General features: G+C 31.0%; 2 protein-coding genes across 2 annotated transcripts; both read left to right on the top strand.

Moving 5' to 3' along the window:
- Positions 1-4,189: 4,189 nt before the first annotated feature.
- Positions 4,190-25,851, top strand: LOC133336035 (tyrosine-protein kinase Btk). Its single transcript, XM_061544330.1, has 11 exons — positions 4,190-4,288; positions 16,631-16,767; positions 16,861-16,977; positions 19,338-19,418; positions 19,499-19,629; positions 19,698-19,826; positions 20,723-20,916; positions 20,983-21,323; positions 22,546-22,783; positions 22,846-22,979; positions 25,733-25,851. The coding sequence occupies exons 1-11, from the start codon at positions 4,261-4,263 to the stop codon at positions 25,829-25,831; spliced, it is 1,629 nt and encodes a 542-aa protein (XP_061400314.1). The 5' UTR covers positions 4,190-4,260; the 3' UTR covers positions 25,832-25,851.
- Positions 25,852-45,129: 19,278 nt separating this feature from the next.
- Positions 45,130-45,987, top strand: LOC133336034 (trypsin-1-like). Its single transcript, XM_061544329.1, has 2 exons — positions 45,130-45,362; positions 45,432-45,987. The coding sequence occupies exons 1-2, from the start codon at positions 45,130-45,132 to the stop codon at positions 45,985-45,987; spliced, it is 789 nt and encodes a 262-aa protein (XP_061400313.1).
- Positions 45,988-72,089: the final 26,102 nt, after the last annotated feature.

The following is a 72,089-nucleotide window of genomic DNA, read 5'->3' on the forward strand; positions in this document are numbered from 1 at the left end:
AGACTACTGACGAATTTTTTTCTATAGAAAAAAATAGTCCTCAGACTACTGACGAATTTTTTTCTATAGAAAAAAAATAGTCCTCAGACTACTGACGAATTTTTTTCTATAGAAAAAAATAGTCCTCAAACTACTGACGAATTTTTTTCTATAGAAAAAAATAGTCATCCGACTACTGACGAATTTTTTTCTATAGAAAAAAATACTCCTCAGACTACTGACGAATTTTTTTTTCTATAGAAAAAAATACTCCTCAGGCTACTGACAATTTTTTTCTATAGAATTCTAAGGATTTCTATAAAAAGAGTTCCCAGAGTACAGAGGTTTTTTTTTCGATTGGAAAAAGTACAATTTTGGGATACTCTGACTCCGTGACACTTTTCCATAAAAAACGACAAGTTCTGTTAAAATAACTTTGGCGTAATTTTCAAAAATTTCAAATTCACCAACAATTTGTGAAAAATTCTTCTGCCATGCTTGAAGTCTTTCATAATAACAATAACAATTTATATATTCGATTCTTAAGATAAACACATAGAAAATTTATATACTTTCAGGGTTATGATTATTTTTCTTGCTATAACTCCGCACCAACGCGATTTTTTATAAATGTATCTAGCCTTAATTACTTTTGGGCATGACATACTGGGAAAATCTCAATGAAATCTATACTACCGTTTTTGGGAATACATATATTTTTATTTTATATTAATTTCAAAATGATAATAATTTGTAATTTAAAATAACATTAATATCAGTAGTTGATTTAGGAGCATTTGATTAAAAACGTATCGAATTGAATAGATATTTAACTTGCCGCTAGATGACGTTGTTCGATAACATGGTATCTATCACAGGGTTTTGTCTTCAATCCAGCACTCTTGGTTCGTGTCTATGCTGCAAACACAAACAACTTCATCTAGCGGTAATTTGAATAACTATGTAACTCGATACAATTGTAATCAAATGTCCTTAATACTCCTACTAATATATTTTCACTAATCCCCAAGTTCCTTTAAAATATTAGGTTGGGGAAAAATAAATCCATTAAGCCATATATGCACCGTTTTGTTGTATGATTTGTTGTTATTTTAATGGTAACTTTATAATGCCTATCTCATAGAAGTCCTGCTCCCTTTTTGCAAAAAACTCTAGTAGTCGATTTTCATAATCCTTTTATCAGTAAAGAAATTTTGTAATGCAAGAAAAATGTGATAATCGCTTGGTGCCAAGTCCCGACTGTATGACGAATGCATTAAAACTTCCCAACTAAAATTCCGAAGGCCGACGATACGATACCCTACACAACTACCACGGAACTCTAACTTCCTGCTGATATTTATTCCGAGCCTGAGCAATATTTCTGATATTTGCACCCTCTTGCCGATTAGAGGTCAACAGCACCTCTTCCTTACACTGACATATTTTCCGAATGTAACTAATATTCAGTACAGCTCTCTTATACTTGTCCACATTCCCTTCACCGTGGACTGTGTGTGATAATAGGTTACTAAATAATATATGAATACGTAACCAGCTGTAAATATTTAAGTGTATCTCCCACATCTGAGTACATACGACAGTATAATTGGTATCAATTTAAAGGTCAACAACACCTCTTGGATGTACTATCAACTTCACGGGCCTATGTCCTTCAAGAGTAAATATATATGCTATAGAATACAAATTTTGTCATTTTTCACACGATCTTTGTCAAAACAGGCATGCTTCTTCTTTGATCCGATCTCCTTCCCCATGTAAAATTTCTGTGGCCTGTGTCGTGTTCACAAATTTGAATGGACATACGGACGGACACACATGTCTAGATCGACTCAGCTGGCCGAGATATGTCGGTATATTTAAAGGTAGGACCAATATTTCGCGGCGTTACAAACTCTTGTGGCTGCACAAAGCTATAATACCCAGATAACATAGTTGTGTAGGATATAAAAATAAATGACTGTCTGAAGAACTTAATTTTTTTTTTAAATCCACGCCTTTGTGGAGAACTCAAAAAATATTTATTTAAAAAAAAACCCTCTAATCGGAGAATTTTATTATATTAAAAAACACCAAGCCTTTTGGGGATTTTAAAAATATTATTAAAAAAATAACATATTTATTATAAAAGCCTTTATAATAAATATGTTAAAAAAATCCACGGACTCCAAATAATATTTATATAGACCTCAAAAAATATTTGTAAGTAATTATCGCATATCTGTAGGTTTCCAAAAAATATTAAAAATTCTGCTATCTGCAGGATTCAAATCCGACCATGAATTTTAATTTCTACGCCAATATTATTTTCAGCAATTTTGTTCTCACTGCTTTCGTTTCCTTTCTTCGTGAAATATTAGATATATTTATTTCAACACAAAACACAAACCAATAAAAACGAAAATATATAAGGCAGTCAATTTAAGATAATTACTCTCAACGTAGTTTATTTGGCAGTTGTTTGGCGTTTCAACAACAAAAAAGTGCAACTAAAAAAATATAAATGCTTGTTCTATTTAAAGAAACTCACACACACTCTCAAGAAAATTAATATATAAAAAACAACAACAATAATTAAAACATGGTTTTAAATTTATAAAAAAAAAGAAACAATAATAATAAAAATGTTAATTCAATTTCTAAACAGGTTGCAGTAAAAATAACAACAACAACACCACAGATTTAGCTTAACTTTCTGTTAATCGCAAGAGGGGCCCAACGCTGTCGATTTTGCGATTGGTTTCATTTTTATTGTCTCTGCAGGCCAAACAAGTCAAGTGTCTTGGCTGGTTGTGAGCCAAGTTAGTGAAACAAAAACGCATTCGTACCGAGACAGACAGATAGTCCAAATCGCCAATTAATTTGTGTTTGAATTAAAATTTCTATACTTGTGTTATTTAACTGTATTTTCGTTCGCAAAAAATCTAAACTTGATTTAAAAAATAAAAAAAATAAATAAAATTGAAATAGAAATCTAATCACGGTATTATTTTTGAGAAGTCTATTTGTGTGTGTGAAGAGAGAACTTTGAGAATCGTTAAAATCACCAGCAAATGATAAAGGTCAAATAACGTTTTTTTATTCGAGTTAATGAATTTCGTTTCTGGTTCGTTGGTGACTGGATTAATCATCGCAACACCAACAAAAACATTATAATCGTCATCATTCTGATGGAGAAACTTAACTGCAAAAATGTTTTTGTATTGAAAGTGAACTAAATTGTTAAGAAATCTAAAAACTACGCAACAAAATATTCAACAGCCGTCGATACGCATTTGAAATTCTTGGCAACAAAATCGGAACAAAACAACGTTTTGTTTTCTATATCTCAAAACAACAACAATAACAAAAAATTAAATGACTACAAAAATGTAATAATAAAATGCCACAAAATACAAGGAAGCTGTAAATCTGTTTTCGAAACACAAAACTTGTCAAATAAATAAATAGCAAAAAATGCTGCAACAAAAAAATCAATAATAAAAAAAAACTTAACAAACAAAACACTAATGGAAAAAACCATAAACATGTCAACAAATTAATTAATGGAACACGAGTTAAACATTAAAATTGAATTTTTATATATCTACATATTATATTTGTAATAATAAAGAAATATTAAATAAAGAATTGAAAAATAATCACGCCTCCAATGACGTTATGGCAATTTATCATTTGAATACAAATAAAAAAATAATTTTTAGTATATTAAAAAATAATGAAAAATAAAAATATATATATAAAAAGATATAAAAAATCAGAAAATTTAATACAAATTGCCGACAACAAATTTGAATAAAAAAATCGAAAGAAAATCGTCTAAAAAATTACAATTTTTTAACAAAAGACAAATTTTTCAAATAAAAAATAATCCACTGCAAATTACAAATTGTTAACAAAAGGAAAAAAACAATTTCAATTAAAAAAAAAACATTTTTTTTTGCTCCTTGCAATATCAAGTGAAAGTTAATTGATTCCAAGACAATATACAATCGATAACTACATCATCCCTCCCCTATACACTCTGAGCAGAAAAAAGTATCCATCCTCTTCGAAAACTTGAGGTGTGCAACAAGTTTTTCTTTTGCTTTGCTTTACTGAAAATAAGAAAAAAAAACTCAACAACAAAGGAGTCTGTCTCATTGCCAACGTGTTGCAGTTCATCACTTGATTTTTCCTCTGTCCAGCTCACTTTGGTGACATTTTATTATTTTTTTCGTCTACTTCTTTCCGTCGACGTCAATAACCACAACTGGAAATATGATGCTATTATCGGCTTTGAAATTGGGTAGGTTGCTATTAAACAGAAAATAAAAACAAAATTGAAAAAAAATCATAGATAAAAATAACCATAAAACCAGTATTATCTACGTCAAACTATTTTGGCTTCAAATATTAACAACCATTTTTTCTAGCTCCAATATTAATCGTTTTTGATGATAGGCTATTAATCAAACTGGAAATAAGGCGATAGGACCTTGGGAGGACTACATGGTCTTCGATATATAAAAAAGATCGACGAAATTACCACCAATTTCTCTGCTATAGAGAATATCAATTGATCTCGAATGGAGGACAACAAAGAATTTTCTATGAGCATTCCAATTGCTCTTTTATAAAAAAATTTATTGGTCCTTCTTGGAAACAATAAATTGATCTTTTATGAAGAAGCTCCATAAATCCCCTATAAGAAGGTCATTTGATTTTTTATGAAAAATACTACTTGTTTTTCTATGGATAATATCACACTCTTCAACGAGAAGAATTTTAAATGGTCTATGAAGATCAATTGTTTTCGTGGAGATGACCAAATGCTCCTCTATGGAAAAGGCTATTGGCTCTTCTTTTTAGAATACAACATATTTGACTCTGGCATAAAGAAGATAAATTGATCTTCTATGGAGAAGACAAATTGCTCTTTTATGGAGAGGGCAAATTTATCTTCTATGAAGAAAAAAAATTGCTCCTCTATCAAAAATACCAAGTTTTTTTTCTGAGAGAAAAAACTCGTTCTTCTATGGAGAAGAAAAAAATACTCTAAAATTAAAAATGCAAATTGCTCTTCTAAGGAGAAGACTAATTGTTCTTTCTTGGAGAAGACCCATTGCTTTTCCATTAAGAAGACAATTTGCACTTCTATGGAGATCAATTGCTCTTCTATGGAGACGACCAATTGCTTTTCTATGGCTCTTCTGTTTCGAATACCATTGGCTCTACTATGGATAAGGACAACTGCTCTTCTACGGAAAATACCTTAGGTTCTTCTATGAGAAGGACAGTTTTCTTCTCAAAAATACCATTGATTCTTCTATGAATAGAGTAACAAGTGTTCTTCTGTGAAAAAACGAATTGTTCTTTTATGGAGAAGAAAACAAAATACTCTTCTAATAAAAATACAAATTGCTCTTCTATGGGAAGACCCTCGGATTTTTATACGAAGTTCAATCATTAGCATACCGATCGTCATATCTCGACTTGCACATCGTCTAGACATGTGTCTCCATCCGCCCGGTCGTCCGTCCATTATAATTTGTAAACTCATACAGGCCACAGTTATGGTCACAAGCTTGGTCCGTTTCGGGACTAAGAAGACCTCTGGTAATGATCACGTAATATTTAGGAGATGACATGGACGATTCTTAGCGGGTCAAGTGGACCCAGACTTTAATGTGAATAATTTTTTTGCCATTATTCACATAAAAGTATTGTATTCTTTTGAACATATAACCGAGAATTTTATATATCCAAAAGAAGTGGTTGGCCTTTGATTTGATATCAATTATATTGTTGTATGTACTCCAATGTCGGAGTTTTACTTCTGTTTTTTTACTTCCTACAGTTGTCTATGTATTCTGATATTTTAGGCGAAAATGTAGCACTGATGACTGACAACTGTTACTAGAGGTTCCGGTTATATGGTCAAAGACGATATCTATAATTTGAGATAGAAATACTTCTCGATTAGGTATTCTTATAGATAATTTGTTTGATTGTTCTTTAATTTTTTATACCCTAAGTGTCTTTAGATGAAATCCGTATCAAGCTATTCGATTCGATCGATTAAAGCTTACTAACTGCGTCGCATATAACACTCGGAGAAGATTGTCCGTTCGATTCAAACATCCCCAAGGGTAATATGTATTCCAAACTTATATCACATTCGAAAACAGGAATACCAGCCCATTTATTTTGTTATTTCCCCGACAAAGTCGTACTTTTTTACATTATAATGATAATCTAAATTGTCGCTTACTTTGAACATCACAATGTATATTTTTCTTTCTTATATACACTATATGTAGATGAGAAGACTCAAAAAATTCCAATAAGGGTGGTCCCTTTGTGGAATTTCCCCCCCAAAGTGTCAAAAAATGTATAATTTGTAAATCTCATGAAGCTAGCGGTTTATCCAAACTATGTAAATCGCAATATTTTGTTATAGTCTAAATTAAGTATGAAGATCGGACCACCCCTTATGTTACCTTCCTTACAGATGATCAACATATAAGTATATCATATAAAGCGAAATATGAATTATTTATACTAAAAATACACTTGGAAGAAATATCGGCTACATAGGAACATCTCATGAGGTGCCGAACTTGGTCCCCTGCATTTAAGCTAAAATTGTTCAACCCGGACTCATAGATTTGACTTAAATAACTGTTCAAAATAGCAGACCAAAGTCAGGATAAATGTTGACTAAATGTGTCATAAGCTCAAGGTATAAAATCTGTCGGCACTGATATTGATATTTTCTAAAATTCTCAATTCTTGGAAAAAGCGTTACACCCCATCAAAATGTCTTTTATGGGGCGGGACTTTAATACGTTGCTATGTCAAACCATGGGCCCATATTGAAAATTTCCTGCAAAATCGTTATCCATGCTTCAAGCTCGAAATGTCAAATAAAATACATTTTTGTTGGCAAAAAAAGCTTTACCAATACCTACATTGGGCGGCATCCTATTCCATATCCTAGAAGCACAAACTATTTTTGTGGCTATAGGTATTTTTCTATAAATATAGCGATCTCTTATCTCTTAAATATAGCGATCTTCATCAAGAATAGAAATACTTTATGGGACCTCCGAAACATATTTCGAGATGTTAAAAACAAAGGCACAGATTTAACATTGCCCTCGCCTTCTGGTGGAGGTTATAAAAACATGCCGTGTTCGAATTGTCTTCAATTGCTACCAAACAAAATGCAAACTATTTTTTTACTTTATGGGAAAACTTTTATTTTTCATTCAAGCTCTAACATGCAATTAAAAAACGTGATCAATTTTCTACATACAACAATCTGGGAAAAAACGGCAGAAAAAATGAGGTAGAGAAAACGGGAGCCAATGACGGAGTTAATGCAGAATGGCCAAAAGCATGATTTTAATAAAAAAAAAATATTCATATTAACACAATTTGCATTTAATTTATTATTATGGAAAAAAATAAACAATTTAAAAATGCCCAAAATAAATGAGGGCTATTTGCTAAATAAAATTAAAATTGTAATTTTGTGTTTCAACAAATATTTTTTTTTACAAATGAGTAAATAAAAAATAATATTTTTAAGAAAAAAGTCGGGGCTTGTATAAGAATTTAAATTAAAATTAAATTTCCTTAAGTTTTAGTTCCAGGTCCACCTTATATAATTCTATTTCCGAATTTTTTACCTTGCATAGTCTCAATTTATTCCAGATCGATTTTTCCAGATCTATCTTAACTTACCCCCATATAAACTTTTATTTTATATTTAGTTTTATTTTTTTCTTTCTTTCAATTTTTCTTTCCATCACCCAGTCTCAATTCCCATATATATATCGTATACAACTTGTGCTGTGCATTTGTTGCACACGTTTTGCAGTAAAATGTTACTTTCTAAAAACAACTCTCTTTTTCATTTCTACCATTTATGGTGCAAGGCATGTGGTGGCATGTTTAGCTGTCTATCTATCCTATTGGTCGCCACTCGCCACATGATTGCTGAAATATTTTATTGGAGTAGTTGTTCGTTTTTTTATAGTTACGATAAGTGGCAACAATAATTCAAGTTAGTAAAGGTGGTCATGTGGCTGCAAAAAGTGGATAAAATTGCCACAGCAAATTGTTGCACAAAATGGATTTTTTCTTCAATCTATTTCAGGAATTTTCGAAGCCTTAGAGATTGCCAAACGAGCTGGATATAGGAGACAATAACTTCCTTTTTTGGTCAACAAAATTACATGGATTGTTTTTTAGCAGCTATATAATGGCGATTCAATTCAATAACTTCATTATGAGATAAATGATAAATTAAATAATTTAAAATTTATTTATTAAATTGATAAATACAAAAATAAATTAAATTGAAAAACACAAAAAATTAATTTAATTGAATTAAATTATTATTAATTTATTAAAATATATACATTTATATATTTTAATTAATATGTTTCTTAGTAGGATCGTTCTGCAGAGGACCTACTAAAGATTTCCTATACAAAAAAAAAAAAAATATATATATATATATATATATTTCTAAAAGTCATACAAAACAACTTCTGTCCTCCAATAAAAAATCTTCTTTCTACAGATAAGATTTTCATTTCTACCTCTGTCAAACATTTAGACAACGTAAAAGTTTCGGAATAAAAACAGACCTACATAAAAGTTAGCAAACCTATTGAGAAAAAAATGTTTCCCAATATATTTCACTTGAAGTGTGCTTATGCCTACATTTATTTCTCATTGGATTCTTTTTAATATTTTTATATAAACATTTGTTATAAGAGGGCTACTATATATATTTCTGGCCTCAAAATGAAAATACGAATATTTATCAACAAAAATGTTGTTTTATTTTCAAAGTATTCTCCAGCTTATTTTATAGAATTTGTCGAAGCATTCATGCCTATCCGATATAGGCACCTTCTAAATATAAACTATATTTTAAAGGTGTCCCAACTGATCGATTGGGTCCTCTCTCTATCCTCATATCTTACAGTTTGCTACTATATGTCACTATTTGTCTTTTTTTTCTTAATTTTAATATTTTTTACAATGTGCTAAATATTTATGTGCCATTAAAAATGTGTATGTATATGTTTGCTTGTATGTTATTAAAAATAATTATTAACCAACATGAAGAAGTCAAGGTTGCCGTAAATAAAAAAACTACACGAGACCAGTAACACAGTAATTACATGCATACTACTTATATATTCAAATTTATGTTTGTATGATAATGTTTGGGTGGTGTTTTGTTTGTAGTGTATGTACATATGGTGTTGTTTGATATGAAGATATATATATATATTTTTTTTTTTTTTTGCAAATGTATAGTACGAATAGTACTACTACCATATGTACAAATTAGTTTTGAGGCCAAAAGACACATGTGAGTAGAATATAATATTTTTTTATTTGAAATTAATTGCATATAATTTTTTTTTGATATGCAATAATTCCCAATTATTTTTCGAAGTCAGTACAATTATATTTTTTAATTTATGAAATTATATGTATATAAAACATTAAATAAATAAGACTTCCTTATCAGGAAGTTAATGATGACAACAACAACAACAAAAACCATAACTATAGTTGTTAAATTATGTGTTTTTGTTGTTGCTTGTCATTGCGTTCTGATTGAATGATGTACAGTCAACAATCTTGTATAGAGACTGTAAAGTTTGTGTCTTAAGTCTTTTGTTTCATATATTATTGCATTTTACATTCAGTTGTGTCAATGATCTTTTTTTGCACTTGAAACATGTACAATAGTTTTTACAAAATCATTTCATTTTATATTAAATTCAATATTTAAAAAAATATATAATTCTTCCACTGACAGAAAAGCGAAAAGGTCAATTGATTTTTTATTCATCGCGATTGGTTTAAGGCATATTATAACGGCTCATCTACTTTTCCATTCGATTTCGAATTATTTCAAATTCTTTTCGATTGATTCAAATTCTGTTCAGCGAACATTCTTCTGAGATCAGGGAATATGAGCAATATGAAGCTAAATTCTTGTGGTTTTATCATCCTTGCACTGATTTGTCTCAGAAGGATAGGATTATGTCTGATAAGACTTAGAGGTAAAACGATTCCATGAATCATACAATATTTTACACCCCCATTCTCAAGACTATGCACTGTAATCGATTTCTTTGAACCGAATCTGTTTCAAATTTTTGATTTTTTCAAAATTTTGATGTTTTCATAAAATATTGATATATACGATATATTTTTTATTTATTTGTTTTTGATTTGAAACGTAACGGAATGCGTTTGACGCATACAAAATACTTAGTACGGTTTAACACATGGTAGTAGTGTTGTGTTGTTAAAAGTGACTTGAAAAATCAACATGCAAAAAAAAAATGGAATCACCTCGAATATTTTCGCTGGATCATTTTTCACAGCTCCCGACGTGTATTATATCATAAAATAGTCAGTCGATAAACTTACATCTATGAATGACGATCAAGAGCCACCCACCCTGGCACTGTGAAAATTTAGTTTGATGAATTTAATCCTGGCGGACGTCCTAAAAACGGTTGTTGTTCCAGCGAACATTGATACCGTACGTGAACTGATAATGCGATATAGCCATGTACTATACCGCAGTATAATTTGCATCTTTGGACATTTATTCCTCCACCATGCCTTCGATATTGCATGGATATCTGATCTTTAAAGAAGATTGTTCTTCTTGGACAATTGCAGTTCTTGAAAAGAGGTTCATATGGTTGTCATAGGCAAAATTCAACGTACATTGAATGAAGTACTTCGAACCAAATGGCGTCCAACGTGGGGCCCGAAAATTTTTTTTATTAATTCCATCTAAGATATCGTCGAACCTGTACCATACCTAACATATTAGTTATTTCATATCTATGTCGGGTTTTTTTTTCTAAGGTATTGCAAATGCATTCATGGTTCTGCTATCCTGAAATTGCCTCTAACTTAAAATTTCCCTTTTGTTTGTGTTTTCCTTTTACCTCAATTTTTTGTAGGAATTTTGCTTCTGGTTTCTACACCTCTCGCAGTATGGATCAAAACAATTATAAATCCTATAATACTTTTGGATAGGTGGGAATTATTTTTACACCAGACGATGAACTCCTTTCCTAATTATTTCAAATATTTTTCATTTTAATTTCAACAAAATGTTGTTTCCTATTTTTTTATTATATACGAATTTGGTACTTCGATTTCAAGACGCATTAAACTAAACCAAACAAAAAAATATCAGCAACATACTTTAAGGATATATGACTGCATCTTCGGCAAGTATCGGCTTTAGTGCGGTCATTGGTCAATTTTGAGTGATACACCACAAGTTGTTTCACATTAAACAAATCTGCGCGTTTTTGAACGACGAATTCGTTGAATTGATCCGATTTGCTCCCTCGTTGCGGAAAATTTTAAGTTGAATTAAACCAATTATTGTCATCAAATATACATACAATTCTGAGTTGACTTCTTAATTTACATATACTGCACCTTTTTCTCAAATATTAAAATTAACTACTCCATAAAATAATATTTTTTTCAACTTCAAACAAATTTGACTACAATATCCATATAAATTCATAGAAAGATAGGGGGTGTCTCCCCAATATACCTTGTGCGTTTCTGCCCATATTATTTATGGTTTATTATGACTGGGAAGGTTAATATACAATGACTTTTTCAGGCTTCCGTCTAAGCCTCCAAAAAAAAAAAAAAAAACTACTAAATGTCTGCAATTTATTTATATTCATATTTTTGGGGGAGGTTCATAAATGTCATCATGATAATGTCACTTACACCTAAGGCGAGTAATATTACTATTTTTTTTTTTTTTTTTTTTGAAAAAATATATAAACAAAATCCGAGATTTAATGTAAAATAACAACCAAAAATAAATGAAAAAGTAGAAAAAAAAAAACCAAAACAATACTCAGGTGTTTATTTAACATGTTGTCGAACATGCATATATAGTCATGCCAAGAGAAGTAATAAATGTTGTATTGTATTATTGGTCTATACTGTTGTATCATCAAGTGTTTGGCTGCGGGTTATATGAGTTTTTATGTCTGTCTTCTGTTAAAATGCCGACAACATGCGATGAACTTTAAGTTGATGGTAGTTATCCAACAAGTCAACTACGAGAATATGTTAATGTAAAAAAAACACACACACACACAAATTAAACAATGGCTGTTAAAATGGCACAGAAATAAAAATGAGGAGACGACGTATACAAAACAGATGGTAGAGTGGTAGGTGGCCAATGTTAAATATCAAAATCCAAACATTTGCTTTGAAATAATGTTTCAATTTATATTTATTTGTTTATTTTATTGAAGGCATGATTCATGTCTTTGTTATTTTTTTATTTATTTGCAAATGCCCTTCTATCAATCAATATGCTCATTCATCAGCCATATCCGCCAATTAACATTGGCACAAAGTGTTTCATGTATTTATTTTATGTAAAAATGCGCTATACAAATTTGCAAAACAAATTAATACAAGAAAAAAATAAAACACGACCACTTTATTAGATTTAATTAATTGTAGAAGTGGGAAAAAAACTATATTTCAAATAAATGATTTTTTCAATTAATGAAATAAATTAAATAAATTTAAATTTCTTAAATAATGGATAATCTTTAAAAAAAAAAAAAAAAAACAGAAATACCCCTCATTTTTGACCAAAGACTTAAGGCACAAACTTTAGCATTTAAGGTATTTACAAAAACTACAAAATTGTTCTATTTTTGAGTGGCTGAGAAAATTAGTTTTCTTTTAAATACCAATATGTTCACATTTTTGACAAAAGACTTAAGACACAAACTCTTGAATTTATTGTATGTGTCTTAAGTCTTTTTAATTTAAAAATTATTATTTTTAATTATTTAGTATGGAGAAAAAATTCATTAAAAATTGCAAGCAATTCGATATTGTTGTCAAAAGATTTAAGCACAAACAGGAGCATTTCATGTATGCGCCTTAAGTCTTTTGTTTAAAACAGTAAATATTCATTATCCAGTATTGAAAATGAAAAAAAAAAATATGGATTAAACTAGTTTTAAACAAAAACAAACAACCTACGGCACATATTTCATTTAAAAGTCTCCAAATAAAATAGGCAATAGCTCCGGCCGGACATTTTATTAAAACCCATTAAAAATTTTATTTCACATCTGATTTATTTATTTAGGCAATACCGAATTAGAATATTGTAACATATGTATATGAGTTAAATTGATGAAGTTTGGATTGTGTCTTAAGTCATTTTTGTATAACAAAAGAATAATTCATTATCACTTTATTTGTGGGCCAAGGAAAGAGATTTTGAAACAAAGGGGATCAGATAATTGAAATTACCTGTTATACAAAAAGATAAAAAAAATGCAAATTATTTAATTTTGGACATTTTAGTAACACGTGCGAGAAAAAAATCACAGTAGCTTAAAAAAAGTTTTTTTAGAAGAAAATTTTGAATGAATTTTATAAAAAAATCCTTCCAGTGGGAAAAATCCTCCTATTTATATACAAAAAGTCATCATCATCTCCATAAAAGGAAATCCAAATATTGGTCATCTTAAGAAACACCTCTCATGTGAATAAACTCGGCGTCTCGAAGCGGATGCTATTGAACAATAATTCACCTTAGCCATCAATCAATAATGAAGAAGAATTACCTACAATTGTACATACACATAAATGGATGTGTAAATATGTGTCATATCTAACAAACAACAATAAAAATTGAAATTACAATGGCAACGAAACACATCAAAACAAATCAATTTTTTTTCAAAAAACCATAACCCAAAGCCAACTGAAAAAATCCAAGGCGTGAAGAAAAAACGCCTCTAAAAAATAAAATCACATAAAAAGACGGCCGAGGTTAAATGGAAACTTTGTTTGATGTTGCTTTACAGTTTTTATTTAGTTATACGATGAGCAGATACCAGAAAAGTCTACCACAATAAAGTAAACCAATGAAACCAAATGAAAAAAGAAACAAGACTGAAAAACGAAGACGAAAAATCTGTTCAAACTTTACAGAAACAACAACAGAAAACATGTATGCTATGTCGTAATTTACGCATTCTGCATATTAATTCCAAAGTGCATTCAACTTTTTGGCGATGTATGTGCATACACATGGCTACATATAACCATGGCTACCTCAAAAATATTGTAAACAATTTGGGGTTTGGATTTCTTACCTACTTGGCTTGGAAAAAATGTAGGAATATTTTTTACCATAAAAAATCTTGTTTAGTATGGAAAATAATTAAAAAATACTGATTTAGAAATACCCGGACCTAAAATAATTTAAGGTAATTTTTCCCATAAAAATATTTCAAAAATTTCCATTGAAAAAATTATTTTTTCGTAATGAAGGAAATTGTGTAGGGTAAGGGATTTTTTTTTTTACCAAATATTCATTGTGGAATATTTTTTGCTCTTGGAAAGTTTTTTATTTAATATTTAAAGTTTATGGGTTGATGTGTGGATTTTCGAAATTAATTGAAAAAATAAGTGACATTTTCATTTAATTTCAGTACCATTTATGTGTCCAAAGAAATACTTCTTAAACTATTCTGCAAGAAATAAAATAATTGTGCGTGTTTGTGTTTTAAGTCTTTAGATTGTTTTATTTAGAAGACTTTTTTTGGGCCTTAGAAAAATATTCCTTTAAAAATCCACGCCTTTTGTAGGCCTTAGAAAAATATTCCTTTAAAAATCCACGCCTTTTGTAGGCCTTAGAAAAATATTCCTTTAAAAATCCACGCCTTTTGTAGGCCTTAGAAAAATATTCCTTTAAAAATCCACGCCTTTTGTAGGCCTTAGAAAAATATTCCTTTAAAAATCCACGCCTTTTGTAGGCCTTAGAAAAATATTCCTTTAAAAATCCACGCCTTTTGTAGGCCTTAGAAAAATATTCCTTTAAAAATCCACGCCTTTTGTAGGCCTTAGAAAAATATTCCTTTAAAAATCCACGCCTTTTGTAGGCCTTAGAAAAATATTCCTTTAAAAATCCACGCCTTTTGTAGGCCTTAGAAAAATATTCCTTTAAAAATCCACGCCTTTTGTAGGCCTTAGAAAAATATTCCTTTAAAAATCCACGCCTTTTGTAGGCCTTAGAAAAATATTCCTTTAAAAATCCACGCCTTTTGTAGGCCTTAGAAAAATATTCCTTTAAAAATCCACGCCTTTTGTAGGCCTTAGAAAAATATTCCTTTAAAAATCCACGCCTCATTTGGGCCTTAGAAAAATATTCCTTTAAAAATCCACGCCTCATTTGGGCCTTAGAAAAATATTCCTTTAAAAATCCACGCCTCATTTGGGCCTTAGAAAAATATTCCTTTAATAAATCCACGCCTTGTTGGGCCTTGGGAATTTTTTCTTTAATAAATCCACGCCTTGTTGGGCCTTTAAAAAAATCTTTCTTTAATAAATCAACGCCTTGTTGGGCCTTTGAAAAAATATCCACGCCTTGTTGGGCCTTGGGAATTTTTTCTTTAATAAATCCACGCCTTGTTGGGCCTTGGGAATTTTTTCTTTAATAAATCCACGCCTTGTTGGGCCTTAGAAAAATATTCTTTAAAAAATCTACGCCTTGTTGGGCCTTAGAAAAATATTCTTTAAAAAATCTACGCCTTGTTGGGCCTTAGAAAAATATTCTTTAAAAAATCTACGCCTTGTTGGGCCTTAGAAAAATATAATTTAATAAATCCACGCCTTGTTGGGCCTTTGAAAAAATATTCCTTAAAAAATCCACGCCTTGTTGGGCATTTGAAAAAATATTCTTTAATAAATCCACGCCTTGTTGGGCCTTTGAAAAAAATATTCTTTAATAAATCCACGCCTTGTTGGGCCTTAGGGAAAAAAATTATTTAAAAAATCCACGCCTTGTTGGGCCTTAGGGAAAAAATTATTTAAAAAATCTACGCCTTGTTGGGCCTTAGAAAAATTTCATTGAAATGAAATTATATATTATTTAATTTCAAAAATGTTCTCATCATGTCAATACCCAATCATTAGAGTTTTTTCTTCTTCGGAAATTAGACAACAAACAAATCGGAACTATGAAGAGAAAAAAATTGGCATGCATGGTGTGATAATTATAAGTCGTTATAAATCATCTTTCTTGTTTCTTTTTTTAATTTTGCTCAACCTTGAAATTATGGCTAAGAAGAAACACATGTTGTTTTGATATGCTTAATAATGATTCATTGCAACATTTTGAACTTTTTTGATTTATTATTGATTTTAATAAATCATTACCATATAATTATTAATGTTTTATAAAAACAAACAAATTCTTTTAAATATGTACACCTTTTTAAGATCATAGAAAAATATATAATCTTAAAAATCTATAACTTTTTAGGATCCTAAAAAATATTCTTTTAAAAATTTTTAAAACATTTTAAGAAAAAATATTTTCAAAATGTACGCCACCTTTCTAAGCCCTATTGAAAAATCATCTATTATTTAAAAAAACCTTTTTTAATTTTTCTTATTAAAAAAGCAAATTTACCTTGAACAATATTCAATTAAATATTTCTATAACAAAACACACTTTAAATTCCTTTTTATTAATTTGATATATTTTATTTTCTACTCTTTCCAGGTACTGGTAGCTCACCAGCCCAAATATCACAGCGCAGCATTAGTCCAAATAATTCAACGTCAACGAGTCAATTTAGTTTGCATCACAATAGTTCTGGCAGTATAGGTAGTTCAACGCCCACATCGCTGCATCCACAGGTAAGGGCGTTTATCTATACAAAAATTAAATTTTTAAATTATTAAAAACCACAGATACTAATCAAAATTTTATTTTCATAATTTATTTTTTAGTCATCGGTATCCACATTTAAACAGTCGCCAAATTTATTAAACGGTAACGGTTCTCTATTGGATAACACAATGCCAGGTGGTATACCAACTCCAGGAACACCAAACTCTAAAGCTAAGGTAAGTATATCTTCACGACCCTCAAAAAATAGTACAAAAAAAACACAGCTCTACAAACCCCTCCAAAAAATCAAAAATATTTTTTTTAATCTTCCGAATTTACACCTTCTACACCTTTAGACCTTCAAAAGAAATATTCCTTTTAACATCCAAATTTTCAAGACCCTTAAACATACTTTTTTTAATTCCCCACATTTCCCTCACACTTTTTAAATACCCACTTTTTCAATGCAAACAATTTTTTAATACCCACCTTTTCAAGGCTATCAAGAATATTTTTTGTTAAGTCTTCGCTTTTTCAAAGCCCTAAAAATATTTTTCAAATATCCAACTTTTCAAAACTTTATAAAAATATTTTTTTAAATCAATTTTTTTCCAAGACCATCAAAAATATACTTTTTTAAACCCTTTCTAAAGTTCCAAATTTTTAGAACCTCAAAAATATTTTTTCAAACCACACCTCCTTTCAAAAATATTTTTTTAAAACTCTCGAATTTACAAGACTCTCAAATGAAATATTATTTTCAATATCCAAATTTTATCCATTTCAAGGCCTTTCAAAAATATATATTTTTAAATTGCCACTTTTTCAACTCACTTAAAAAAATTTTAAATACCCACCTTTTCAAAGTTTCCAAAAATATCTTTTGTTAAATCTTCACATTTTCAAGATACCCAGATACCCTAAACTCGAAAGAGTTTAGGGTATCTGGCAAAATTCAAATAACAAAAAGATACCCAAAAATATTTTTTTAAACATTCACTTTTCCAAACGCTTTAAAATATTTTTTTCATCACATTGTTTGCAAGACCATAAAAAAATATATTTTTTTAAGGTCCGCCTTTGAAGAACCTCAAAAATATTTTTTTAATCCACACCTCCTTTATTAGGCCTTCAAACCTCCTGTATTAGACCTTCAAAAAAATATTTTTAATTCCTTATATTTGCAAAACCCTAAATATTGTTTTTAATTCCCTACTTTCAGGGCCCTCAAAAATATTTTATTTAAATCCCTACATATATTTTTTAAAAACTCCACATTTACTAGAGACCCTCTAAAAAATTTTTAGTTCGCAAATTTTCAAAACTCTCATTTTTTAATTCCCATCCTTTAAATACCCCCAAAAATATTTTTTAAAGCCCTTCTATTTTTTAATCTCATCTTTTTTGTAAGACCTTCAAATATTTAATCCATAAAAATTGCATGACCCTAAAAACTTTTTTTTAATTTCCACCGTTTCAAAACCTTCTAAAACTTTATATTTTTAAATTCCCCCCTTTTCTATACCCTCAGAAAATATATTTTCCAAAACCTCACCTTTTAAAAAAACCTCAAAAGATAATTTGTAATTACCCACCTTTTCAAAACTATCAAAAATCTTCTTCTTGGCTTAAAAAAGATTTCAAGGCGCGCCGGTCTTTTGCGCAGTTTTTCCAATTTGAAAGACCATATTCGGCAATGTTATCTTCCACTTGATCTTTCCATCTTATTCGTGGCCTTCCCTTCTGCGTGAATCATCAGCTTCGTTCGCTTTTATATGCCAACGTAGTCGCTGCAGCTCAATACGTCTAACACTTGTTTACTACTTCCAAAATATGTTTCTTTTAAATACCCGCCTTGTTTAGGACCTTCAATAATATTCTTTCAAAAAATCACGCCTTGTTTAGGACTTCTAAAATAATATTCTTTTAGAAATTTACGATCTTTATAGGTTTCTAAAAATAGGCCGCTATAAATATTATAGTCATCTAAAAATATATTTTTTGTTGTTAAAAACCTACTTCCCTACTTGTTTTTAAAACCTATTTTTTTAAACCTATTTCCCTTATAGGCCCCTAAAAATATGCTGTTAAGAACCTACTTCTCTTATACGCCCCTTAAAATATGCCTTTAAAAACCTACTTCCCTTATAGACCACTTAAAATATGATCTTAAAAACCTACTTCTCTTGTAGTCCCTTAAAAATATGCTGATAAAAGCCTACTTCCCTTACAGGCTCCTTAAAATATGCTGTTAAAAACCTACTTCTCTTATAGGCCGTTTAAAATATGCTGATAAAAACCTACTTCCCTTACAGGCCCCTTAAAATATGCTGTTAAAAACCTACTTCCCACGCCTCTATTAGACCTCCAAAAATATTCTTTTAGAAATCCACGCATCTTTAGGCCCTACAAAAATATTCTTATTAAAACTTTACTTTTAAAAATCCAAGCCTCCTCTATTAGACCTCCTCTTTTAAAAATACTGGCCTTTTTAGGCCCTTAGAAAAGTATTCTTTAAATTATTTTTATAAATAATGTTTCTTAACTTTTATTTAACTAATATTTTGTTTCTTTTTTCTTCTTCTCTTCCCCGCAGGACAATTCACATTTTGTTAAAATTGTCGTAGCTTTATATCCCTTCAAGGCCATCGAAGGTGGTGATCTTTCATTGGAAAAGGTAAATATACTGAAATATTTTTTTTTTTTTTTGTTCATTGGATCTTAAAATCTAATATAAATCTGCCTTCTGTTTTCTAGAATGCCGAATATGAAGTTATCGATGATTCCCAGGAACATTGGTGGAAAGTCAAAGATGCCATGGGCAATGTCGGCTATATACCCAGCAATTATGTCAAACCAAAGGCATTGTTGGGTTTGGAACGTTATGAGTAAGTAGCTGGTTGAACTTCATTAAATGACCACTTTTTTATACAACATTTTTTTTTTTATTTTCTAGATGGTACGTGGGTGATATGTCACGTCAGCGTGCCGAATCCCTATTGAAACAAGGCGACAAAGAAGGCTGTTTTGTGGTGCGTAAATCATCGACAAAAGGTTTATATACACTATCGCTGCATACCAAAGTGTAAGTATTTTGAGAAATTGAGTTTTTGGCAATTTGATTCGATTTAGAAGATAATATGGCCTTCTGTAGAATGTAGAAGGCCACATGGTCTTCTGTTGGATATATAAGTTCTCATGGTGTTAGGAAATATAAGGCCTCGTATAGGATATAAGAGGCCAAGGGGTCTTCTATAGAATATAGGAAGTCACATAGTCACATTATTCTAGAGAATATATGAGGTTAAATGCTTTCTATTGAATATCTAAGGCCACGTGGTCTTCTGTAGAATATAGGAGACCATATGGTCTTTTATAGAATACAAGAGAGCACATAGTCTTTTATACAACATATGAGACTATAGGGAATCCAATAGAATATAAGAGACCACAAAGACTTCTATAGAATATAGAAGGCACATGGTAATCTAGAGAATATAGGAGAATATAGAAGGCCACATATTCTTCAATAGAATATAGGAATCCCCAAACTTTTTCATGTAATGTAGGAGGTCACATGGCCTTCTATACAATATTTGAGGCCACATGGGCTTCCATGAGATATAGGAGGCCACATGGCATTTTATATAATATAGGAATATAGGAGGCCACAGGGTCTTATATAGAATTGAGGAGATGTCAGGACCTTCTTTAGAATATAGGAGGAGCCTCTCCCTTCTATAGAATATAGGAGGTATCAGGGCCTTAAATATAATATAGTATATCAAAGGCTCTTGTAAAGAATATAGGATATCACAGGGTGTTCTATAGAATATGTGAGACCACAGTGTCTTTTTCATAATATTAGAGACCACAGGGTCATCTCTAAATTATATATAAATTATATTATTTTTAAATAAATATATATATATATATATATTAATTCACTAATTTTTCAAAAAACCCGTTTTTTTCTTCCAGTCCCCAATCACATGTTAAACACTATCACATCAAACAAAATGCTCGCGGAGAATACTATTTAAGTGAGAAACATTGCTGCGAAACTATACCAGATCTAATCAATTATCATCGGCATAATTCCGGAGGTTTGGCATGCCGTTTAAAATCATCGCCATGTGATCGTCCAGTACCGCCAACGGCAGGTTTATCACATGGTAAGTGTATCATCAATTCTTCATCGTTCTTAAATAATTTAGAAAAAATATTCTCTTCTTTTACAGATAAATGGGAAATCCATCCCATGGAATTAATGCTGATGGAAGAACTCGGTTCCGGTCAATTTGGTGTTGTACGTCGCGGCAAATGGCGTGGTTCCATTGATACTGCTGTGAAAATGATGAAAGAAGGCACCATGTCCGAGGATGATTTCATTGAGGAGGCCAAAGTTATGACCAAATTACAACATCCAAATTTGGTACAGCTATATGGTGTCTGCTCGAAACATCGTCCAATTTATATAGTCACGGAATATATGAAACATGGTTCGTTGTTGAACTATTTGCGGCGTCATGAGACAACATTGATTGGTAATATGGGTCTGCTGTTGGATATGTGTATACAGGTGAGTTAATAAAAATTTAAATGTTTTAAAAAATATTCAATTAAAAATTTACGTCCCTATTATAAATTCAAAAATATGTTTTTAAAACTCCAAAAATATTCCTTAAAAAATCCGCGTCTTTATAAGGCCTTCAAGAAATATTCTTTTAAAACGGAGTCTGTATAAGGCATTCCAAAAATATGTCTTTGAAAAATCCACGCATTCCAAAAATATTTCTTTGAAAAATCCGTGCATTCCAAAAATATTTCTTAGAAAAAGCCGTGCATTGCAAAAATATTCTTTTAAGATTCCAAAATTCCTATAGATATTCAAAAATCTTCTTTTTTTTAAATCCACTCCTCTATAGGGGTATCAGCAAATATTATGTTTTAAATCCACGCCTCTATACAGTTATCAAAAAATATTCTTTTAAAAATCCACGCCTCTATAGGGGTATCAAAAAATATTATTTTTTTAAATCCACGCCTCTATAGGGGTATCAAAAAATATTCTTTCAGAAATCCACGGCTCTATAGAGGTATCAAAAAATATTCTTTTAAAAATCCACGCCTCTATAGGGGTATCAAAAAATATTCTTTTAAAAATTTCAAGCTTCTAAAGGCATTCAAAAATATTCTTTTAAAAATCCACGCCTCTATAGGGGTATCAAAAAATATTCTTTTAAAAATTTCAAGCTTCTAAAGGCATTCAAAAATATTCTTTTAAAAATCCACGCCTCTATAGGGGTATCAAAAAATATTCTTTTAAAAATTTCAAGCTTCTAAAGGCCTTCAAAAATATTCATTTCTTAAATCCACGCCTCTATTAGACGTCCAAAAATATTCTTTTAAAATTTTTAAGCTTCTAAAGGCCTTCAAATATATTAATTTTTTTAAATCCACGCCTCTATTAGACCTCAAAAAATATTCTTTTATAAATTTCAAGTTTCTAAAGTCCTTCAGAAATGTTCTTTTTTAAATCCACGCCTCTATTAGAACTCCAAAAACATTCTTTTAAAATTCCACGTCTCTATTAGGCCTTCAAAATTATTCTTTTTTTAAATCCAGGGCTCTATTAGGCCTTCAAAAATATTCTTTTTTTAAATCCAGGCCTCTGTTAGGCTTTCAAAAATATTCTTTTAAAAACCCACGCCTCTAGAAGGTTTTAAAAAAAATATTCAAATATTTATATTAAATTAAAACAAAATAATAAAAATATCTCCCTCTCTCTCTCTCTCCTTCAGGTCTCCAAGGGCATGGCCTATTTGGAACGTCACAATTACATTCATCGCGATTTGGCTGCCCGCAACTGTTTGGTGGGCTCCGAAAATGTCGTTAAAGTTGCCGATTTCGGTTTGGCCCGTTACGTTTTGGACGATCAGTATACAAGTTCGGGTGGTACCAAATTTCCTATTAAATGGGCACCACCAGAGGTCTTGAATTATACACGCTTCTCGTCGAAAAGTGATGTTTGGGCGTATGGTAAGTTTTGTGAAATTAATTTTTGGAGGGCATATAATTAATAGTTTTTGTTTCTATTGCAGGTGTCCTCATGTGGGAAGTGTTCACTTGCGGCAAAATGCCTTATGGCCGTCTAAAGAATACTGAAGTTGTTGAACGTGTCCAACGTGGTATTATTTTAGAGAAACCAAAGTCATGCGCTAAGGAAATTTATGATGTAAGTATGGACGGAAGAAATAAATGTTTTTCAATAGAATACAGGAGGCCTCAGGGTCTTCAATAGAATATAGAATATCACATGGTCTTCTAACGAATGTAGGGGTTACATGGTGTTCTGTAGAATATAAGAAATCAAAGGAACCCCCTATAAAATATAGAAGAACACATGATATCATACAGCATATATGAGACTGTGTGGCCCACTGTAGAATTTAGACGACCACATGGCCTCATTTTAATTAGAGAAGATCATTCTATAGAATATCGCAGACCACATAGTCTTCTATGGAATATGTGAGACCAAAGGGTCCTCTATCGAACATAATATAATACAGTTTACTCTATTGAATATGGGAGACTCCATGACCTACAATGAAATATAAGAGACCCTATATTATTCTATGAAATTTAGAAGTCCACGTGGTCTTCTGTAGAGGAGAACGTGGGCTTCTGTAAAATATAGGAGATAATATAATCTTCTATTAAATATTCACGCCCATAAGGTCTTTCTACACATTTTGTAGTATATAGGATACCATTGGATCTTCTGTAGCATATAGGAAACCATAGGGGTTTCTGTAGAATATTATTGTCTACAAGTTATTCAATAAAGAAAACGACTATATTCTATAGATCTCTTGTATAGAATATGGAAGACTGCAATGAATTCTCTAGTATGTATGAGACTCCATGATCTTCTAAAGAACATTAGCGACCACATGGTCTTCCTTCTCTTGTATGGGTTCTCAAAAAAATTATTTTAAAAATCCACGCCTTGTGTATAGCCTCAAATAAGTTATTTTAAAAATCCACGCCTTGTGTATAGCCTCAAATAAGTTATTTTAAAAATCCACGCCTTGTGTATAGCCTCAAATAAGTTATTTTAAAAATCCACGCCTTGTGTATAGCCTCAAATAAGTTATTTTAAAAATCCACGCCTTGTGTATAGCCTCAAATAAGTTATTTTAAAAATCCACGCCTTGTGTATAGCCTCAAATAAGTTATTTTAAAAATCCACGCCTTGTGTATAGCCTCAAATAAGTTATTTTAAAAATCCACGCCTTGTGTATAGCCTCAAATAAGTTATTTTAAAAATCCACGCCTTGTGTATAGCCTCAAATAAGTTATTTTAAAAATCCACGCCTTGTGTATAGCCTCAAATAAGTTATTTTAAAAATCCACGCCTTGTGTATAGCCTCAAATAAGTTATTTTAAAAATCCACGCCTTGTGTATAGCCTCAAATAAGTTATTTTAAAAATCCACGCCCTGTGTATAGCCTCAAATAAGTTATTTTAAAAATCCACGCCTTGTGTATAGCCTCAAATAAGTTATTTTAAAAATCCACGCCTTGTGTATAGCCTCAAATAAGTTATTTTAAAAATCCACGCCTTGTGTATAGCCTCAAATAAGTTATTTTAAAAATCCACGCCTTGTGTATAGCCTCAAATAAGTTATTTTAAAAATCCACGCCTTGTGTATAGCCTCAAATAAGTTATTTTAAAAATCCACGCCTTGTGTATAGCCTCAAATAAGTTATTTTAAAAATCCACGCCTTGTGTATAGCCTCAAATAAGTTATTTTAAAAATCCACGCCTTGTGTATAGCCTCAAATAAGTTATTTTAAAAATCCACGCCTTGTGTATAGCCTCAAATAAGTTATTTTAAAAATCCACGCCTTGTGTATAGCCTCAAATAAGTTATTTTAAAAATCCACGCCTTGTGTATAGCCTCAAATAAGTTATTTTAAAAATCCACGCCTTGTGTATAGCCTCAAATAAGTTATTTTAAAAATCCACGCCTTGTGTATAGCCTCAAATAAGTTATTTTAAAAATCCACGCCTTGTGTATAGCCTCAAATAAGTTATTTTAAAAATCCACGCCTTGTGTATAGCCTCAAATAAGTTATTTTAAAAATCCACGCCTTGTGTAGACCCTCAAATAAGTTATTTTAAAAATCCACGCCTTGTGTATAGCCTCAAATAAGTTATTTTAAATATCAACGCCTTGTGTAGACCCTCAAATAAGTTATTTTAAATATCCACGCCTTGTGTAGACCCTCAAATAAGTTATTTTAAATATCCACGCCTTGTGTAAATATCCACGCCTTCTGTAGACCCTCAAATACGTTTTTTTAAATATCCACTCCTTGTGTAGACCCTCAAATAAGTTATTTTAAATATCCACGCCTTGTGTAAATATCCACGCCTTCTGTGGACCCTCAAATATGTTATTTTAAATATCCACTCTTTGTATAGACCCTCAAATAAGTTATTTTAAATACCCACGCCTTGTGTAGACCCTCAAATAAGTTATTTTAAATATCGACTCCTTGTATAGACCCTCAAATAAGTTATTTTAAAGATCCACGCCTTGTGTAGACCCTCAAATACGTTATTTTAAATATTCACGCCATGTATGAGTCCCGAAAAAAATATATTTTAAATATCCACGTCATGTATGGGTCCCGAAAAAAATTATTTTAAATATCCACGCCTTGTATGGGTCCGCAAAAAAATTATTCTAAAAAGATCACTTGGTCGTCTATTGGCTATAGAAGATCACTTAGTCTTCTACTAGCTCTAAAAGAGAAATATGTCTTCCATTGGATATCGAAGAAGACCTATTGGATATAGAAGACCTAGTGGTAACCGCATGGTCTCCATTTTCACACCTTTCCCCATAGAATAAATATCATCTATTTTTATATATTTTTTTCTAATATTTTCCTTTCTTTTTTCTTCTTTTTTTAGGTCATGAAGAAATGCTGGTCCCACGGTCCCGAAGAGCGACCATCATTCCGCGTTCTCAAGGAACAGCTGGCCCTAGTGGCTCAAACACTCACCGATTAAGCCCAATTCCATTGAATTTTCTTTTTGAAAACAAAAACAACAACTAGCATATTAAACCCTCATCATGAAATACAAGGGATACACCCTTGTAGATCCCAGCAGAGGAGGAGACACTTAAAGAAATTCATCATTAAGCTTCATATATATAAAAAATAAAATTATTATTATTATTAAAATTTAAAATCTATATATATATTTATATAAAAAATGCCAATATCTAAGAAAACAATTCAAAAAAAGCACTGATGAGAATATAAAAAATTAGTTATAAAAAATAATATTTTAAATTAAAAAAAATGAAAAAAAACGACAAAATGAACTATTAACCAGATAAGTTAGATGGATGAAGAAGAAGAATGAAGAGTAAAGAAAATTTAGATAATCCTGAAAATTTTTTTTATAAATATAAAATTTAAAACTCTTGGCCAAATTTGTAAAGTAAAAAACAAACATTATTAGAAAATGTTTGAAAAAAGAAAAAAAATAACTACAATTTGGAATAATAAATTAAAAAGACCCACTTTATAATTAAATTAAAAACATCAGTATGTATATAGAGTATAAGAAAACAAAACTGATAATATTAATACAACAAATAAGAATTATTTTTCTTAGTTATTAGAAATTTTTTGATAAAGAAGAAAATGAAGAAAATGTTTAGCCGAACAACAAAGCATTCGTAATTAGATTTTTTATACAAAAACAAACAAAAAACCTAACAAAAAATTATTATTAATGTATAAAAAATTTATTGAAAACAATTTTATTTTAATTTGCAGATTTTTATAAGCGAAAAAACAAATATTTTTTTACAAAAGAAAAAAATCAATAAGCTTTTTTATAATAGTAATAAAATAACTAGCTAATTAAGTCAAGTAATGAAAAAAAAAAAACAATTTTTCCTTTACCTTATATACAAGGTAGAATTAAAAACTCCTCTCAATTTAATATTTAAAACACACTCTATTATTCCTTTTTGTTGGTTTTTTAGTTTTAAAACAAAACAAGTAAAAACTATTTTTAAAAAATAATGCGTAACACTCGCAAATGTTTTTTTTATTATAATATTAATTAAAATATATATTTTTAAAAATAAGAAAAAAATATCACTACACTTTCGTTTATAATTATAATTTTTTGTGATTTATGTTTAATTATTGTTCTACACAACCACCACCACCAACCAACTCCCCCACATTAGATTTTAAGCATAAAACTCAATGGAAACCCTTAAAAAAAAAAGAAAGAAAAAATAAAAACAAAATATCAAAGTCTTGTTTCTTTCTTAATGAAAAAAAACATCTACAATAAAAAAAAAATATTTAAAAAAAAATTAAAAAAAGAGGGAGGCAAGTCTTAAAAGAAAGAATTTTGTTTTATGCAAATTAAATTCAATAACTGTTTTATTAATATTATTTTTTATTATTTTATAACTTTAAATCATATCAAATGTGAATTAATTGTTTTTTGTTTTATTATTATTTTATTTTTTCCCCCTCAAAACATATGTTTTCTATTATTGAAATCCTTACACCAATTTTTTTAATTATTATTATTATTTATCCCTCATATTAAAGCAATTTGAAGAATTATTGATTTAATTATTTTTATTATTATTTTTTTTTTAATCATTGATGTTAAGTAGCAGAAAATGTCAAAACACACCGATCGTTGTGTGTGTTTTTTTAAGAATTTCTCTTAAGTTCTGTTTTTTATCAATTGCTTGATTTATTTTTTAATTTTATTATTATTTTTTTTTTAATTGTGTAAATTTTAAGTATATTTTTTATTAAAGAAATTTACTATAATATATATATTTTTTAAACATCAACAACCAACACGAACATAATTGATTAAATATTATATTATTTTTGTATATGATAAAACTTGAATAATAATAATAAAAACAAACAGAAATTTGTATATGTCAATATTATTTGTTTTATTTATTTCATTTTTTTTTTTTTTTTTGATTTAAAAAAAATAGGATATTTTTATATATATTTTTCCTGTGCATTTTTGTGTGAAAGACAATTAAATTTTTGACAGTTAAATATTGAATATTTATGAAGGTCCCAATTGGCCTGATCGATCTTAACCTTTTTACTTGTTTATTTTTTCGTGTCAGATCATGTAGATTTTCCAATAATCTGTTATTTATGTAGAGTATATAGAGCAGGCTGACCCCAAGTCGATTATATTACTTCTTTTAACATTTAACTATAAAAAATAGTCGATATTTTACATATCTTGGAGCTTTCACGTAATTATTATGCACATAACATTTGTAGATATGAATATTTAGAGTACGCCATAAAACTTCAGAATTCCCCCTAACCATTTGTGTAAATTTTATGAAAATCGGTTAAGTATTCGCCGAGTTATTTGCATTTGAATTCAACCGTCATTCGAAATGGGCTTGCTGTTGGGTGCTGGGCACCTGTTACCTAAAAATGAAAAATCACACAAAAATCGAAGTTTTAAAAACACCAAAAAATTGCCATTTTTAAAAACTCGATTATTGTGTGATTTTTCATTTTCATGTAACAGGTGCCCAGTACCGAACAGCAAGCACATTTCGAATGACGGTTGAATTCAAATGCAAATAACTCGGCGAATACTTAACCGATTTTCATAAAATTTACACAAATGGTTAGGGGGAATTCTGAAGTTATATTACATACTGGCTCTACATATAGAAAGTTATCTTATGTAAGAGAAACTTAGCATTGTGTGAAATTTGTTAAATATTTTAAATATCGACTTATTTTTTGGTTATATGTAAACAAAGTGAAAGGTCTGTTGAAGGTCCTCTGTCAATGGTAGACATCTGCAGGGTATTCTGTCCGTAAAAGAGAAGCTTTTAATAGTCTTCTATCTGTAAAAGATGGTTGTATAGAGAGAGAAGACCTTCAAAATTAATTCTTCTTACACAGAAGAATTAAGAGTTCCAACGTGGGTTTTTTGGGACACAAGTCCCTCACAAAAGGTATTTTATAGACAGAAGATAGAATTCATAAGGTTATAGAGGACAAAGGACATCAACATTTCAATTTGGATACCAATTTTTTGATACTTCCCATATAATGGAGCCCCTTACATTCTTCGGTTTTGTCTATTTATTGCACGTACATATTCAAAATAATTAACTGTTATTTGGTACTATGAGCTCTTATTGTGTAGCAAAAATCTCCCTACTAAATCTTTTCGATATCGGTTAACTTTTAAAGATGTCCCCCATATAAAGTTACTCCCATTATTCTATATTTTGGGGATTTTGTGGCAGGATTTTAACCAATTTGACTGTTATTTGGTACTTTGAGTTCACATTGGGTAACAAATCTCCCTACCAAAAATTATCGATATCGGTGCATTTTTTATTATAACACTCCCATAAGGTACCATCATTTAAATTCTGAATGCAATTTTTTGCCGTATAGTAAAAATATAATATTCCTGATCTATCATTTATGTATGGCATATATAGCACAGTTTCCTTTCCTCAGATCGACTATACTGCCCATTTATTGCATTTAACAAAAAAGTCGATATTTTACATATCATTGTACGTTCATATAATGCTAATTTTCTCTCATATACATAACATTTGTATATCTGTATTATTTCAGTATGTAATAAAACTTCAGAATTTCCTCTAAACATTTCTGCAAAAATCATGAAAATCGGTTAATTATTCGCTGAGTTATTTTCATTTGAATTCAACCGTGATCCGAAATGTGATTGCTCTTCGGTGCTGGGCACCTGTTACCAGAAAATGAAAAACCACACAAAATTCTAATTTCTAAAAACTCGAAAAATTGCAATTTTTAAGAAATCGATTTTTGTGTGGTTTTTCATTTTCGGGTAACAGGTGCCCAGCACCAAACAGCAAGCACATTTCAGATCATCGTTAAATTCAAATGCAAATAACTCGGCAACTACTTAACCGATTTTCATAAATTTTGCACAGATGTGTAGAAGGAACTCTAAGGTTTCATTGGCAATACATGTACAGGGTTATCCATATCGTGGTTCCAAAGATAAAGGTCAATAAAACACATATAAAATATTTTTCATAGAACATGTATTTTATTATAAAGTTTAAACGTTGAGATTATATGTGAAACACTACATCATTTAAATGGCGCGAACTGTTGCAAACATTGATTCTTTTGTGGTATTTTTCGGCCACTTGTTGACACATATTGGACGGTATCTCAGTCATAACTTGCCGAATGAAGGTTTTTTAAGTGCTCAAGAGTTAAAGATTTATTTGCACAAATCGCATGATCTTTGAGGCCAGTTTATATCGCCACGCCAAAAATTATGCGTCAAGGAAATATCTCTTGCAATGAAGCCATATTCGATCGGGTTGTGCGAAATGTAGTATCGTCTTGTTAAAACCACATATGCTCGAAGTCGTATTTTAGTAAGTAAAAAAATCGGTTATCATACCGTTGGCAGTTATTCCATTGATGTTTTCGAAGGAGTAAGGTCCAGTCATACCTTTGGAGCAAATATCGCCTCAAACTGCGAGGATTTATCAGAACCCCAAATGCGACAATTTTTTATTAACATATCAACCGTGTGAGAAATGTGTTTCATGTTTGAAGAAAATTTTTTTTTTGTTCAAGCTGCCATTCCAGGTATCACGACGTTGTGAATGGTCAGCTGGTTTTATTTTTGCATAAGTTGGACTTAGTATGGATGTGTAATCTCCTCTTAAAGCTCGATATGTTGCTGCGGCAGAATCACAATTTTTGTAGTAGGGTTTAATTAACGAATTAGGCGTTGTAAGATAGTTCAGCGATCCGATCGAGTCAATGCCAGATTTTCAACTGAAAAGAAAAAAAATTGGTTTAACAGCTTATTATTCAGAGCGGGTTTTTTATAAAAGCCATTTTTAAATTCGATTCCTTAAAAGGTCAATATTTGCGTAAAAGGTCATATGCGTAAGAACACCAAAAACAAATATGGAAAGACAAATCAGTGTGCACCTTGACAATGGGAACTTTAGCCACATCGGCTCAAATCAGCTGATTTTTGGCCCACCAAAAGTAGGAGTTGATATGTCAACTGCCGTACAGCCTAGATTGGCAGCCAATAACCGTATTTAAGAAATGCCTCAATCGGAGGAGAAAAAGTGGTAGATATGTGTGTGGGCCCAAAAGTTTGGGTGTAGGACCAATATATGAAGGTCGGTCAATATTTCGCTAACCAAATAGACCAAGACTTTTGAGTGAAAAGTTGCAAAATATATAATGGATATAGACTTGAGAAGTCGATAGTATATCCAGTAGGAGTGGTTGGCATTTAAATTAATAACAGTTTTTTTGTTGTATGTACTCCGATGTGGAAGTTTTACTTAAATACTTACAGGTATGTACGTATTATGATATTGTTATACCCTCCAGCATAGTATGCCAGTCTGTCTGTTGTAACCACTCTACGCTTTAAACGAACCGAAATAGATCGCCAAAATTTTGCATAGAATTGTCTTTGGTCTGCAGGCAGGTCAAGTTCGAAGATGGGCTATATCGGTCCACGTTTAGACATAGCTCCCATATAAGGGTACCCCCAAATGATTCGATATTTTGAGGTTCTTGAGCGCGTTTTATCACTGAATTCGTTGAAATTTGATACATTGGGTTCTAATTAGGTACCAAATTTCCCCATTAAAAATTATAAATATAGATCCACTTTTTCTGGTGGTCCCCTTATAACGGTATCCCAAATTTTCAGTATTTTGTGGGTTTTGAGCGTATTTTTCGACTGAGTTGTCTGTAATTTAGTACTATGAGTTATTATTGGGTAGCAAATTTCCCCACAAAAAATTATAAATATAGGTCAATTTTTTCGGGTAGCCCCCTGTAGAAGATATACAGACAGCCGCAGCTCGCCTGTATAATAAATAATAAGACACGACACGGTGCTCCCGACCGTTCTTTCTGAGTGGTTGTAAGGCACTAATTTTATTTTAAAATATTTATCCTTAGGTTCTACTTAAACAACTCTTTCTTAGCCTAATCTCAAACACAAAATACTTATCAGTAAACTATTTGTTCTAATAATAGAATTTGATCTGTGGAAAGTTTTCCCATCGTGTGCGTCATAAAATCTCACCATCAACAACAACAACAACAGTCTTATCAACGTTGCATGTGGGATTCTAGACCCTTATCTTAAAACACTCCAACGATCAAATCTTCCATGATACAAAATTCTGTTCAAAGTATTTTGAACACCCCTATTTAAGGGTACCCTCCAATTTTCGGTATTTTGGGGTTCTTTAGCGTAGTTTTCAGCCGAATTCGCTGTAATTTGGTATTTTGCAGTGGTATAAAAATTATTAATATTCGCCGCCTTTTAGGGATAGTCCCCATATAACCCCCTTTTTTATATAAAAATAGCTAACTGATTTGTTCCGGGTTTTGGATTTGTTCGGCTTAAATTTGGGTCTTTAGTGCACTATTTACATAAAATCGTACGAAACTGTAAATGGGAGCTGTAACTATATTTAAACCGATTTTCCCATTTTCAATTGGGGTTGTCCTATGGCCAAAAAAAATTAGTTGTGCCAAATTTTATCCAATTTGGATCATAAATGCGATCTGTACTTTGTTTACAGTTTTAAATGGGCAAACAGACGGACGGACATGCAAAAATCGACTCAGAATGTGATTCTATGTATATTCTCAAAAGGAACCATGGGTCTATCTCGTTTCCTTTTGCCTGTAACTGTACTTCTGTGTGGTGAAGGGTGTTAATATTAGCTTCGAAATCGACCTATATCGGTCCTTAATTAGGCATAACCCTTCACATTATGGATTACAACAATCGCTTGGTACAATAGTCGGTATAGGTCCAATTTTTATTATGTTCCCTATATTTTCATTCAATGTAACTGGCAGTATACATATGGTGGAGGGCATCCAAAGTTCGACCAGGCCTAACTTAACGTTTTTTTTCACTAGTTCAATTCAAATTTATTACATTCCCAAATCTGATTTATCTTTATTTAAATAATAAAGTGATATTTTTAAAAAAAAATCTCACTCTCTCAAAAATGCTTCTCATTGTTTAATATTTTCGTTTCTGAGTTGATTTTGAATATTTATAGAAGTATTTATATTTAGTGATATACTGTAGAATTTTGTTTTTCTTACTTATTATTTATTACAATCTATTAAAATTTAATTTACATATCCTATCAAAAAATAAAACATATAACTAAAATCGTCAATCAATCAATAATTAATGGAACAACAATCTTTGAAATGAAATATGTTGTGAATATCCTCTTGACTAAGTAGTTCATCTCACTATCAATCTCTCCTCTATCCAATACTAATGAAAACCTTCAAAAACTTATATCGAAAATACCATCCAATTTTTTATAAATAATAAAAAAGCAAAAAAACAAAACTTGAAGGTTTCAAAAAAACAGCATAACAATAAATGATGTGAGACCAATTTTGTAAGTGATGAAAAATAATAATAATTTAAATAAAAAAGAAGAAAAAAATATAATTGAGATGAACTTGAAAAACAAACCAAGACAATTCTTTAGAAAGAGAAACAGAAACAATTGTAAATACACACCCACATACATAGACAGATATACAGACAAATATACAAAAATGGCAAAATTACACAATTAAAATTTAAAAAAAAAAAAATAAAATAAAATTGAAGACAAGGGAAGTAGTTAACTGACATGCGATAAACATAAATATTATTAAATAAAACAAGAAAATAATAACAAAATCAAATAAAAGAAAATTAAAAATGTGGACAAAGATGGTAAGAGAGGTTGCAAAGATTCAATGCTGGTATAGCCCTGGAAATATGTTCTTATTAATATTCCTCAGCTTCTTAAAATATAACTTTATTCATATTTGTACCATAAGTACCATCCTCCACATCATAACCAAAATTCTTGTCCATAAAAAATCTATCAGATCTGAAATATCCATAACATCCATTTATCAACTCAAATATAAGCCACAAAATTAAAATAGAAATAAATCAAAAACACCCCCACTCAAAAAATAACCATATTTCAATACTGAAATATATCAATATATATATGTAAAATTACAAACTCTTCTTATGTGTTAAAGAAATAAAAAATATAATAAAAATATAGATTTAAGAACTTACAAATAATAAAAACTGAAATTCAAGGCTTAATTTGATGTAGTGCAGCGGCAAACAATTAAAAGAAATTAAATATAAAAAATAACTGAAATTAAAAAAAAAAAAAAACTGAAATTTAATGGTGATATTCAAAACAAAAAATAATGACATGATAAAATAATATTAAATGTAACAAATACAACAACCACACAATATTTATACTTAACAAAGAAAATGATAAAGAAAATAAAATAAAAAGGAAAACATTAGTTATAACAATTACCAAATAAGATATTATCTATATCGATGATTTATAATAACAAAATTGCAATACGTTTATAAATAATTTATATAAAAAAAGAGAAAAAAAAACAAAACACAGGGAGGATTGTTTTATTTTCAAAAAGGTCGGTAAAGGTAATAGTGCAGTGGAAACCGGTAAAAATTAATATTAATGATTTTTGAGGTTCAAAATGTTATCTGAATGTTTATACTACCATTGAAAATGGCCACCGTCCAAATAATAAATAAGAAAGTGTTTTAAATAAAAATATACCGAACTGTGATATTATAAATCACGTTATTATTTTTTATAGATCCTAAGAATTGTGTCTTTCTTCAGAGGGGCTGTGAAATGTTTTGATTTTAAATAGGCATATCACAGCCAGCTTTGAGGAGCGATACGGTTTAATTGCAGCATCACATATGTTACACTAGTGATTATAACAAAACAAAAAAAAAAACCAGTAAGGAAAATAGTAAAAACGGACTGTGTTAACTATATGATACCCTTCACCACTATGGGTATCTTCAACATATGTCTTCTAACGTCGCCTTTTCGAAAGAACATTGACATGACATGACATTTTTTTTTTTTTTTTGAACCTATGCTAAATTTCATTTCATTTGGGCAGAAATGCCAGAAATTAATTTATAAAAACTTCAGTTCATTGTACAAAATTGTGTGACAATCGGACAAACTTTGGGTCTTTAGTGCCCAATTTATACAAAATCGTAATATGGGAGCTATATCTACATCTGAATCAATTTTCACGAGACTTAGCACACATCATTCTAGACTTAATTCAGTACGCTATGCGAAATTTCGTACAAATCGAAAAAAATATATAGGAGCTATGGTACACGATTTACTTAAAATCATATGAAAATATATATGGGAGCTATATCTTAATCTGAACCGATACGTTATTCTAGACTTAATTCAGTACGCTGTGCCAAATTTCGTGCATATCGAAAGATATGTAGGGACTTTGGTGCCCCAATTACCGGGAACTATTCCTAAATCTGAACCGATTTTCACCAATTTCAATAGGGTTCGTCCTTGGGCCAAATAAGTGACTTATGCCAAATTTCATCCAATTCGGATAATAAATGTGACCTGTACTTTGTTTACAATTTAACGTGGACAGACAGATGGACGGACAGACATGCGTAAATCGACTCGGAAAGTGATTCTATTCACATCATTCTAGACTTAATTCAGTACGCTATGCGAAATTTCGTACACATCGAAAGAAATATAGTTGCTATGGTACACGATAGCTATATCTAAATTTCACGAAATTTAACATAACATTCAACATACATCGTGCAAATCGAAGGATATATAGGGACTTTGGTGCATTATTGACATTAAATCGCGCAAATATATATATATATATATATATAGTACGCTGTGCCAAATTTCGTGCAAATCGAAAGATATATAGGGACTTTGGTGCACCATTTACATTCTATCGGACGAAAATATTTATGGGAGCTATATCTAAATCTGAACGGATTTTTCCGAAACTTAACATAAGTCATTTTTAAATTAATTCAGTACGATGTGCCAAATTTCGTGCAAATCGAAAGATATGTAGGAACTTTGGTGTCCCAATTACCGGGAACTATTCCTAAAACTGAACCGATTTTCACCAACTTTAATAGGGTTCGTCCTTGGGCCAAATAAATGACTCGTGCCAAATTTCATCCAAATCGGATCATAAATGCGACCTGTACTTTGTTTAAAATTTAATATCTACAGACGGACGGACGGACATTCATAAGTCGACTCAGAAAGTGATTCTATGCATATTCTCAAAAGGAACCATGGGTTTATCTCGATTCTTTTTGCCTGTTACCAACATATGCACAAAGACATATCAATCTTTGCCTAAAGAAATGTTGAAAAAAATAGACACTTGTAGAAATAACTAGAAAAAATGATGTCTAAAGGAATATTTCGGAACAATTTACACCATATGAAATAATTTTAAGAAAAATGTGCTTTAAAAATTATATTTGAAAACAAAAAAAAACAATCCCCGCATACAAAATGTTTATAAAAAAACCTGCTTAAAACAAAATTATTGAATACTACAGGTCCTTATTTTTTAGATCTTCATCTGATATCTACTTTTAATAAATATTTCGGAAAAAGATAGCCTGAAGGATAATAAAACAAAAATTGTAAAGAGTGTAGTCGAACCCTATATGGTACCCAACACACCTGCCATTGAGGAATTGTGGAGGTGATGTCTTCCTGTGATCCTTGTTTCGTGATGTTCGGGTCAATGTTTTTAAAATCAAATGTTTATAAATGTATATAAATTCAAAACTGCATAATATATTAAATAAAAACCACGCTTTTGAAAACAAAATAGAGATTAAAACCAGTGAGCGGAGCAGTATAGTCGGACGGGGCCGACCATACGATACCCTACACAACTACCACGGAACTCAAATTTTCTGCGGATGTTTATTCCGAGACTGGGCAATATTTCGTGATATTTGCACCCTATTGCCCGATTAGAGGTAAACAGCACCTCTTCCTCACACTGACATATCTTCCGAATATTACGAGTATTCAGTACAGCTATTGTCCAGATTCCCTTCACCGTGGGTTGTGTTGTGATGTTCGGCTTTCATTTGAGGTCTATAGATCGACTCGAAATTAACAAAAAAAATTAAGTTTTCGGTCCACTTCATTCTAAAATTATTATCTAATCATCACCGAAATTATAGGCGTTGTCCTTGACCATAACTGGAACTTCATGGAACATTTCTAAGCGATCAGCGCTATAGTTCCGATCTCCAGAGTGATAATGGGTTACTAAAAATAACTCCCACATCCGAGCACATACAACAATATAATTGGTCTTAATTTAAAGGTCAACCACTCCTCCTGGATATAATATCAACTTCTCGGGTATATGTGCCATAGAATACAAATTTTGTAATTTTTCACACAAAAGTCAGGGTCCATTTGACCCGCTAAATATTGACCGATCTTTCTCCAAACAGGCATTCTTATTTTTGGCCCGATCCGCTTCTCCATGCAAAATTTCACAATGTTCGGACCATTGTTGCGGCCTCTGGAGCGACCAGAAAAACCGAAAAAAATTTAGTATTTGGTCCATTTCATCCCCTAAATATTAACCGAACTTTCCAAAAAACAATAGGGGTCTTCATTGGCCAGAACCCATCCAACATGCAAAATTTCGTGAAGATTGGTCCATAACTGTGGCCTGTATCGTGTTTACAAATTATAATGGAAAGACGGACGGACGGACACACATGTCTAGATCGACTCAGCTAGTCGAGATATGACGATCGGTATACTTAAAGGTGGGTCTAGGACCAATATTTCGCGGCGTTACAAACTTTTGGGTCTGCACAAAGCTATAATACCCTGACAACATAGTTGTGTAGGCTATAAAAATGTATTCAAGCATGGGTAAGAAAGTTTTATTGCATCCGCCATACAGGCCGGACTTGACATCAAGCGAATATCATATTTTTCTTGCATTGCAAAATGTCTATAATGATAAAAATCGGTATCTAGGGAGAATTGTGAAAATCGACTACTAGAGTTTTTTTGCAAATAGAGAGCAGGACTTCTATGAGAGAGGCATTATGAAGTTACCTATAAAATGGTAACAAATCATACAACAAAACGGTGTATATGATAATGCATGTTAAATAACGTTTTATAGTTCATTTAAAAATAATGAATTTCTTTTTCCCCAAAATAATATATTAACCAGTAAGGAAAGTAGTAAACGGACAGACGGGACCGACTATATGATACCCTTCACAACTATGAGTATATCTAACAGAACTATTAAGATGAAAATGGATGAAATAAAATATGTGATATTTATCTAAATGTGAATCGACTTTGATATATCCATAAACATGTCATTCGTTTGTGACAGAAGGGACAGAAGTATGTAAATCGACTTTAAAAAAATATTAATAGGTCATCCGTTGGTCTATGTCTGTACTTCTAGAAAACGCAACTACGTAATTCTATGCTCAATTTTGTACGTTGTGCAAAATTTGATGTCAATCTGACAAACATGAGGAGTTTGATATACAATTTACTTAAAATCGTACGAAATATAGGTTAGGTTATACTAATTTCAGTACGTTTTGGGAGTCTGGACCGATTTTCTCGAAACTTGGCAGACATCACTCAAGGCTCAATTCAGTACGCAATGCCAAATTTCGTGCAAATCGAGGGATATATAGGGACTTTGGTGCACCATTTTCATGAAATCGGACGAAACTATATATGGGAGCTAATCTAAATCTGAACAGATTTTCTCGAAACTTGGCAGACATCACTCTAGGCTCAATTAAATACGTTATGCCAAATTTGGTGCAAATCGAAACATATATAGGGACTTTGGTGCACCACTTACATGAAATCGGACGAAACTATATATGGGAGCTATATCTAAATCTGGACCGATTTTCACGAAACTTTGCAGACATCACTTTAGGCTCAATTCAGTACGTTGTGCAAAATTTGGTGCAAACCGACAGATATATAGGGTCTTTGGTGCACCATTTACCTTAAATCGGACGAAAGTTTATATGGGAGCTATATCCAAATCTGAACCGATTTTTCCCAATTTCAATAGGGTTCGTTCTTGGCCAAACAAATGAGCTGTGCCAAATTTCATCCAAATCGGAATATAAATGCGACCTGTACTGGGTCTATCTCGTTTCCTTTTGCATGTTACAAACATATGCACAAAGACATAATACCCTGTACCACAGTGTGGTGAAGGGTATACAAAATAATACTTTTTTCAGGGACCACATATAGATTAGATTTTAAAAAATATATTTTAATATATATTTGGAATCCACACACAGATGGGAAACACATATGGGCTTGTTTCTAGTATTTTTGCCGACGAGTAGGACCTAATTTTGTATATATATCTAAACATATTCCTGTCAAATTATGCTGATGAGCTTCTATGCGAGTTATAAACATCCGAAGGAAATTTGAAATGCTGCACGTTAAAATTAACTGTTTTAGGTGAGAAACCTCGCGAGTTGCAACTTTAAAAACCGAATATAAATAGGAATGTTTCAACTAAAAAAGAGTAAAATCGAGTGGAACCATAAAATTTAATTTTTTTGCCAATTTGTGTTTGATTATGTCATATTCTGTAATAAAAGTCATTTGAATATTTAAACATTCCCAAGAAAATAGAATATATACGGGATATGAGAAAAAAAGGGGGAAGCAGTTACAATTAAGAAGTTGTGTCATTATATATACAGAAAACATTTTTGTGAAGATTTTCATAATTTCATTCATAGGTAATTTTTTCCATATTGTAAATAAACCCAGCGAAAAATACAATTATTCTTATAATAAATTTTTTTGTCCAAAAAACAAACACATTCACAACTACTTTCCTACTTCGCTCTACTTTTCCACTATTTGGACTCAATTTTCCCCTTTCTCTCTCTCTCTCTCTCTCTTTTTGGACAAAACAAATGTATACTTTAAAAAAATCCACTTTTCACTCACGCGATCGTGACTAGTTTAGCATTCCATTGTTTCTTTAATTCAGACACTCCTAACGACATTGGTATTAAATACGCATGTGTATTTTCCAAATTATTTCGATTTAAATCCTAAATAAAATATATCAAACAAGTGTTCCGACCAACAGCGGACAAAAGTTCGATACTCTGGTCTTCGCCGTCAACGAAATATCAACCGTCAAAATTTTACACCAATTCAAACACGTAGGGTGTATCATGTCTGCATGGGTAGGGGATTATAAATACCTACTTAACGAAAAGAAATCAGAAATTTACGATAGTTCTATGAATAAATGTCGTAGTGAATGATATATAGTATACTTAATATGAAATATTTCAATTCCAAAGTAACATGAAAAATATAATTTGCCGTAACTCGTGTTATATTCCCTCATTCTAGATCAATCAAAAATTTTTGCCGATCAAACAAATTGTTGCAAACCATATTTGGATAACTACAATTTATTAATTCATTTCTCTCGTAGGTATGAAGAAATTGTAGCAATTTAATCTGAATGAGAAATGGCAAAGGCGGTGAAATGTTTTCATTGTTTGAAATCGACAATTCGAATTCTTTAAATGGAAACAAATTAAAGTATTTATTTATGACAAATATTATATAGAAAATATTTATTGGCAAGTAAAAAAAATGTAGAGAGGAACCGCAAATAAAATATCTATTACGATATAGTTTCTATGATAACACTTTGCTATGGTCGTGGGTTTGGAAAATGTTTTTTGGCGATGAAATTTTGTACAATTAATCAATTTTAATATCTGAAAATTAGGTTAAACATTTTGGAGCAAATATTTCTGAAATATATTTCTATATCAAAAAATCCGGTGTATTTTGATAATTGGATTTTACGTTTTACGTATATAGAAGCTCAATATGTCGTGCATCATAAGTTCTTGTCAAAGGGTCCATGATAACATCATATATGTAACATCATATAGTTAATTTTGGGTGGATGGTATTTAAAAAATATTTATTAAAAATCTACGCATAATGGTATTTAAAAATATTGACAGTCTTTTAAAAATATTTTTTTCAAAAATCTGCGCCAAATCTACACCTTGATGGACTTTAAAAAATATTTATTTAAAAAAGCTACGCCTTGACGATCTTCAAAAAAACTAAGTATTGGAGGCTTTGCAAAAACCTTCTTTAAAAATCCATGTATTTGAAAACATATTTTTTTTTAATCAAAGCCTTGTTTTAGTCCACACACAAGGCGTGGATTTTTTAAAGAATATTTTTTCAAAGGCCACACAAGGCGTGGATATTTAAAGAATATTTTTTCAAAGGATTTTTCAAAGATTATTTTGTCAAAGGCCACACAAGGCGTGGATTTTTTAAATGATATTTTTTCAAAGGCCACACAAGGCGGGGATTTTTTAAATGATATTTTTTCAAAGGCCACACAAGGCGTGGATTTTTTAAATGATATTTTTTCAAAGGCGTGGATTTTTTAAATGATATTTTTCAAAGGGGTGGATTTTTTAAATGATATTTTTTCAAAGGCGTGGATTTTTTAAATGATATTTTTTCAAAGGCGTGGATTTTTTAAAGAGTATTTTTTCAAAGGCCACACAAGGCGTAGATTTTTCAAAGAATATTTTTTCAAAGGCCACACAAGGCGTGGATTTTTTAAAGAATATTTTTTCAAAGGCCACACAAGGCGTGGATTTTTTAAAGAATATTTTTTCAAAGGCCACACAAGGCGTGGATTTTTTAAAGAATATTTTTTCAAAGGCCACACAAGGCGTGGATTTTTTAAAGAATATTTTTTCAAAGGCCACACAAGGCGTGGATTTTTTAAAGAATATTTTTTCAAAGGCCACACAAGGCGTGGATTTTTTAAAGAATATTTTTTCAAAGGCCACACAAGGCGTGGATTTTTTAAAGAATATTTTTTCAAAGGCCACACAAGGCGTGGATTTTTTAAAGAATATTTTTTCAAAGGCCACACAAGGCGTGGATTTTTTTCAAAGTCGTGGATTTTTTAAATGATATTTTTTCAAAGGCGTGGATTTTTTAAATGATATTTTTTCAAAGGCGTGTATTTTTTTAAATGATATTTTTTCAAAGGCGTGGATTTTTTAAATGATATTTTTTCAAAGGCGTGGATTTTTTAAATGATATTTTTTCAAAGGCGTGGATTTTTTAAATGATATTTTTTCAAAGGCGTGGATTTTTTAAAGAATATTTTTTCAAAGGCCACACAAGGCGTGGATTTTTTAAAGAATATTTTTTCAAAGGCCACACAAGGCGTGGATTTTTTAAATGATATTTTTTCAAAGGCCACACAAGGCGTGGATTTTTTAAATGATATTTTTTCAAAGGCCACACAAGGCGTGGATTTTTTAAATGATATTTTTTCAAAGGCCACACAAGGCGTGGATTTTTTAAATGATATTTTTTCAAAGGCCACACAAGGCGTGGATTTTTTAAATGATATTTTTTCAAAGGCCACACAAGGCGTGGATTTTTTAAATGATATTTTTTCAAAGGCCACACAAGGCGTGGATTTTTTAAATGATATTTTTTCAAAGGCCACACAAGGCGTGGATTTTTTAAATGATATTTTTTCAAAGGCGTGGATTTTTTTAAATGATATTTTTTCAAAGGCGTGGATTTTTTAAATGATATTTTTCAAAGGCGTGGATTTTTTAAATGATATTTTTCAAAGGCGTGGATTTTTTAAATGATATTATTTCAAAGGCGTGGATTTTTTAAATGATATTTTTTCAAAGGCGTGGATTTTTTAAATGATATTTTTTCAAAGGCGTGGATTTTTTAAATGATATTTTTTCAAAGGCCATACAAGGCGTGGATTTTTTAAATGATATTTTTTCAAAGGCGTGGATTTTTTAAATGATATTTTTTTCAAAGGCCACACAAGGCGTAGATTTTTTAAAGAATATTTTTTCAAAGGCCACACAAGGCGTGGATTTTTTAAAGAATATTTTTTCAAAGGCCACACAAGGCGTGGATTTTTTAAAGAATATTTTTTCAAAGGCCACACAAGGCGTGGATTTTTTAAAGAATATTTTTTCAAAGGCCACACAAGGCGTGGATTTTTTAAAGAATATTTTTTCAAAGGCCACACAAGGCGTGGATTTTTTAAAGAATATTTTTTCAAAGGCCACACAAGGCGTGGATTTTTTAAAGAATATTTTTTCAAAGGCCACACAAGGCGTGGATTTTTTAAAGAATATTTTTTCAAAGGCCACACAAGGCGTGGATTTTTTAAAGAATATTTTTTCAAAGGCCACACAAGGCGTGGATTTTTTAAAGAATATTTTTTCAAAGGCCACACAAGGCGTGGATTTTTTAAAGAATATTTTTTCAAAGGCCACACAAGGCGTGGATTTTTTAAAGAATATTTTTTCAAAGGCCACACAAGGCGTGGATTTTTTAAAGAATATTTTTTCAAAGGCCACACAAGGCGTGGATTTTTTAAAGAATATTTTTTCAAAGGCCACACAAGGCGTGGATTTTTTAAAGAATATTTTTTCAAAGGCCACACAAGGCGTGGATTTTTTAAATGATATATTTTTTTAAATTAACAATAAGTCTTCGGTATTAGTTTATTTTTGGTGGGAGTATTATATTGTGATAATTAAAAAAAATCGAATGAAACGGAAGACTATTTCCTAGGTGGCAATGACAGCACAACCGATTAAATTGTCTTACCTTATATGTCGAAATATTGTTAAAATTGAAAACCCATCGCAATGACTCAATTGATACAACCGAAAAGAACTTTCCATTCCACCAGACAAATCATACCTTATTTAAAAATTAAAATTGTTTACGAAAACTCAATACAAAAACTAGAATGTCAGATATGTCAAAATAATAACGCCAACATAGGTACACTTCGACAGCGACGGCGACCTTAAATGCGAACACTTAATAATTTATTGAACTTTAATGAATGTCTGAAGCAATGAGACACGAACATACAAAAAAGTAAAAAAAAAAAACAATGACGTCCAATAAACCACACAGCCAACTATACAGATATGATGTCATCTGTGTTGTATCTTGAAATGCTGAAACAAAAAATCTGTCTGAAGTCGAAAAGATGCAAAAGGATTGTTGTATGCACTATTGGGGCATCCAATAACAACGGATGGTCCATCACACATTTGGGTGTGACATCATCGTTTTTCAGTTGTCCCTATTAAATTTGGACAATTTTGATTTGTTGTTTATTTATTTATATTTTTTGCATCCAATTGGAAATTTATAAATCAAAACAAACTGTCAATTTGTATAGGACACAAGGTCATGGTCAAGTTTAGGAACGTTTATTGTTTTTGATTTAAAAATTTCTTGAACTCTGTCAATTTAAACGAAATCGAAATCGATTTTTCATTGGAGAAGAAGATCGCTATTTTTGACAACTCGGGAGATAATAAAGTCTTCGATAAATATGGTAGAAGTGATAACGCCATCACTTAAAATTGAAGAATCCACGCCTTGTGGATGGTCTTTGAAAAAATATTCTTTAAAAAATCCACGCCTTGTGGATGGTCTTTGAAAAAATATTCTTTAAAAAATCCACGCCTTGTGGATGGTCTTTGAAAAAATATTCTTAAAAAAATTCACGCCTTGTGGATGGTCTTTGAAAAAATATTCTTTAAAAAATCCACGCCTTGTGGATGGTATTTAAAAAAATAATTCTTTAAAAAATCCACGCCTTGTGGATGGTATTTGAAAAAAATATTCTTTAAAAAAATCCACGCCTTGTGGATGGTCTTTGAACAAAAATTCTTTAAAAAATGCACGCCTTGTTTGGCCACGCTTTGTGTAGGCCTTTCAAAAATATTTTAAAAAAAATTCACGCCCTGTGGAGTCTTTAAAAATGTTTTTTTTAATATATTTTAAAAAATCTAAACCTTGGTCTTTGAAAAAATATTCTTAAAAATTTAATTTCTCAGCTGCGTTGAATGAAAAAAACTTTTTTTCTCTTAAAACCCCCCTATTTTGGATTATGCAGGTAGTTTCCCATGGTCTTCTATAGCCCGTTTACAGTTATGTCACGTTTCATAGAGGCGGCAACTGCAATGCCATGCCTGGTTGATTTTATACGGGTGATAATCGGATGTGTTTGAAAGGTGTGAAGAAAACTTCGATAAATTTTTATGTTGGGCATCACACATGGAAGATAAGACCTCCAAAATTTCGTAAGACCCACATTTATTTGAAATATTTTTTTGTATAAAATTCTCTCCAAATTGGAATAAAGGTATCAGTTTCAAGTAACCATTCCGGGAGAAAAGAAGTTAGAATGAAGTTCGTTGTAAATACGGTAGCAGCCTTGTGCTTGATGAGCGTCCATGGCAGATTTTTGGAGCAGCAGGATGAGGAAGGTGCACCACGTTTGGATGGTCGCATTGTGGGAGGACATAAAATCAATATTACCGATGCTCCACATCAAATATCCCTTCAGACTTCCGATCACATCTGTGGTGGTTCCATTATTTCCAAGCAATGGATTCTAACTGCGGCCCACTGTACTTAGTAAGATTAAAATATTTTAAAAATTTCAAAATTGAAAAAAAAGGAATAATTATGAAATTTCTATTCCAGTGGCAAAACGGCCAATCGTCTAAAGGTACGTTTGGGCTCCTCAGAATCAGCCAAGGGTGGCGAATACATTGATGTTGCTGAAATTGTCCAACATAAAAAATTCAACTACTCCAATGTGGACTATGATTATTCCCTGCTGAAGTTGTCACGTGAAATTGAATTCGATGATACAAAACAACCCATTAAGTTACCCGAAACCAAAGAAGATGCCAAGGATGGTGAGAACTGTTTGGTTACCGGTTGGGGTAATACACAAAATGCGATGGAATCAAATGATTGGTTGCGTCAAACAAAAGTTCCAATTTTCAATCAGGAGGAGTGTTCTGCCAAATATAAGAAATTTGGTGGTGTTACCGAACGTATGATCTGTGCTGGTTACACCGAAGGTGGTAAGGACGCCTGCCAGGGTGATTCAGGTGGTCCATTGATTACCAAGGATGGCGTTTTGATTGGTGTCGTTTCATGGGGTTATGGTTGTGCTCGTCCCGATTATCCTGGTATTTATTCGAGAGTTTCTTATGTTCGCGATTGGATTCGTACAAATAGTGGCGTTTAGATGTGAAAAAATAATGTGACATTTTGTTAGAAATAAAAAAAATCTTTAAAATAAGTTAAGTATTTGAATTTTAAAATAAGCATGGATTTTTGGTAATTATTTTTAGAGCCACAAAAAAGTGTGGATTTTTAAAATACTAACAAAGTTTTTAAGAATTATTTTTATATCAAAAGTGTTTTAAGTTTTTTAATGATATTTTTTTCAGTCAACACATAAAGGTGAGGATTTTTAATGTGGCATTTTTAACCCAAAAAAATATTTTTCAAAAGCCAAAATAATCCTGAATTTTTGAAATAATTTTGTTTTGAGGCGAGGATTTTTTAAACAATATATTTTCAAGAACCAAAACAAGGAGTAGATTTTTCAAAGAATCGTCATATTACAGATCGTCATATTACAGAGGCCACAATTATGACCCGAACATTGCGAAATTTTACATCGAGAAGAGAATTGGGCCAAATAAAATTCATGCCTACTTTGATAATGATCGGTCATTATTTAGCGGGTCAAATGAACACTGACTTTTGTGTGAAAAATGACAAAATTTGTATTCTATGCGTATATATTTACTCCAGAAGGATATATAGGATATAGACGAGAAGTTGATAGTGTATCCAAGAGGAGTGGTTGACCTTTAAATCGATACCAAATAAAGTAAAGTGTCTACTCGGATGTGGCAGTTACACTCAACTATTTACAGGTGCTTACGTATTCAGATATTATTTAGTAACCCATTACCACACTAGAGGGCGGAAATATAGCACTGATCGATTTAAATTTTCCATGAGGTTCCAATTATGGTCAAGGACAATGCCAATAATTTCAGCAACATTTTGACAATTTTGCGGGGGAGGTACCAGAAGGAGTGGATCGATATTCCCAATCTTCGAACTAGTACTAAGGTTGCAAGAAAAATAACGAGAGTTATCGTGCGCACCAGCCAGCCATTCAGACAAGCGGACATTTTTAACTCGATACCAAATGTTCTGAAACGAATTTGATTCAAAGAAACATGTGTTCTAAAGCCAATATTTCGACGAGGCATACATATACCGACATTAGCCATAAGGCTGAGGGTATGATAACAAAAACTACAAATTCTGTTGAGGCGAAAATGAGGGACGATTTCGGTCCTCACATAAGAAAATGTAGACCCCATTTAGAAATTTCAGTATATCACTCAAATTCGTCATTTTATATTAATACTTCTGATGTCATAATAAAGGTCAACCATTAAAGATCATGTCTTCCCGGATTGGAAATAAATGCACATTCTGTTACCTCCCACGTAAAAGTCAAGGTCCATTTGTCTAACTGATTATCATCTAAATAACGGGGTTAGAGAGGGGATAAAACTATTTCTTGAAGATAAATTCACTGTACAACACCAACAAATTACCACATAATTCCAACGGAGTACGAAAGAGGGGCTTAAAATAGAAGACACGTGTATCGAAGCTATAAAAGTTTACCTCGGGAGATAGCCCAAAAACGGTGGGCAATATTCCCCCATTTCAAGAGATTTGAAAAAATTCGGATTAAGATTTCTCAAAACCCTTGAATTTTAGGTAGGGGAGACTGGGGCACCTTCGGCATTGGGGCACCTTCGGCAATCGCGTTTTCGATATGAAGCTCTCACCGTACATCACTAGTTTCGATACATAGGTATCGAATATCGAAATAAATAACTGACACAAAGTTTGAAGTTTCTAGCTTATAAGCTTATTTAGATACGTGGGGTTATGTAGTTTTATAGGTGTTTCTGTAATATTTCAATTCCATTTCGTAAGTATTTCGTATATAAAACTTTTAAAATTTTTAAGACAATATTATTAAAAAGTGGTTAACTACGATGTGTATTATTATAGAAATATTTAAAAATATAATGTTTTTACAAAACTGATCGAAAAAAAATGAAAAAAACTATAAAAGTCCATTCGGGGTACATTCGGCATTTTAAAGTGGGGCACATTCGGCCATATACAGATTGTGCAATATTGTTTCCTTAAAATGTTTTTGAGTTTGTCTTTAAAACTAATCCTTTAATATAGTTCGAAATTGCATGTATAAGATCGAACGTGCTTGTATTTACCTAAATGCGATAGAAATCCCCTATTTCTGATGGTGTGTGCGACCTTGAGATGTAAACGTCCGCCGCTAGAAATTAAAGCCCTATAATTCAAACATTGTGTGGCGTATTAAAACCAAATAGAGCCTTTAGAGGATCAGAATGTCAACCAGACTGATAGCGATGGCAACTACCCGGCTATGGCTATTGTGCCGAATGTGCCCCATCAAATGCCGAAGCTACCCCGAGATGGGGCACATTCGGCGAATTTGACTTTTTTTACAAAACTGTAAAATTTTTTAACTAATACAATGTTTTTATATCTTTTTGGTACTATTTTTTATAATTAAGTGTCAGAGGACAATAATCAGCCATAAAGTTGTTATATATGTTGAATAAGTACTGAGATATAGAGCTCTAAAAAAAAAGTGCCGAAGGTGCCCCAGTCTCCCCTATATTGTGTTTTTCACAATATTACTGATATAAATGTGAGCAAAATTTTGTGTATTATGTAAACCCTCAATCGACACGTTGAAGATGTCTTTTCGAATCCTTTTTCCATAAACGATTGAAAACTCATTTAAGACGGAGCAATACAAAAATGTTCGCCATATAATTTTACTATTAGTCTCAAAATAGACCAAACCTCGAAAATCAGTCTAAACATCAAAAATCTTGAAAATATAGAAACTCATTTAAACCAGATTTTATTACGAATTTGTACCAATTTGTTTACCAATAAAAAAGACAAACCTTTTCTCCATCAAATTTTAGTATAAATCACTCAACAACAGAAATCGGTATATATACGGAATATGTGGTCGTCAATTTGGGACAAAAAATTCAATATTTTGCAATTTTTTTCGTAGAAATTACCCAGCATTTATTTCAATAACGTGAAACTTTATTTTTTCGTGCATAGTGTAAAAGAATAACATATTCTACCTTAAACTTTATCAATGAGTCTCAAAACAAACTATATATTTATATTCAATAGTTTTTTTTTAGAAATTTAACAATATTGGCAACAAATTCTATGATGACTTCAGTAAGTGTTAATTAGGCAGAACTGTTTCAAAATCTTCAATAAAACTGTATTTTTGAAGTATTTCGTCAAAGACAATATTATTCTACATCGAATTTCAGTATTATTTACAAAAGAACAGATTTTTGTAAAAACGATATTTTTGTAAAAAATTATCTCTAATTTGGGTATATACACGAATATTTGTATTTTGATCAAATTTCGCACTTTTTCCAAATTAATTGAAAACTAACCCACATACAGTGGCGACACGTTAACTAGCACAGTTATCTATATATATAAAAGAGTTGCGTTATAAGTGACTGACTGATCATCAACGCCCAGACGAAACGGCTAAAGCTAGAAACTTGAAATTTGGAATGTAGGTCGGGTTTGGTGAGTAGGCGTGTGATAAGGCGGGGTTTTTGGAAATTCGTACTAAAAGGTATTAAAAAGTACTAAAAACTGTATTACGCGGGAACGGTTAGATGTAGAACTCTGAAATTTGGTATGCATCTTTGCGTAGGATGAGTGAAGTGGTATGTGTGCAAAAATTTTGGAATTTAGTACTAGAAGGTACTAAAAAGTACTAAATATTATATTTCAATGGAACCGGTGGAAATATATATCTGAAACATGGTACGTAGCTTAAGCTATTACAAATAGAATAATGTGCAAAAATATTTTTTGGAAATTAGTACTAAAAGGTACTAAAAAGTACTAAAACTGTATTATTACGGAACGGTTGGAAGTAGAACTCTGAAATTTGGTATGCAGCTTTGTCAATGATAAGCAAATAAGAATGTGCGTGGAAATTAGTACTAAAGGTACTAAAATGTACTAAATACTATACTACGATGGAACAGGTAGTGATAGATAGCTGAAACTTGGTACGTAGCTTAAGCTATTACAAATAGAATGATGTGCAAAAATATTTCATGGAAATTAGTACTAAAATGGTACTAAATAGTACTAAAACTTGTACTACGTCGAAACACTTGGAACTACAAGTCTATAAATTCTGTATGCAGATTTGCAAATGATAAACAACTCAGAATGTGCGAACAATTTTGGAAATTAGTACTAAAAAGTACTAAATATTATACTACGTAAATATTATACTATGTAACTTAAGCTATTACGAATAGAATGGTGGGCAAACATATTTTTTGAAATTAGCACTAGAATATATTAAACAGTTATAAAAAGCCTAAATGTTAAACTTCGCATATAGCTTTAACTATTACAAATAGAATTTAATGCATAACATTTGGAAATTAGTGCTAAATAATAAAGTACAATAGAACTGGTATAAATAGAAATCCAGAATTTATGTTGTAGCTTACTCTATTGCAAATAGAATGCTATGCATAATTCTTTTAAGCTTAGTAATATATACTGTAGTATAATGAAACCTGAGGGAATTGAAATTACAAATAATATGCTATACAGTTATCAATTTTTGAAATTATTACTAAAATAGTACAAAATATTAAATTATAATGGGAGAGATAAAGATTGAAATCTGAAATTTAGTCTGTAGTTGAAACTATTACAAATAGAGCGATATGCATAAGTATTTTTGGAAAATTGTACTAAATATTGTACAGTGAATGGTAAAAAGTATAAATGTAAGTTTAGAGTGCAAAAATGTCCAATTCTTAATACAAATAAGAGGCTTGGTTTATTGGAAATTCGTATTATATGGCACCAAAAATACAAAATATTGCACTGTGTAGGGAAAAGTATAATTCTGAAATTCGGCATGTAGTTTTGTATATTATAAACAAATAGAGTACGAATGGAATACAAGTACTAAATATTGTGTACGGTAGAACGGATAAATATAGGAACTTATTATTAGATACTTATCTAGAACTATGTCAATAAACATTTATACACAAATATTTTGTAGAACTAAGTTCTAAAATGTATTAAAAAGTACACCACATTGTATACGGTGGTACGGGTAGATATAGAATATGGGTACAATACTTTTTCTATGAAAAACAATGATTTTCGCAATGTATGATATTTGTACTTAAAGTACTAAATATTGTATACGACAGAACGAGTAGAGGTATAGTCCCGAAATTTTATATGTATATTTAGCTATAACAAATTAAAGAAGGTTTTTTTGAAAATTGTTAGTAAAAATTACTAAATAGGAAACGAGGATATACTAAAAATACCGAAAAGTTTTTTCATTGGGGATTTTCTAACACGTAATGCACCAGAAATACTAAATTTCTGCAATTCTAATGGAAATCTTCGCTATAAAAGCATGTCTCTGCATAACAATTGATGATAATGGTACACAAGTACTAAAACTTACTACATGTTTTAAAAAACGTATTATGGTACTATTTGCATGTGTCCATCGGGAGGATCGAGAAAATAGTGCACATTCAGAAAATATAAAAATAAGTAAGTTGTACTCGATTTATTATGATAGAAGCATCAACGTTTCTGTTCGAAAGAAATACGGAGTAAGATCAGAGATTCTGTATAAAAATAAACATTTATACATAAATATTTTACAGAAATAAGTTCTAAAATGAACGAAAAAGTATAATACATAGTATAAGGCGGTACGAGTGGATATTAAATTTGGTAAAAGGCTTTTTCTATGAAAAACAACAATTTTTAGACTTTTGTTTGGCATTGACATTTAAAGTACTAAATATTGTATACGACAGAACGAGTAGATGTAGAGTTTTTTTTTAAATTTAATGGAAATTGCTTCCTTATAAAGGCAGGTCTCTGTATAACAAATGATGCGCTGTACAAAATATAAAATTACAATTTCGTGCTATATACAAGTACCTTAACTTACTACTTTTTCCCATTACAGGAAGGAACAACATAATTTGAGAAACTTCCTATTTATATTAGTCAATTTGAAGGATCGAGACAATAGTACACTTTCCGAAAGTATTAATATAAATAAGCTGCACTCGATTTAGTCGGATAGAGGCATCAATGTTTATGTTCGAAAGAAATGCGGAGTAAGATCTGAGATTTTCTTACAAAATTGAAGATATGGGACCTATCATTATTTAAATTGTTTCAAATTTAAACTTAATCCAAAAGTATATTGTGTAGCTAAATTAGTGTTTATTTATTTTAACTTTTAAAAGATCCGCTAACGACGGAGCGGGCCTATGCTAGTTATGCATATTTCCATAAACATTTCTATTCTTCCTTTTCTTGATATATTTACATTCTGTTGCCAGTTATTTGTTTAATAACATGTTGTTGTTAATTTGTAATTTTTGAATTGTCAAATAACTAAGTATATTTTAAAATAATGAATGGTATTGAATATATGAATATAATGAATAACGTCTCAAACGACAGATCTATTAATAGTTAATATGAGAAAATGTGGTCCTGTTTCAATTACACCAAGGATATGAAAAAAATCAACAACAACATATCCACAGGCATAATACAAAACTGAATAACTTGAATAACTTGTTTGGGCGCAATGCCAGGCGTAAACCATATGTGTCCGAAATAACTCGAGGTAATTTCGCCAAGACCCATTTATAAAAACCACTTGCTTATTAGAATAATGTACTGTAATATAAACAAAAAAGTATATAAAAACAATCAGAAGAATCACTTTTAATTAGGTAACAACAATATATGTAGTTTATATATAACTAGCATAGGCCCGCTACGTTGTTAGCGAAACTTTTTATAGTTAAATAAATAAACATTATTTTTGCTACGCAATATACTTTTGGATTAAGTACAAATTTGAAACATTTTTATTATAGGTTTTATATCTTAATATGTTTGTTTTAATCTCAGATCTTACTCCGTATTTCTTTCGTACAGAAACGTTAATGCTTCTATCCTACTAAATCGAGTACAAGTTCTGTAAGTTTACTATTTTCTCGATCGTCCCGATGGACTGATGTAAAAAGTTCTATAATACTGTGTTAACCTTTTTTGTTCCTTCCGGTAATTTAATACTAATGGTAAAATATCTAGTTCGTTTTAGTACTGATAGTAGTACCCTTATAGTACAAATTACAATTTGCACAGCGCATCATTTTTTATTCAGAGACCTGCCTTTATAGTGAAGATTTCCATTAAAATTGCAGAAATTTAGTATTTCTGGTGCGTTACGTATTACAAAATACTCAATGGTATTGTCGGTATTTTTAGTATATCCTCATAATAATGATCCAGCCAATGTGGTTGGAAACATCATTGGAAATATCAGTATTGTTATTTTAGAAAATTTGGAACTTTAGCATTTAAAATTGACTACACTTTAGTACTTGTGATGTTCAGCGGCTTATTGCATAGTTTCACTTATTTGTATTTGAAGTCTCGCCTGTTTTTCACTACACTAGAAATTTTAACCAAAATTCACATAATCATTCGCTGTAGTATAGATTCATGTGGGATTCGAAACTATATTTCATATAACCGTATATATTTCCATTAAACATTTTATTTACCATAGTCAAAGAGTAATACTAAAATTCGGATATCTTTCTCTAACATTTTCTATTTAGTACTTTTTACTAAAAATTAAAAAAAATACTTTTTTTAATTTGTTTAAACAAAATATACATACAAAATTTCAGGACTCTACCTCTACTCGTTCTGTCGTATAAAATATTTAGTACTTTAAGTACAAATGTCAAACAATATTGCCAAAATCATTGTTTTTATATCCACCCGTACCGCCGTATACAATGTGTTGTACTTTTTAGTACATTTTAGAAGTTATTAATGCAAAATTTTTATGTATAAATTGTTATTGTCATAGTTCCAGATAATTATTTAATAACAGGTTCCTATCTTCATCCATTCTACCGTATACAATATTTAGTACTTGTATTCGATTCGTATTCTATTTGTTTATAATATACAAAAAATGTTCCCATACTGTGCAATATTTTGTATTAATGATGCCATTTAGTACGAATTTTCAATAAACCAAGCCTGTTAATTATAGTTGGACATTTTTGTACTCTAAATTTACATTTATATTTTTTACCATTCACTATGGTACAATATTTAGTACAATTTTGTGCATATCGGTCTATTTGTAATAGTTAAGCTACATACTAAATTTCAGATCTCAATCTGTGACTTTTCCATTATAAGTTAATATTTTGTACCATTTTAGTACAAATTTCAAAAATATATTAATATATAGCATAGTATTTGTAATAATTAAATCTATGTGCCGTGTTTCAGATTTCTATTCCTACCGGTTCCATTATACTACAGTATTTAGTACTAATTCCAAAAAGTTATGCTTAGAGTAAGCTACATACAAAATTACAGATTTCTATTTCTACCAGTTACATTGTATTTACATATTTAAGTTAAAGCTATATGTGAAATTTTAGAACTTTTTAATATATTCTAGTACTAATTTAAAAACAAAATATGTTTGCCCATCATTCTACTTGTAATAGCTTAAGTTACATACCAAATTTCAGATATCTATCCCTACCTGTTTCATCGTAGTATAGTATTTAGTACTAATTTGCAAAATTTGTTCACACATTCTGATTTGTTTATAAATGACAAAGCTGCATACCAAATTTTAGAGTTGTAGTTCCAACCGTTCTGGCGTAATACAGTTTTTAGTACTATTTAGTACCATATTTGTTCTAATTTCCAAAAAATATTTTTTGTACATCATTTTATTTTTAATGACTTAAGCTACATACCAAATTTCAGACATCTATCTCTACATTTTCCATCGTAGTATAATATTTAGTACATTTTAGTACCTTTAGTACTAATTTCCATAACTTGTTCACAAATTCTGATTTGCTAATCACTGACAAAGCTGCATACCAAATTTCAGAGTTCTACTTCCAACCGTTCCGGAGTAATACAGTTTTAGTACTTTTTAGTACCTTTTAGTACTAATGTCCAAAAAATATTTTTGCACAGTATTCTCTTTGTAATGGCTTAAGCTCCATACCAAGTTTTAGTTATGAATCTTCACCAATTCCATTCAAATACAATATTTAGTACTTTTTAGTACATCTAAGTACTAAATTCCAAATTTTTTTCACAAATTCTAGTCCGCTCGCCATAGACAAAGCTACGTGCCAAATTTCAAAGTTCTACATCTAACCGTTCCCGCGTAATACAGTTTTTAGTACTTTTTAGTACCTTTTAGTACGAATTTCCAAAAACCCCGCCTTATCACACGCCTACTCACCAAACCCCACCTACATGCCAAATTTCAAGCTTCTAGCTTTAGCCGTTTCGTCTGGGCGTTGATGATCAGTCAGTCACTTATAACGCAACTCTTTTATATATATAGATGACAATTGAAAAAAAAAATGTTTCATTAATTTCTTCATTTGCGAAACGTGCTATTTTAGATGTCGCCACTGTATATGCGGAATATATTGTCATCAATTTGGACAAAAACTTTAAATATGTTTAGTAATTTCTATCATAGAAATTTCCGAATATTTACTTTAATTAAAGTGTTTGCATGTAACATGAAACTTAATTTTTGAAGCATAATGTTAAAGAATAAAATAATCTATATCAAATTTCAATAGAAGTCTCAAAACAAACTATATATTTAAACTCAATAGTTTTTTTTTATTTACAGTGTAACATTAACAATATTGACAACCAATTCTTGGTTGACTTCAATAAGTGTAAATTAAACACCTTGCAGAAATGTGTCAAAATCTTCAATAAGACTGCATCATAGGAGTATTTCGTCATAGACAAAATTATTGTACATCGAATTTTGCTATTAGTTACAAAAGAAAAGATTTTTGTAAAAACGATATTTATTTGTAAAAAAAAATCTTTAATTTGGGTATATACAAGAAAATTTGTACTTTTATCAAATTGAACGCTTTTTCCAAATTAATTGGAAACTACCCCGCATATATTCTCTGAAGATGAATGAATCAACTGTAGATGAAGTCTTCAATGTGGCCAATTTTCTATGGAAATTCTATAGAAAAATTCTCCTATGAATCATTTTAGAAGTCTACTGCTTCTATATAGAAGAAGTCACCAATGGAGCATACTACTTAAAACAATCTACTTACAAGCTTATCCCATTATAAATATATTTTCGATTGAAAAATATAATTATTTTTATTACCATTTTTTCGAATTTATTTTTTTGTACAAAAATATATATATATATATTTTTTTTTTATTTTTGTGAAAAATATGTTTTTTTTTTTTAATTTTTTCCATGTTTCGAACCACTGTCTTCAAAGCCAATGAATTTATGACTCTGTAAGAACGCCTTAACATAAATTCCATTATCTGTTATTTAACACAAGCTCCACTAGCTGCATATGTTAACACCTCCACAAAAATGTTAAAGCTTTACATACGAAAGCTTAAGCTTCACAATAACTGTTAGTTAAGCGCTGTGGGGGAAACCAAACAAAAATCGTAAACAGTTGCAGAGCAAACGAAACAGTTTATATTTAACAGCGCTAACGAACGGTTCTATTTCTGGCAAAGAAACGGAAAAAAACGCAACAACAACAACGCATAAATAAAACGAAAATAAATAATAAAATAATCATAATAATTATAACTTCGGTTCAATACGAAATTATTTCAATATCAAAATAATAAAAACAAAAAATAAATAAATAACGAAAATAAAAAAAAAATTAATACGACAAAAAATTGAAAAACAAATTTTGATTTCCAAAATAATACATACGAATGCGTGTTGAAAGTTGATCTGAAGAAAAGCGATTTAAACCGATTATCATCAACAATTTTCTGTTTGCCTAGAACTGATTTTTTGTAACGATTTAAAATTTCAAAACAAAAATTAAATAACGAAACTTATCCTTGCTACTCATTTTTTGCCATAACTTAAAAAAATAAAAAAAGTAACAACAACAACAACAACAAAAATCCGACCTCAAACGGAAAATCCCCCTCGCAAGTGGAAAAAGTAATTCAAATGCAATTCTAAAAATCCTTTGTTTCGAAACAAAGGACAACTAAGAGGACTGTAAGAAGAAAAAAAATACCCCTGCAATACAAGGCCCCACTCTAGCCCGAGCAATATCAACAACAATTGCAGTGACAAATAGTGAATAGCAAAACGTGTCTAAAGGTGTCCTTTAACTCCTTGGCATTGTGAGTGTATGACTGTGTGTGTTTCTTAAGATCTCTCGTCTCCAGACAAGGACTTACGGGAAAACAATAAACGAAAGGAAATAAGAGAAAGCCCATTTTTTCGTTCGGTTTTAAAAGAAACCCATTTCATATTCAATTTTGTGGATACGAAAAGGCAAACAAGAAGGAAACAAGTAAACCAAGTCAGAAGCCGAGCAAGGATATTTTAAACAAAACACACATTTGCCGGACACTTACTTCGACGCCATTAAAAAAACGTAAGTATGTAATTACAAGACCACAACTGGCCACTGGGGGTTACTACATTCTGTGCCACTACTTTGAGAGGGTGGTTTACAACAACAAGAACAACATCAAAAATGCATGTCCCTGAATTACAAAACAACAAGTAGTTTTGTTAGTTGTCTCCCCCCTAACCGCCATAAAACTTAACTTTATCTATGAATTGGCTATGGACACAAGTGTCTGGAAGGATGTGTGGGATTTCATTGCTCATATACAAAAAAAAAAAAAATAATAATTTGAATATTTTTTTGTTGTTGCTTTTCTTGAAACTGGTTTTAAATTTAAATCTGTTCTATACCCCAAATAAAATATGATATCATTTGTATGAAGGCCCACCATCATCAGCGTCGTCATCATCATCTACCTACATAATTTTGACTGTTTTTTTCTTCTATTAGCTGAATGAGTGAATTTTAATATTTTTTTTGACAAGGTGTTATTAAAATGTGGGGCTCTGTAGATTAATTTTAAATGGATTTTGAAGAATGTGTTTTTTTCCTAGATTCTGAATCTAATTTCCCAAAGTAACCCAGAGTTCATGAAGTAGAGAGAAATCTGAGCTAATATTATTATATAAATTAATATCGAAATAGTAATTAGAAATCTAAATATCGGTAGGTAACACTGATCTAACGAAGGTTTTTCGAATTTGGAAAAAAGAATGTACCAAGGGTATTGATCAATTAAAATATCCCTGACCTACCTCTATCATAAATATATTAATACTAAACATTTACTTCGCAACATCTCGAAATATTCGTGGGACTCCCAAACATGTTAAAATGACCTTTCTCTAACTGTGTTTTGTTGGATATATGCGGATGTTATTTTAACTGTTCTTTTAGATGAACCCACAGATGCTCAATTGGGTTCAAGTCGAGGAATTAACCTGGTGTTTGTTGGGGCCACATTTTCACATTCAAAGCTTTGTCTTTTACATCGTTATTTTGATAGAAGGAGAAATTATCGTCAATACTCAATTTTCGATCCATATTTCCCTCAATAATACAAAAAAATTCCATAATCGATACACAATCAAGCTTAACAGTCGATCGTATATTACATTCTCTGATCTCCTCATTTGGCCTTCTCTAGACATATAAGCGTCCATCAGATCGAAAAAAGTTGAACATGTTTTCATCAGCAAATTTTTATTGGGATTTTTTCTTAAATTCTCAATCTCGAGGACCCTAACTGATGACTATTTGTTTAAGGGAACTCCACCATTCTCGATTTTAATTTTTCTAGATTTTCAATGGGCTGGTAAATCAATACCAATGCTTTTTAAGGTTTGTAACTTTGCACATATATATTTGAAGATTTAAAAGAGAAGAAGAAGAATTTAAAAGAGAAGAAAAAAAATTTAAAAAAAATTTTGTTGATGTCTTGTTGTTGTTTTTTGTAATTAAAGAAAAGTCCTTATTTTTGATGGCGGGCATGATAACTTCTCACTGGAACATCGGAATCCGAAAATTCCAACGGTGTTAGAAAGAGTACATGACTGGCTCTGGTATGAACTAGGATTATTGACTTCGCTCTAAAATTAACAAAATGGCGGACCTTTGAAAAAATATTTTTGGAAAATCGCCGATTTTTGACCACAAACTAAATTAAAAAATAAGGAAGATCTTTGCCGATTGGCTTTATCCTAGTTCATACGATAGCTATACACACACAGAGAAACCTGTAAAAATTTGGAATCGATTGGGTTAATAGTTTTTGAGTTATCGTGCCCGCCATTCGCAAAAGACACAATAAATGCTGACACAATGATGCTGACACAATAAATCGGCTGTATCTTCAAGAGTTCTTTAGATTTTCACTTGAAATTTTGTAGGGACATTCTTGAATGAGTGTAGATTCTAATTAAAAAAAAATTGACCCCGAGAATGGGGGGTCCCCTTAAATTTCAAAAATTCATAATGAGCTATATATTGAAAAAAGTGTCTACAGTAATGAAATATTGGGGGTACCTTTATATGGGAGCTGAAAAAGACCAATATTTTTTGTAAATATCTTTGGTACGTATTGAGAACCCAAAATTTGTTGGAAAAACTTTTAAAATCCTCAAATACCGCAAATTGAGCAGTACTGTTATAGGGACCGTATTAGAACTTAACCTTCTTCTGCTGATCCTGGAAAAACATTTTAAATTTAAAAAAAAAACGCTCTGCCTTAGATGACCCTAATAAAAATAACACAAAACATTCTTGATGTTCGGTTGGTTCTTCAAAAATATTATTAAAAAAAATCACGCTTGTGGCTCTGATGTCCCCTAAAATTAATCATTTAAAAATCCACGCTTATGGAAGGCCTTTAAACTATATTGTCCAAAAAATATTCTTAAAACATCATCGCCTATGGAAAGCCTTAAAACAATATCGTCTAAAAAATATTCTTAAAAAAATCCAGGCCTATGGAAGGCTTTTAAAATATTCTATAAAAATATAGGCTCATAGAAGGCTTTAAATATTGCCTGAAAATATAAAAAAATCAGGAAATGGAAGGCCTTTTAAAATATTGCCAAAAATTTATTCTTTAAAAAAATTCAGGAAATGGAAGGCCTTTTAAAGTATTGCCAAAAATTTATTCTTTAAAAAATCCAGGGCACGGAAGGTCTTTAAAAATATTTTCTAAAAATATTCGTTAAAAAATTCAGGCCATGAAAGACCTTTAAAAAATGTTCTTTAAAAAATTCAGGCCATGAAAGACCTTTAAAAAAATGTTCTTTAAAAAATCCACGCCTATGAAAGGTCTTAAAAATATTCTTCAAAAAATCCACGCCTATGGAAGGCCATGAAAGGTCATGAAAAAAAAATCCACGCCTATTGAATAAATCCGAGCCTGTGGCACTGATGACCTATAGAAAATATATATACTTTTTTAATTCAAGATTGTATCTTCGACAACCCTTTAAAAAACATCGCTTGTAGGTCTGACAACCATTGGAAAAATGTTCTTTAAAAACTCCCAACTTCACAGCTTTAAAAACTCAATACTTGTAGCTGTTCATATTAATCAAGGTCCTCTTCTTGAGGCCATAAGTATGCCAGTTATGGCTATTCGAGAAATATTCGGTATAAGTCCATAGTTTGGACTCGAAAGGTGGAAATCGAAAAATGGATTCTTGCGATAAAAAAGAGAATTACGACGATAGGCCCAGGACTTAAATCCACGCCTATGGAAGGGCATGAAAGGTCATGAAAAAAATCCACGCCTATTGAATAAATCCAAGCCTGTGGCACTGATGACCCATAGAAAAAATATATATATATTTTTTTTTTAATTCAAGATTGTATCTTCGATAACCCTTTAAAAATCATCGCTTGTAGGTCTGACAACCATTGGAAAAATGTTCTTTAAAAACTCCAAATTTCACAGCATTAAAAACTCAATACTTGTAGCTGTTCATATTAATCAAGGTCCTCTTCTTGAGGCCATAAGTATGCCAGTTATGGATATTCGAGAAATATTCGGTAAAAGTCTATAATTTGGACTCGAAAGGTGGAAATCGAAAAATGGATTCTTGTCATAAAAAAGAGTATTACGACGATAGGCCCAGGACTTAGACCTTAAAGTTAATTTAAAAAAATGTCAGCCTCATTGGCCTGAAAGAACTTAAATTTCTTTCGATCTAGCTTCATAGGCCTTAAACATATACTCAAAAGTTCAGAGATATGAAATATTTAAATAAACAACGCCTAGAGCTCTATAGGCCCTACACAAATATATTTAACAATCCTCAACCAAGGAACCTTAAACAGTATTTTAAAATATCCACGATTATAGCTTTAATAGTCCACGGAAAACTATTTTTAAAAAATCCACGCTAATAAAGTCCTGACAAAAAATCTGTTTTTAAAAATCCACACTTATAACAATGTTGGACATTAAAATATACACTGATAGTCCATCAGCACGTTTATCCTTTACAAAATGGATATGACTTTCTAACAATAAAATCTACACTTTTGCTCCCAATTTCTTAAAAAAATGTTCTTCTGAAAAAAAATCTTAAAAATGTTGAGGGTTCTTCTACAATATTCTAAAAGAACACCACTCATAGCTCTGATAGTCCTTAACATACTTGCAGTCGTTTAAAAAATAATTCGAACATAAATAATATTTGCTCCGACACTCCGTTGATATGCAAGTTTTGTTTTGATAGACCCTAAAAAATTGTTTTACCTAAATACCAAATATATACCATGAAATTATTATTAAAGGACCAAGTTTTGGGTCCTATATAACAGTTCCCTTACCTTTTGTTATTTGGAGATTTTTCTGAACATATTTCAACCATCTTGACTTTAATTATCCGATTTTGTTATTTTCTCAGAACATCAATTTACAATGGCATATAGGCCATATAAAAGTCCCGATCGAGTTTACGTATTTCAACGTCCGTCTCATTGATGAAATTTATTAAATCCACACTCGGACAAAATTCGAAAAAATATACAAAATTCTACGCCATACTTATTCTTTAAAAATCCAAATTTATTGTTTTAAATTTGTTACAGGGAAATCTGAAATATTTGAATTTCATAAGCTACGTCAGCGTATAAGCTACGTCATAAATCATACGACTACCAAATAACGCATGACTATTTATTCACATTTATACTTGTTTTACTCTAATATATCTTACAAATGTTATTTAAAAATTCACGTTCAGGAAATTTTTTGAGATACAGTTAGTACGTAGATAATTAAATTATAAAAATATATTGTATTAAAAATCCACATTCAGACAAAATTTGAAAAAATATATAAAATTCCACTTCATACCTGTTTCACATCCATAAAAACTCAAATTTATTAATTTAAATGCCTTTCTAATAATATTATTTGTTTGTAGTGATCTCAGTATTATTTCGATTTAATCTTTGAATCATTGTGCGTATACGCTACGTCATCAATCATACGACATCGAGTACCACTACCAAATAACGCATAACTACAAATCCGACAAATCTGATTATATTTTATATAACACGACCTTTTAATGGATTAATAAATTTATCTCAAGTTCACAATGGAAGTCAAAGTCATTTTCCAAAAGATACCCCCATTATTTATCCTTGAGCCAAATAACAAATTGACTCCAACAACAAAAATAATAAATATATAAGAAAACAATTACATAAAAACCAATTAAACTAAATTATTCATAAACAAATAGAAAAGAAACCAGTATTTTCCCCTCACCATGCCGTTGTCTCTATGTCAATGAACTTTTTGTTGAGCCGAGGAAAGAAAAGGATAACACGAGCCCAAGCAATGACAAAGCGTAAACAATTAAAGTAACCGCAGCAGGATAAACTCAATACGAATGGTACGAATACGCTATGAAAAACAACAACGACGACAACAAATAGTTGAGAAACCCCAAACAGCAACATAAAAACTTCTGATGAACAATCAGGTTAATGGTTATGCCACGGCGGCAAAGAAAATTATTTCGCCAAAGAAGTTAGCAGCAGTGGGGAAAAACGAAAGAAAAATACGCACACAAGTATAATTTATGATATATCGAAGGAAACAAATATTGCTAAGTCTATTTGAAAGCATTGTTCGCAGTCATGTTTGTGTGTACAGATGGGTGGATATGTGGAATTTTTAAAAGAGAAATATTTTTCATGGTTAGAGAGAGAGGAACATAACCAGTTAAGGCGATTTTGAATCAAATTTTTAAAGGAATATATTTTTCAAGGCATATCTTTAAGGCGCATAACCATAAGGCGGATTTTTAAAGGAAGGCGTGGATTTTTAAAGGAAATATTTTTCAAGGCATATCTTTAAGGCGTGGATTTTTAAAGGAAATATTTTTCAAGGCATATCTTTAAGGCGTGGATTTTTAAAGGAAATATTTTTCAAGGCATAACCAAGGCGTGGATTTTTAAAGGAAATATTTTTCAAGGCATAACCACAAGGCGTGGATTTTTAAAGGAAATATTTTTCAAGGCATAACCACAAGGCGTGGATTTTTAAAGGAAATATTTTTCAAGGCATAACCACAAGGCGTGGATTTTTAAAGGAAATATTTTTCAAGGCATAACCACAAGGCGTGGATTTTTAAAGGAAATATTTTTCAAGGCATAACCACAAGGCGTGGATTTTTAAAGGAAATATTTTTCAAGGCATAACCACAAGGCGTGGATTTTTAAAGGAAATATTTTTCAAGGCATAACCACAAGGCGTGGATTTTTAAAGGAAATATTTTTCAAGGCATAACCGTAAGGCGTGGATTTTTAAAGGAAATATTTTTCAAGGCATAACCGTAAGGCGTGGATTTTTAAAGGAAATATTTTTCAAGGCATATCTTTAAGGCGTGGATTTTAAATAAAAAATTTTTAATAATCCACTTCTAATGCCCTGAATTTTTTTATTACATTTTCTTGTCTTGCCATAACTGAAAATTATCAATTATTTTTATGAGTTTTTAATAACAGATATGTTCAAACACTTTTTTCTTAATTAAACGAGTTAAGAAAATTGTTAGTTGTTTTATTTTTTAGTGTTCAATTCAAGGCATGGGACTATGACAAACTCTTGCAACATTTGCAGCTAGCAGTCAGTTGTCACAGTCTGAAAAGGTGAACAGCATTTAAAGAATTCACATAAAAAAAAGTTGCAATGACCATAAAATAGAAACTTATGACACCAAATTGTTGCCAATAAATGGCAAGCGTCTTAGAATTCTTTTTTTTTTTTTGGAGTATTGAAGTTTGCCAAACATTTTTTTGAAGAGTTAAAATAGTTTTTTGGGTCGTTAAAAATATTTTCAGTTAGTCAAGGAGTTCAGTAAGTCAGGAAAATAAGTGTTACATTCTAAAGTTAAGGATTGTTGGATCCGGCAGCATTTTATATTTATTATTATACCTTTAATAGTTTCAGACCTCAATACGATTTTCCTATGCAATATCCATGCATTTGAATCCGCATCTCTTTCTTTATTTATAGTTATTTTTTGCATTATGTTCTTGTCTTCATAATCCCACTAACCAATTGCAATGACAGCTATGAGACATTCATTGCAACATAACCGCTCAAACGACAACACCATTGGGAAACAACTCTGGAAACAGTTATTTGGTCACATTCAATATTCACACTTCTTTTACTTTTTTTTTAATTGGCATCATGCCTACGAATGCATCAACTGGTATTGGGAAAATGAAGACGCATGACGCCACTATCATAATTTCACTAGAGAATTGTTGAGCACAGTGTAATGAAATGGAAAAAAATGTGAAAAATCAATATATAAAATAGTTTCTATAATAATATGGCTTACAAGTATTGTTATTAATCATATGAGTGACGTATGATTATTGACAACACTCATACGCCCCGAAAAGTATGACCAGTAAAGGAAGGAACAATATTGGATAGAATTTTACTCTAATATTTTCTATTTGAGGATATGACAAATGTTTCTGTGAAAATATTTGTTTCGCTAGAATCAAATATAATTTCAAGATTTTCTCATACCTCTGGCTATTAACCGCTCATTCCGGGCAAAGACAACTCAGTGTTAAATAATTTTATATTATAGGGTCGTATACGTATTGTCAATACTAATACTTCGCACAGGTAGGTCGGTCGTCGAAACTGTTTTAAATCATTTGCACAAAGCCGGATTCAAAAAGAAGCTCGATGTTTGGGTGCCGGAGGACAACGCTAAGCCACACACATCTACAGTGACTCGCCAGAAACTTCGGGAACTTGGTAGTTGGGAAATTTTAATGCATCCGCCATACAGTCCGGACTTGGCACCAATCGATTATCATATTTTGTTGATATAATTCGAATCTACACTGATTAAAGAATGTCTCTACAAAATTTCAAGTGAAAATCTCAAGAACTCTTGAAGATGTAGCCGATTTATTGTGTCAGCATCAAGTGACGGCTGAAGGGCTTCTCAAACTTTAAACGCGTTTTTCTCTAAACATTTTTTTGCGAATGGCGGGCACGATAACTCAAAAACTAATAATCCAATCGGTTCCAAATTTTGCAACGTTTCTCTGGGAGTGTATAGCTCTCGTATGAACTAGGATAGAGCCAATCGGTGAAGATCTTCCTTATTTTTTAACTTGGTTTTTAACTTGGTTCCAGTGAGGAGTTATCATGCCCGCCATCAAAAATAAGGACTTTTCTTCAAATACAAAAAACAATAACAAACATTTTTTGTAAATTATTTTTCTTCTCTTTTAAATCTTCAAATATATATGTGCAAAGTTACAAACCTGAACAAGCATTGGTATTGATTTACCAGCCCATTGAAGTTCTTTAAAAATAAACATCGAGAATGGGTGGGGTTCCCTTAATGGTAAAAATTTGTATCTAGGGAGGATTGTGAAAGACGACTATTAGAGTTTTTCGCAAATATAGAGCAGGACTTCTATGAGAGGAGGTATTAAGAAGTTACCTTTAAAATGGCAAAACATCATACAACGAAACGTTGCATATTTGGCCCAAATCGGACATTCCGAAGTATGTTAAATAAAGTCCTATAGTTCATATAAAAATAATGGATTTCTTTTTCCCCCAACCTAATATTAACCGATCATTACCAAAAACAAATAGGGGTCTTCTTTGGTCTGTATTGTGTTCACAAATTATATTGGACAGACTGACGGATACATGTCTAAATCGACTCAGCTGGTCGAGATATGACGATCGGCAAACTCTTGGGACCACACAAAGCTATAATACCCTGACAAGAAAGTAGTGTAGGATATAAAAAGAAACCCCAAACAAACTATCAACGTCACATAAGTTTTGGAGTTTTTGAATAATAGGGTTACAAATATATATCAGAAATTATGTATATGTTTCTGAATTGTTCAGAAAAAAAATGTTTCTTAATTGTTGAGAAGACGTCTAATAAATCTTTTTTTTTATAATAATACGGCGTATAAGTATTGTTATTAATCCTATAAGGAACGTATGATTATTGACAACACTCATACGCCCCCTAAGGATATTAAAAATAATCAATACAGAGCGAATGCCATCAAGTAGAATTTTAATTTTCTCCATGCGCTCAAAGCAATTGTGGAATCACTTTTCCATTTGAATCACATTAAAACGATAAGTTTAGAAAGCTTCGACTGCACCTTCTGGCAAAGAATATTGTTATCCATTGGGTTGGAGGAAAAATAGAGGTGATTTCATGGATGCATGACTGTTTCTAGGCGATTTGTGAGAATTCCCTCTTGGATCGCAATGATTAAACTTCTCTTTTTTTAACGATTACTTCGGGCAAAGATCTTCACATTTGAGCAAAATTGATTTCATTAAACAAGTTATTTCACAGTGGGATAGGATGATGCTTCATCATCACACAAATATTTAAGTCCATCGATACACTTTGGTCAGGATAATCCTCGTGACCAAAATGTCACGAATTAATGCAATTTTTCTGCAAATCGTTTTTTTTAAATCACTATAAACAACAAATGAAATCGTAGTGCGTACGGCATTTAGTAGTTCCTGGGCCAGAATATATTTTTCTGTCATTTGTAAAAAAGTATGTGTACTATAGGCGTATACGTGTTGTCATTACTTATACGATCCCATATGGTCCAATAAAATTATAAAATGTCGACACCAAATAATCAATGTCTGAATATTGTTCCTTATTAATTCCAAACATTAGTGCTTACAAAGGAATGTATTTTTTTCATCGAGGAGGTAACAAAATTCGGTGGTTCTACTGTGAATGTTTAAATCCCGTTTTCTTTACTATTTTGAAAATTCGATACCATAATCCACTGTGCAAATTTTCTTTATAAAAAATTCATGTCTGAATAAACAAAAATGTGTCTTGAAATAAAAGCTACGCTGAGTATAAGCAATGTGAAAATTTATTTGCAAACAATCTGAAAACCGCATAAAGAGAAATTGTAGACTGGTGGTTAAGAAGATGTGAAAATTTTTTCCAACATAACACACATAAATGCCTCATGTTATAAATTAAAGAAAAAATTGAAAAAAAATCCCACAATACCGTAAATTATTTAAATTTCTATCAAAACATATTTCGAGATACATAAGAATATTTATGAGAATGTAATAATTGTGGGAAACAACAAATGAAAGCATGTGAAAATGTTTTATACTGAAAAAATCTGTTGAAAAAAACAGTGAGCGGTGCAGTATAGTCGGACGGGACGACCATATGATAACCTATACAACATGTCTATATCGACTCAGCTAGTCGAGATATGATGATCTTTATACTGAAAGGTGGGTCTAGGAACAATATTTCACGGCGTTACAAACTCTTGGGGCTGCATAAAGCTATAATACCCTGACAACATAGTTGTGTAGGGTATAAAGAAAGGAATGAAAAATTAAAACTGATGTTATAATGGAAAAACAATTACTTAGAAAATCTTAATAATAAACAACAATATCAGCCTAATGTCCACTAGGACTACACTTACGGGACCATATCCTTTTCATACATTTTTAAAAAATCAACGCCTTGGAAGGCCTCCAAAAAATTATTTTTAAAAAATCTACGACTTGAAAACATGTTCATGTCTTCCTTGATGCCTTGAAAAATATTTTTAAAAATCCAAAAATATCCATGCATCACTTAATGCCTTCAAAATATTTTTTAAATCCACGACTTCCTTAATGGCTTTAAAATATTTTTTTTTTAAACGACTCCCTTAATGCCTTGAAAATAGTTTTTTTTTAATCCATGATTCTATTATTGTTTTGAAAAATATTTTTTTAATCCACGCCTTTAATGATGTCGTTAAAAATATTTCCTGTCCGTCTGTCCGTCCGTCCATCCATGTATTTTTGTTAACAAAGTACAGGTCGCATTTATGATCCGATTGGGATGAAATTTGGCACAGGTCACTTAATTGGCCCAAGGGCGAACCCTATTGAAAATGGGAAAAATCGGTTCAAATTTAGATATAGCTCCCATATATATTTTCGTCCGATTTAAGGTAAATGGTGTACCAAAGTCCCTATATATATATTTCGATTTGCACGAAATTTGGCATAGAGCCGATAAGCACACAATTTTGTACAATGTACTGTTAATATAACCTTTCGTGTGTCAAGTTTTCTTGAAACTGGTTCAGATTTACATATATTTCGTCCAATTTTAAGTAAATGGCACACTAAAGGCCCATACACGTACAGAAATTAATATCTAGCAAAGTTTGCTTGAAATCGGTTCAGATTAGGTTCCATATATAATTTCGATCTATTCATGTTGACTGTATACCAAATAATGCCTGATTGATACATTTTAAACAGTGCGTGTGCTTTAAATCTATTTACAAAATTTACAATAGGTTGCAAAATGGCATGTGTTGGAATTTATGTTAGTCGGTTTACTTATAGATAAAGATCGCATATTTAATTTCGTTCAATTTCATGTAAATGTTCCTTAGAAAAGGCGACGTCTGTTAGGATACATATGTAGAATATCCCCAAAGTGGTGAAGGTTATCATATAGTCGGCCCAGTCCGACTTTACTACTTTCCTTACTGGTTTGTTTTAAATTAGTCTATATGGATCTGATATATATGTAGGAACTAAAAATTATATATATACATTAAAAGAATATATATTTAAGTCCAGTTTAAATGATAATCTATCTAAAATAATCATAGTAAATTGGTTATAGCTGTCGGATGGCTTAATTTTTTAGTTATTTTTTATTGGGGAACATCCAAATTAATGTTCCCCAGTTTGTTAAATTTATGATTGGTAAGAAGAAACAATTTAAGGAAATATATTTAATTAAAATCATCAATTTTTGGTTATGTTATGTTTCGAAATTTAATCACCTGTAAACAGCCATCAAAATTATGATATCATCACCGTTGACCAATGACACCAATATATGATTAATTAATTATATGTTTTTATATTTTTAAATTAAACAATAATTTATAACAACCACGCAATCAGCAACAAAAAAATAAACGATTAACTGGTCATTGATAATTGAAAGTAATCTATGATATCGAAGACAGCTCCGCTTATGGTTAAAAAGGAAATTGGTTTCTTACTTCACCATCGTTTCAAATTTCATTTAATTGAAACTTAATACAAGTTTTCAAATTAGTCTCGTAAAAAACCTTACAATTTTGGGTTGCAAAAAATAAAATTTTAATTTCCTTTTTCCGTCCAAGACAAAATTGTATCGCATTTTTTTATTTTAAAATAGAGCGATCTACTTAAAAATGAAAGAAAGAACCGAACCAGATATAGTTTCAAGAATGCGAAATTAGGTTGCCGCAGAACAAAAACAAAAGAAAAAAGTTCATTAGTTGGATGTTGTTGGTTTTGTTGTTGAATTTGTTAACTGAATTTTTGTAAGACACTCATTCGAGAAATAAAGTTTTTGTTTTTTTTTGGTTTTGCATTCGTGGGCTTTCTAACGACCGGTTTTCTAGTTAGTGGAACCATTACCCGCTGATGTCATAGCTTATTTGTACAAAACGGGCGTCGTCTCATTTAAGTTTTGGTTTCGGTTTTGTTGTGTTTTTTTTGTCTCAAGATGTATTGGCCAAGTAGTATTTCTGTTTTTGTTGCTGTTCTGTTTTTCTTTAAACAATTTTTTTTGTTATTATTTTTTTTCTTTGTTTTTTTTTTTTGGTTTCTTTTGTTTTTGTGGTCTACCTCAAAAACTCCATGTTATGCGCTTTCCGTTTTGAATGGCTTTGTGTCTGTGTGTGCGGTTTTTTTGAGTAACTTTTTTGCGGCTTATAAATGAAATCTTTAAGCCAAATATCCGCGAGTTGGAACAAACATGTCTGATGATGATGATGTTATGACGACGATGATGATGTGATGTTTTGGTTTGTTGTCTCAGCCTTCTTGTTTGATGTAATGGTTTTAATATTTTTTATATGTTGTTATCTTTATAATTTATTTTTTTTGTTTTTGTTAATCTTGTGGTAAATGTTTTCTTTTGTTGTCTTCGTTTTTTTTTTTTTGTTTTTCTAACCATGTCTAGGGCTTCCTTAGTTTGGCTTTTTGTTTCCTCTTTTACATCGTTATTTGAGATGAGATTTGCATATAAATAATTATCATCGATACGGAAATTGATTTGATGATTTTTTAATTTGTTTTCATTTGAAATCAAATTAATAATGATGACAATGAATATTTTAATTATGGCCCATTACAATGTGTAGACAGAAGTCTTTTTGGTGAGATTTTTTTTTTGTCAAGTTCAGTATAGAATTCCGTACATAATTAATTTATTATGAACTAAAAATCTCCTCTAGGCGGATTCAATTACACTGTACGACAAGATTTTGGGAGGTGAAAAATTTAAAGACCTTGGTGAGTATTTGAAAACCCCAGAAGTAAGAATTCACCATAGGTCGAAGTTCGGAGGCATGGCGAGATATTTTTTTTCTGTCGACCCTATTTTACATGAAGAGGTAGCTTCATATCGTGATATTAAGAACCGGACTTCAATTATTACAAGATGCGATTTTTCATTCGCGCAATATTCTACAGAGATGTTGCCCAGAAAGATTTTAGGTGGGGTCCTCAAAGACGAGAAATCGATATTTAAAAGTTTTAATTGTCTCTTGCCAAGTTCAGATACTTCCTGGACACCCTATTTAATTCTGTACATATGGCCACTTGAGAAGAAATCATTATACTCCTGTAAACCAAAAAAAAAAAAAAAAAAAAAAAAACGGTGGGCACCTCCTTCATATTCGCAGAAAATGGAGTGCGTTTTTGGTCTTGATGGCAGATTCATGCTTCGGTTGTGCTATGATTTCCACTTTATGTACGTGAGATTATGATTATAATCAGTTATTACGCTCTGGGTATATATAGGTCATTGCTAGCTTAATGCAGCATCTCCTGACAATATCAACGCTGAGTTCATCATGTGTAATGTGAGCGTTTTGGCATAAAACACGGTTACAAGCTTCAATCAAAAAAGCTACCGACCAACTTCACAATTTACTTAAAATCCGACGAATATATATATATATATATATATATATAAAGGCTATATCGATATCTAAACCGATTTCATTAAAACGTGCCACCGGATAGGTTATACTAATTTCAGTATGCTTTGTGCATATCGGCCACATTTTGAGTTTTTGGTGCATCATTTACTTAAAATCGGGAGAAAATATAAATATATCATTCTAGACTTAATTCATTACGCTATGCCAAATTTCGTGCAAATCATTTACCATTTACATTAAATCGGACGAAAATATATATGGAAGCTATATCTAAATCTGAACCGATTTTCAGGAAACTTAACACACATCATTCTAGACTTAATTCATTACTCTATACCAAATTTCGTGCAAATCGAATGATATATAGGGACTTTGGTACAGCACGTACATTAAATCGGACGAAAATATATATGGAAGCTGTATCTAAATCTGAACCAATTTTTCCCTATTTCAATTGGGTTTGTCCTTGGACCAAATAAATGAACTGTGCCAAATTTCATCCAATTCAGATCATAAATGCGACCTGTACTTTGTTTACAATTTAACATGCATAAATCTACCACTTTCTTTGGGAAGTACCAAAAGTAGTGGACCGACGGGT

The sequence above is a fragment of the Musca vetustissima genome, unplaced genomic scaffold, assembly GCF_032173495.1.
Source record: "Musca vetustissima isolate MV318-11 ecotype Yass unplaced genomic scaffold, APGP_CSIRO_Mvet_v1 utg113121, whole genome shotgun sequence".
Lineage (NCBI taxonomy): Eukaryota > Metazoa > Arthropoda > Insecta > Diptera > Muscidae > Musca > Musca vetustissima.

Excerpts from the sequence above, each read along its gene's own strand:
- LOC133336035 (XM_061544330.1), top strand. The coding sequence starts at position 4,261 with ATGATGCTATTATCGGCTTTGAAATTGG. Across the intron at positions 21,324-22,545 it reads TGTTGGATATGTGTATACAG|GTCTCCAAGGGCATGGCCTA; the intron begins GTGAGTTAATAA and ends TCTCTCCTTCAG. Across the intron at positions 22,980-25,732 it reads GCGCTAAGGAAATTTATGAT|GTCATGAAGAAATGCTGGTC; the intron begins GTAAGTATGGAC and ends TTCTTTTTTTAG.
- LOC133336034 (XM_061544329.1), top strand. The coding sequence starts at position 45,130 with ATGAAGTTCGTTGTAAATACGGTAGCAGCCTTGTGCTTGATGAGCGTC. Across the intron at positions 45,363-45,431 it reads ACTGCGGCCCACTGTACTTA|TGGCAAAACGGCCAATCGTC; the intron begins GTAAGATTAAAA and ends TTTCTATTCCAG.